The 72,089-nt window shown below is 38.0% G+C and overlaps 7 protein-coding genes and 1 pseudogene across 7 annotated transcripts; 5 read left to right on the plus strand and 3 right to left on the minus strand.

The window, feature by feature from the left end:
- The first annotated feature begins 3,168 nt into the window (after positions 1-3,168).
- On the plus strand, positions 3,169-4,122 carry LOC105081028 (olfactory receptor 9G4). The gene has a single exon (XM_010970149.2). The coding sequence runs from the start codon at positions 3,184-3,186 to the stop codon at positions 4,120-4,122; it is 939 nt and encodes a 312-aa protein (XP_010968451.1). The 5' UTR covers positions 3,169-3,183.
- A 1,766-nt stretch (positions 4,123-5,888) lies between these two features.
- LOC141578943 (olfactory receptor 9G19-like) lies at positions 5,889-6,817 on the minus strand (annotated as a pseudogene).
- Positions 6,818-16,983: 10,166 nt separating this feature from the next.
- Positions 16,984-17,901, minus strand: LOC141578944 (olfactory receptor 9G19-like). Its single transcript, XM_074373025.1, has one exon. The coding sequence runs from the start codon at positions 17,899-17,901 to the stop codon at positions 16,984-16,986; it is 918 nt and encodes a 305-aa protein (XP_074229126.1).
- A 15,769-nt stretch (positions 17,902-33,670) lies between these two features.
- Positions 33,671-34,603, plus strand: LOC141578945 (olfactory receptor 2B8-like). Its single transcript, XM_074373026.1, has one exon. The coding sequence runs from the start codon at positions 33,671-33,673 to the stop codon at positions 34,601-34,603; it is 933 nt and encodes a 310-aa protein (XP_074229127.1).
- Positions 34,604-42,024: 7,421 nt separating this feature from the next.
- Positions 42,025-43,030, minus strand: LOC105080991 (olfactory receptor 5AR1). The gene has a single exon (XM_010970114.3). It carries the CDS (start codon positions 43,028-43,030, stop codon positions 42,098-42,100), a length of 933 nt encoding a protein of 310 aa, XP_010968416.2. The 3' UTR covers positions 42,025-42,097.
- Positions 43,031-56,554: 13,524 nt separating this feature from the next.
- Positions 56,555-57,508, plus strand: LOC105080992 (olfactory receptor 5AP2). Its single transcript, XM_010970115.3, has one exon. It carries the CDS (start codon positions 56,555-56,557, stop codon positions 57,506-57,508), a length of 954 nt encoding a protein of 317 aa, XP_010968417.1.
- A 5,649-nt stretch (positions 57,509-63,157) lies between these two features.
- LOC105081030 (olfactory receptor 5AP2-like) lies at positions 63,158-64,096 on the plus strand. Its single transcript, XM_010970150.3, has one exon. It carries the CDS (start codon positions 63,158-63,160, stop codon positions 64,094-64,096), a length of 939 nt encoding a protein of 312 aa, XP_010968452.3.
- A 5,690-nt stretch (positions 64,097-69,786) lies between these two features.
- LOC105080993 (olfactory receptor 5M10) lies at positions 69,787-70,719 on the plus strand. Its single transcript, XM_010970116.1, has one exon. The coding sequence runs from the start codon at positions 69,787-69,789 to the stop codon at positions 70,717-70,719; it is 933 nt and encodes a 310-aa protein (XP_010968418.1).
- The last annotated feature ends 1,370 nt before the right edge of the window (positions 70,720-72,089 follow it).

Raw genomic sequence — 72,089 nt, forward strand, 5'->3', positions numbered from 1 at the left:
GGATAAGTTCCTGGTTTACATAATTCCTTGTAATTCAGTGAGTTTGAATACCTCTTTCCTACCTTTATCAGAAACTGGCCTCAACAGGTCATAGAGAATGAAGGATTTCGGAGAAGTTCTATATGTAAGAGGGAATTTTTCTTCTCTTTTATTTTTTTCTTAATTTAGCTATTTTTTTAATTTTAAAAAATTTAGTTGAAATGTAGTCAATTTACAATGTTGTGTCAATTTCTGATGTACAGCAAAATGTTTCAGTCATACATGTACATACATATATTCATTTTCATTATTTTTCATTATAAGTTACTATAAGATATTGAATGTAGTTCCCAGTGCTATACAGTATAAACTTGTTGTTTATTTTATATATAGTTGTTTTATATAGTAGTTAGTATCTACAAATCCCAAATTCCCAGTTTATCCCTCCCCACCCCCATAGTAACCATAAGTTTGTTTATTATGTCTGTGAGTCTGTTTCTGTTTTATAAATAAATTAATTTGTGTCTTTTTTTTTTTTTAAAGATTCCACATATGAGTGATATCATATGGTATTTTTCTTTCTCTTTCTGGCTTACTTCACTTAGAATGATGATCTCCAGATCCATCCATGTTGCTGCAAATGGCATTATTTCATTTTTTATGGCTGACTAGTATTCCATTATGTAAATATACCACAACTTCTTTATCCAGTCATCTGCTGATGGACACTTAGGCTGTTTCCATGTCTTGGCTATTGTGACTAGTGCTGCTATGAACTTTGGGGTGCATGTGTCTTATCAAATTAGAGTTCCCTCTGGATATACACACAGGAGTGGGATTGCTGGATCACATGGTAAATCTATTTCTAGTTTTTAAAGAAATCTCCATACTGTTTTCCATAATGGCTGCACCAAACTACATTCCCACCAATTTTCCTCTCTTTTAATCCATTCTCTGATCTGAGGTAAGAGTAAACCTTGAAAATGTTAATGAGCTTGTGTTCCTTTCTCATAATGGTGGTGACTACCGTTTGTGCTGGTTTAAAGGCCAAAATCCCTAATCTGGCTTCCAGTGAATTTTGTGAGCTGATAACTCTATGGCTTTATTCTGGTTCCTCTCTCTGTGCCATCTTTATTTAGCCCCTGTCAGCATCTTCAACTCTCCAGACTCTCTCATGTGAGGGACCTGATACATGCTTTTCCTTCTCATGGAAATGCTCTCCCTTCTCATTATCCCCAACAATGGGCTGTATTGCACTCATTTTTCAGATCAAATTTATACATCTTTTCTTCTGAGAAGACTTTAAGCTTAGATATATATGCACAAAAACCCAGAACATTAATTTTTTTCAGTTCTTTGTCTCTTTAAGTCAGTAGTCTACTACTAATACAGTAATAATTGGCTCTGTCCAGCTACTTTAGGTTCCCCCCCCCAAATTATATTGCATTAAAAATGAGCTTCATAAGTTCTAGATTTTTAAAAAATTCCTTAGACAAGTGATAACGTAGCAGAGATGGTTTATAGTAACCATTGAGGTGGTGTCCATGACCCACCATTTTATCTGCTACCAATATAATAACCAAAAATTCCTGCCAAGATAATTCTACTCAAGCTTGAGCATATTCAGAAGGAAGTTGTACAAATAAATAACAACATAGTACTATAACTGGGGAGCTCCCAGGGTGTGTGTGGGAACCAATCATGTGAGTGATATAGTTTGGTGGAAGTTCTAGTAGGTGAAAAAAAGTGGTGAGGAGGGCGTTTGTAAAGGTTTACATTAAAGCCATTTCTAGAACCTTGGATGTATGACTAGAGCATCTGTGCTTCATGCGTTCATGAGACAAGATCCATCAGATACTATAAAGAAACGGAATGGTCCTCTTTAACCACAGTGTCATCAATCAAGTCACATCCTCTCTGAACCTATTAGCTACATTTGAAAGGTTAGGATACCCAATCTTTGAAAGATATCTCACGAAGTAACAAGTGAAGACAATAGACCTTGAGGTAGGAAACTTGGATTTGCATTCTAGTTATAACATTGTTTCTAGCTTAGCTCAAAGAGAAGTGTTTTAATATTTAAATAAATCATAATCTTCTTAATTTTAGTTTGCCCTCACTGCATCTCTACCTGGGGGGAAGTAAGCTGGTCACTGGGGCATTAGCACTAATTCTATAGTGTTTGACATTAGATACCTTCTCTTAGCTTCTCTCTGAGAGCCCTGCAAGTTCAAGATATAAATTTTGAAGGATTCATGGTTTCTCAATTTATCTTTAACACCAAAAATTTGGTTCTTCCTAATATTCACCACCTACTATATCAAAAAATGCTTAAACCATATATAAAATATATATGTATACATATATAAATCTCATGTCAACTAGAGAAAATATGGAATAAAAACAGTTTAAAAAAAAAGCTATTTTCATAGGTGAAGAAATTCAGGTTGTCAGAGGATTATAGGATTGCCTTAATTGGGGAACAGGAGAAAAAATACATTTACAAATAAGAGAGGCAAGCGGCTTAACAGTTGAGAGCACATATTTTTGATAAAGAAAGTTCTGGGTCCAAATACCGGCTCTGCTGTTGACTAGTACTGGGAACTTGGAAATGTTTCTTAAATTACGTGAGGATTATAATAATACTTACCACATACGTTGTGGAAAGAATTAAGTGGTTAAGTATAGAACTGAGGATACTCTCTGAGCACAGTGAGTCATGTCTGTACTAGTCTGTTTGTATTAACGGTGGCAGGGGTGGAACAGTAAACTGGCATTTGTGAAGTACCAGCACGTGCCTGACATGTCAACACTCGCTGACACACACGGGACACTCACATGTTTGGGTGCTCACCGTGGGCCTGACGTTTGGCTGGATGCTTTCCTTTATGTCTCCTTAACTCCATCAGACAACCTGTCATAGCTCATCATTTTTCTCACCTGCTGGACGAAACTAAGGGACTTGTCCTGCATGAAACAATTAGTAAGAAACAATTAGTAAGTAAAAGCCCTAATTCCAAAATCAGATCCCAACTCCCATTCCGGTGGTCTTTCCAAGTCACAGACTGAATTTTTTTATCTTTTTATCTAGATAGGAAGGGGTTCATGAATTGTTGACTTGAGCCATATACCTTTATTTCTTTCAAAACAAAAATCACTAAATTTTTTTTTCATGACTGTTATCAGGCCTTCCCCTCTGTGGACATGGAAATAGGAAATCGCACCATCCTGACTGAGTTCATCTTACTGGGTCTCTCTTCAGACCCCCAGTGGCAGCTGATTCTATTTGGAATATTCCTGGTGCTCTACTTGATCACCTTGTCAGGGAACATGACCCTAGTTATCTTGATCTGTGTCAATTCCCGCCTGCACACACCTATGTATTTTTTCATCGGCAATCTGTCTTTTTTGGATTTCTGGTACACATCTGTGTATACTCCCAAAATCCTGGCCAATTGTGTCTCAGAAGATAAGCGCATTTCCCTGGCTGGGTGTGGAGCCCAGTTGTTCTTTTCCTGTGTTGTGGCTTACACTGAGTGCCATCTCCTAGCGGCCATGGCCTATGACCGCCACGCAGCCATCTGTAACCCGCTACTCTACTCAAGCACTATGTCCAGCTCTCTCTGTACCAGACTCGTTGCTGGCTCCTACACAGGAGGCTTCTTGAATGCCATCGCCCATGCCGCCAACACCTTTCGCCTGAGTTTCTGTGGCAAAAATATCATCGACCACTTCTTCTGTGATGCACCGCCATTGGTGAAAATGTCCTGTACAGATACCCAGGTCTATGAAAAGGTCCTCCTGGGAGTGGTGGGCTTCACTGTCCTCTCCAACATTCTTGCCATCCTGATTTCCTATTTCAACATCCTCCTGGCTATTCTGAGGATCCGCACGGCCTCAGGAAGGCGCAAAGCCTTCTCCACCTGTGCGTCACACCTCATCTCGGTCATGCTCTTCTATGGATCCTTGCTCTTCATGTATTCAAGGCCAAGTTCCACCTACTCCCTGGGGAAGGACAAAGTGGCTGCCCTGTTCTACACTGTGGTCAACCCACTGCTCAACCCTCTCATCTATAGCCTGAGAAACAAAGATGTCAAGGAGGCCTTCTGGAAAGCAACACAGATCAGAAGTCGCCAGAGATGAAGGTTATCTTTTGGCAGCACGCTCTCATTGCACTTTCCATGTTACAAACATGTTTGTAAGTGTCACAACATTTCAAGTAAATGCAACAGGTTATACTTAAAAGATGAAACATTGATCAAACCATTTTTAATTATTTATTATTATTTTGTTGTGATTAAACTATTTTAAATCCATAATATCGAGCTGTTTGATGTTCTACAGTATTGTGTTTTGCTTCTTGGCAGTACTAGATTTTCATAAAAATTATCAGCTTGATTATCTGTGAGAGGTTTTAGAAAGAGAAAAAGAGGAATTGGTTGGGTTTTGTGCATATAGTTTGACTTTCAATCTTAGCAGACTTTGTTGTGTGGGGAAAAGATTGGAATGGCTAAATGTCAGGAAATTTTCAAGATTTTCTGCATATTTATTTTCAGCAAGGAATCCCTCTATATTCTTTCATAAAACTCTAACTGAGTATGTAGAAAATGCCTTTGTAAATTTGTATCTTCTGTATCAGTTTAACATTAGGCAAAAATATTTGAGTTGTTTAAATTGAAAACAAACAAACAATTAAACACCTTTCTAAATCTATGGAGGGACGTGTCTCTAGGATGGTGTATCACCCTGCAAGCAGGATTTGTCACAGAGAAGGGGTATGCCACATTCTTCCTCATTTCATACACCACGTGTTCTCCATGAAGGAAAGTAACATCAGGTGGAACTAACAGAAGCCAACCTACCAACCCACCCACCAACAAAACCCCCACTATATTCTAAACTCAGTGCTTTTTTGTCCTACCAGAAGATTAAATATATATGTATATTTAATATTATATCTATTTACTTATTTTTTATTTGCTTGTTTTTTGGGGTTATTTTTGTGTTTGTTGGGGGATGAGGAGAGGCAATTAGGTTTATTTATTTACTTATTATTTTAATGGAGGTACTGGGGCTTGAACCTAGGACCTTGTGCATGTTAACCATGTACTCACCACTCAGCTATATCCTACCACCTCCTACCAGAAGATTTTAAGTACAAAGAAACCTAAAGCTCCATATTCAGTATATGGCAAGTCTAGTTGGGATTTTTTCCCATACTTTTTATAACACTGCTAATTAGAGATTATTAGTTACACATGATGAATGACTAGCTGGTGCCTAAGAAGTCAAAACTTTGTTATTGAAATATTATAGTCATTGTTGTAATGATCACATACATAGAACTCATTTAAATTAAAAGTACAAAGCAAAAAATTGTGCCCACTCCACTCTTTGCACTAGCTCTGATGTTTCTGATCTTTCATTTGCATTCATTAAATAACACATCACTGCCGTCTCTGTTTTCAGCACAACATTATTAACATTCCTTTTTCTTCGACTTCCACAGAAGTTCTGTAAGTACTGGACAAGAAGGATTAGGGATGTATTCCTCAAATCTCCAGAATCAACTTAACTTTTTTTTCATATTCTCATAAATCCAATAAAGTAGAGAAAATAAATTGGATCCACTTAGAAAAAGAAAAGTAAAATTTAATTTTTTGGGATCCCAGATAGAATATATACACTTCTATTTTGCATTGAACCTAATACTACATTAAAAAAAAACTATATTAATATTAAAATGAATCAGTATATTATAGATTATAATTGTCACTAAAGCAAAAACTAATAAAAACAAAATCTTTTTCAAACAGGTGTTTTATTAATGCCTCTCCCCAGGCCTCTCCTGAAGCAGTCTATTTGCACTGAGCACTGGTTTGGGAAATATCCGTAGCTTAGACTTTGCATTATGTTACCCTGAAGAGTTTCTTCAGAGCTTATTTCACGTCTTTATTCCTCAGACTGTAGATCATGGGGTTCAGCGTGGGGAACAGCACAGTGTAAAATGTGGACACCAATTTGTCCCTCTCGAGGGAATAGCTGGAACTTGGGCGAGAGTAGATGTAGAGAATGGAGCCATAGTACAAGCCATAGTACAAGAGACCAGGTGGGAGGAGCAGGTGGAGAAGGCTTTGAGGCGGCCCTGGGTGGAGCGGATCCTCAGGATGGCAGCGATGATGAAGAGATAGGAGGCCAGGATGAGCACAGCGGGGGTGATGACGTTGGAGGCCAGGAGGAAGTACAGCACATCCTGGAAGGTCTCCTTCACATCACATGCTAACTTCACCAGGGGTGGGACATCACAGAAAAAGTCATCAATAACATTGTCACCACAAAAACTCAAAGTGAATGTGTTGCTGGTGAGTATTATTGCATTGACAAAACCTCCAGTGTAGGAGTAGACAAGCAAGCAGAGGCACCGTCTCCTTGACATGGCCTGAGCATAGAGCAGGGGGTTGGAGATGGCCACATAGCGGTCATAAGCCATGGCAGCCAACAGGTAACACTCACTGTATGCCAGCCCGGCAGAGAAGAAGAACTGAGCTGCACACCCTGCAAAGGAGATGCTCTTGTCTTCAGAGTTGCAGGTCATCAGGATCTTTGGAGTGTAGACAGAGGAATACCAGAAATCTAAAAAAGACAGATTCCCAATGAAAAAGTACATGGGTGTGTGCAGCCGTGAGTCATTACAGATCAACACCATGAGAGTGGTATTTCCTACCAGGGTCACAGAGTAGACAGCAAGGAACACCACAGAGAGGACCACCTGCATCACAGGGTTTGTTGTGAAGCCCACCAGGATGAACTCAGTGACCGTGTGATTGCTTCTCTCCATGGTTTAAAGAGACCTCACCTACAAATGAAAGAGTGAGATGTTTACCGCAACCAGTACCAAAGGAGGTCATTCTCTGTTACAAACCTGTGAGATATGGTCAAGGCCTTGGTTATTGGAGTAAGGAAGATCTGAGCAGGAATCTTGGCTGGGTTAGGCAAGTGATGGAAGCTTTCTGAGCCACAATTTATTTATGTTATTAAAATGCGTTTAGTAGTAGGAGGCCTTAAGGCTGTTTGGCCATTTATTCTTGTATTTAAAAACATTTCTTGAGCCCTTGGTGCTGTCTAGGCATTGGAATACAGAAGTGAGGTTGATAAGGTTGACCCTTACTGAGTCTTCATTTGGAAGGGAGAGATACATAATAAATAAACAAGAAAGTATAGAAATATTTTTAGTTAATGTTAGATGATATTAAGAAAGTAAAACTGGCTCATGAAGTGAAGAGGAACTGGGAGTGGAGCTAATTAAATTCAAATACTGAGGGAAAAATGTCTATTTCCCATTTCCAAGCTACAAATGAACAAGTAGTTCAAAGCCCATGAGATGTGGGAGAGGACCCGTGGTTTAGAAGGTGGTGACACATGAAGGGTGGTAGAATATGCCATCCCAATATGCCACTTTGGCATAAGAATTATTTTAAGCTAATGGCATTAAAAAAAATTAAACAGTAGATACCCAAGTACAGTGTGATCTCCCTTTTGCTTTCTGAAAATAAGAAATAAAACTTTTACGTGAGAGCTGCCCTCCTAATACCAGGAGAAGAGAAACATTCTCATTATCAAAGACAGGAAGCTGAGACCAAAAGAATTCTGCACAAAGAGTTTTTGTTAAAATAATTCTTTTTTTCTTTTTCATCCATGTTGTAGCATGTATCATTATTTAATTCTTTTTTATTGCCTAACAATATTCCTCTATGTAGATACACTATATTTTGTTTACCCATTCATCAATTGATAGGTATTTAATTTTTTCTACTTTCTGGCAATGATGAACAATGCTGCTATGAACGAATCTTGAGTAGACATCCAGGAGCAGAATTGCATAGTCACATGGTAAATCTGTATTTAACATTTTTAAGAACTGCCAGACTGTCTTTCACATTAGCTGTACCATTTTTCAATCCCACCAGCTTGGTGTGAGGGTTCTAATTTTTTCTTAATTTTCACCAAAACCAGTTGTCTGCCTTTATAATATTAGCAACGCAAGTGTGTCTGAAGTGTTAAAATACTGTGATTTTGATTTACATTTTCCTAATGACTAGTAATGTTGATCATTTTTTCATATGTTTATTGGCTATTTGTTTTTCTTCTTTGGAATAATATCTATTCAAATCTTTGACCCATTTTTAATTAGGTTTTTTGTCTTTTTATTGTTAAATTGTAAGAGTTCTTATATATTCTGGAGACAAGTCTCTTATCAGACATATGACTTGCAAATATTATCTCCCATTCTTTGGATTATCTTTTTATTTCTTGGTGATGTACTTTCATGAACAAAGGGTTTTAAATTTGATAAAGTCCAATCTATGTATTTTTTTCCTTGCTTGCTTTTGGTGTCTTATCTAAGAAATAATCTAGCCCAATAGCCTAAACCTGTGGTCACAAAGATTTGCTCTTTTTCTTCTGAGATTTTTATAGTTTTAGTTCTTAAATGTAGACCTATGATCCATTTTGAGTTATTTCCTGTATATGGTGTGAGGTTGGGAATCAACCTCATTATTCTGAGTGTAAATATCTAGTTGTTTCAACACCGTTTGTTGAAAAGACTATTCTTTCCCAACTGAATTGTCTTGGCACCCTTGTCAAAAATCAGTTGATTATTGTTTTGGTTTCTTGTTGTCCCTGTAACAAGTTACTTCATACTCAGTGGCTCAAAATAATACAAATATGTTACCTTATAGTTCTTTAGGATTAGAATTTGGACTCAACCTGGGTCCAACAGGGCTGATATCAAGATGTCAGCAGGGCTGTGTTCCTATCTGGAGACTCTCAGGGAGAACCCTTTCCTTGACTTTCAGCTTCTAGACACTGCCCACATTCCATGGATCGTGATCCCTCTCCTCCATCTTTAAAGTCAGCACCAGCATGTCTCTATGACCATTCTTTAACAGTCACATCTCCCTCTGACTCCTTCTGCCTCCTTTTCAACTTTTAAGGATCCTTGTGATTATGTTAGGTCCAGCCTATAGTCCAGTATAATCTATTTTAAAGTCACTTGATTAGCAACCTTATTTTCCACTTCCCTTGTAACCAAATATATTCACATGTTCCAGGGATTAGAATGTGAACATTTTGGAAGGCATTATCCTACCTACCAAAACCACAAATGTAGCAGTTTTTTGTTTTTTTGTTTTTCCTGGACTCTCCATTCTACTCCACTGATCTTTATGTCTGTCCTTATATCAATGCCTCTTACTGTAGCTTGTAGTAAGTTTTGAAATTGAGATGTGTGAACCCTTCAGCTTTGTCCTTCCTTTTAAAACAATTCTTACCTTCCTTTCGCCTACACATATATTCTTAGTTACTGTTTCACAATTGCTTCTCTTTGTTCAACTTGTAGAAATCATTTAGATTTTGCCACTTCTTTGGGTCTTTATTTCTTCATGAGGGCTTCCCTGTGATATAAAACTTATATTACATAAATTTGTATGCTTTTCTCTTGTCTTACGTCAGTCTAATTTTCAGGCCCAGACCCTAAAGTAAAAATTTGCCTCCTCTGCACAGTTTTCCTCCACAATCATAGAGGAAATTCTCTCCTCAGTTATTCTGCAGGAGCCTTTGACACATTTATCATAAATCCCAGAGAGAGAATCAAACTGAGCATTAGAGTGAACTGTCACAGTGGAGACCTGCAAATTAATCCATCTGGTTATGGCAAGTAAAAAGAAATAAGTTATTGTAGGTCTTTTGGAGTCCCAAAGCCCAGGATTTAGCACTGCTTTCCAGTTTTTATAACTAGCCATGTACAATTCTAAAAAAGACATATCCCAATTTGATACCATCTGTAGTGGTAGTTCTCAGTTCTATCACAGTCACAAATTTCCACTTTACAACAAGCATTTTTTAATGCTTCTTTTATAGTCCTAAAATGAAATTTATAGTTAATGTAACATTTTGGTTCTCTGAGACCCAAAATCCAATCTGGGGGTTGTTCTCCCACACATAAAACAAGCAATACTCTGGACACCAGCAAGGTGTCCAAGAATTCAACAGAATTTTAACATTATCTACCCTGAGATAGCATTGGATTTTACAGGAAAAGGCTCAGTCCCACAAGACTGCTCCTTCTCCCAACTTCAGATACCAGTTGCAAGCCCAGGTTGTTACCTGTACTTCTGAACAACTTGCTATAAATCAGAGGTTTCCAGGAGCCCCACCTTGGGTTTGATTAGTTCCCAGAGCAACTCACAGAACTCAGAGAAACATTTTATCTAGGAGTTATGTGAAGGAATAAAAAGACAGCTGGAGAATATCCCTGAGGGGTAAGATTACTTGCAATGATATTGTGCCCAGTTCACCTTTTCATGAGTCTACTGGGTCTCTGGGGTCATGCAGAGATATGAGCCCATCAGGAAATAAACTCCATGAGAGTAGAAATTTTTGTCTGTTTTGTTCATTGCTATACAACCAGTACCTAGAATTTTACCAGGCATATAGTAGACACACATACATATTTAATGAATGAATGGATGAATGAACAAATGAATGAATGAGTTGCAAGAGAAACAAGTCGATAGTATCAATTTTCTGGGTGGCTTCTAATGATGGCATTTTATCCTTCGACTATCAGCAGAATTGTTTGAGATCTCATATGTGTTTTCTGGCACGAGTAACCCTTGGCCAGTTGTATTGCCTGCAGAAAGGAATAGAAAGAAACAAACAAATCTGCCTACAAAATATCCTTACCAAATATTTGTTTGTCCAAATGGACCGAGTCTGTATTGTCAGCTAAAGAATGCCACCATCTGGCCCTACGAGGGTTGAGTCATTAGCCACTGAATTTTCCCATCCTTCAACACACCCTGAAAAGAGTTCAGGGTGAGGATGAAGAATGAGATACTGTGCTCTGGGAAAACTGGCAGGACAGGCCTTCAAATAGATATTTCTGGGAGAAAATTCTATGAATGCAATTTCTTGCATCTTCCCATAGGAAGAGGAGCACTAAGATCACTAAGATGTCTGTGTCTTCTGACCAGCAGCAACCTTCTACCAAGCCGTGTGCTCGATTGCACGACGCCTCTAAAACCACTTATGTGCTGACCTCCCCTCTTGTGTCTTCAGAGCAGCTCCTCTGAGGCATCTAAGAGGGCGTCCCTCGTGTCTCTCAGGCAATAGTCCTAAGTCCCCAAATAAAACTGAAACTCACGGCTCTCACATTGTGCTTTTTTATTTCAGTCGACAGTGTCAGAGAAGCTTTTCAGGTCAGCAACAGACTTTCTGTCACAGAATGCCACGGTGGATATAGGAAGCCTGCTTTAGAAATCAGAGCTGACTGTTTAAACCAGAGACAGCTTGGATACCATGAAAAAAAAAATGACTTTCAGGCAATTAACAAGGATTCCACTTCTCCACCCAGAGGCGACACTGCAAAGGCTCAAATTCTTTATATGTAAAGCAAGGATAACTTATCCCTCCTATGGTGTGTTGTTACTGAGATAACTCAAAGGAGGACTAACCACAGTGCCTGGCACATCATAGACACTCAGGTAACCAGTGGTTCTCAAATGTCATGCCCATAACATTCACCTGGCCCAGCCCAGAGCTCCTAATTCAGCAGGCTAGCGGTGGGGCCCAGGAACCAGCTTTCACTGAAGCAGCCCAACGGCTTGTCTGTGGATCAAGTCTGAGAGATGCTGAAATAAATATCATTTGTTTCCTTATTTTTCTTTATATCAGGAGTCCTGCCTCCATTATAATGTTGTGAAGACTCAAAGGGTTAACAAATACAAAGATGTGTTGCATGTTTACATTTTAAAAGAGAAGCTACAGACAGATCTACTTTGAATCCTAACACCAACGGAAGAAGATGGGGCACACATTTCCCTGGGCAGGGACTGACTTGAAGAACTGAGTTCTGTGTTTGTTAATCACAGTCAGAACACTGTGACAATCCAGCTGTGTTTGCTAACTAGCTGACAGGTTGTCCTTCCTAACTAAGGACATATTTTTGTGTTAAATTAAATAATGCACTTTTCTTTCAAAACTGTTAAAATATAACCTTTTATATTTAGAGAGAAGCTTCTCTTAGCTGGAATTCTTCTCAAAAATGCCATATGCCTTTGCGCTGTCTTAAAGAATATTAAACAAAAAAATTTGTACTTTTTTGGATGTCTTTTGCTCTTTAGAAAAATAATCTCTAGTAATCACTGCTGCTTCATTCTGTTACCTCAGTTGCCCGTGAGATATTAACACTGCTGTTTCTTTCGTAAGTGGTTCCTGATAGTAGCTTGCTTGTTTGTTTTTCTGGTGTATTTAGGTTATTATTATTTTTTTCTTTCATCCCTTGTCTTTTTCTGCAATATTAATGGATATTTTTGTCTCTAATAATGAAAAGTGCTACTTCTTCTTGTGAACTCTCAGAAGTTTCAGAAACTTCAGTAGGAAGATGGTGAAGATATTTCAAAAGAGGCCCCTTCATTAGCACATATTGTATCTTAGTATGTGAATGATCTTAAGACTGGTTGTGAGGAACAGGTAACATTTTCCGTCTAACTGTAGCATCTGAATTAGTCAACTTACCTAAAATTCTCAGCAACATCATCACCTCAACAGAGTTCAAATCTGCCTGTCCCAGAATCTTTTATGCCAGTTTCTGAATCCCCAGGGTTGTACTTCCTGCAGCCCCTTAGGAGTTCCTAGGCTTTGCTAATAACTAACAGAACAATTAAATAGCATTGCGTGTTGACAAATTGGGTATTATTCAATGATGGGGAATTTTTTTTTTGAGACTACAATTCCCTGGTGAAATGTAACGTCAAAATTTCCATTGTCATTCTCTCTAGTTATGTAGAAGGCAAAATAAACATGTGTGTACATGCTTGTGTATACTATACATTTATATCCAGATATTTGCATATTAAAGCATATACGCTCAGTAATGCTGATATCTTTATTATCTGCTGAATACCTTTTGTCCTTCCAAATCCATTCTCTACACTTTTAACCTGCTCTTTGCTTCAGGATGCTCAGCTGTCTTAACTGTATCAGTAGGTTCCTTTGTGCTCTGTCTGCTTAATGGGTTTAGCCAGTGGTTGTCACTGGCAGGGAAAGAAGTGAGGTCAGAGTGATTTTTCCCTGTCCTCTTTTTTTGCAAAGATACCACAGATGTCTGCATTCCTGGACCTAGACCGTACCTCCTGCCAAGTGACCCATTTCCAAGCTCTCTCTCCAGAGCGTATAACCTCACTCTGTTCTTACACCATCAAGAATAGAGAAGTAACACGCTCTGAAGTTATTAGTTCTAGGGGTAGTACACTATTTCTTGGGATACAAGTAGAAATTATACATATCTTGTGGTAAGTTGGCTTTTGCTGAAATTTAAATCTGGACTATCCAATGGAAGAAAAGAAACAGGCAGGCAGAAAGCTGTATTGCAATATTCAACTCCCAGAGACAAGAAGGGAGCAATTTCCCAATGTGCCACAAACCCTAGATCATAACCAAATATTTTGTTGTTCAGATATTTGTGGCAATGTCTCATGGATTAGGTGATTCTTATGGAATGAAGTAGGTAAGAAAACAACCAAGGTGATATTTTCCTTGTAAGGAAAAAACATCTGTCTTTACTTGGATAAAAACTACCTCAAGATGATCTAGTAGGGAAATGACACTCCTGGGTAATTCTCCAACGTGAGCTACTTTACAGCCACTGAAAACTTGGACCGATGGGGAAACATGGACCCTTTGAGGAAGAATCTTGAAACTTAGCCAATGTGTACACTGTACATCTTCTTCCAAGGCTTCTTATGAATGGCTAGCAACCATTTATGAGAGTAATCTTATATTGGGAAAAGGTAAATATCTAGATCTTCTGTGGGTTATTGGATACTGACTCTGAATTAACACTAATCTCCAGTGATGGAAAAACATCAGGGGTACACACTTGACAGTGGGTCTCGTAAAAATAATTTAAAGATAGTTTTGGCTTGCATGCATCTCTCATTGAGCCCAGTCAGAATAGATATGTAGATGATTATTTTTAAACCCAGACCCAGACATCGTATTGGGTATAGCTACATTCAATAAAACAAACCCCTCATTTTAGCTCCCTGTCCCTGACCCATGGAATGAGGCTTACTGTTGTTGGGAGTTCAGGTAGAAATTTCTGTAACTGCTTCCCCTACACCCCCTCAGCTAAGACAGTGTACAAAATGCAGTGTTGCGTCCCTGGGGGCAAGTGCTGAGATTAGTGCTTTCATCAAAACTTGAAGATGCCAGGTTGGGGATCTCAGTCCATCAAGTTGAACCCCTCTCTTTGTCTGAGGGGAAAGGACTGAGGGTCTTCAAAGGGGAGGTCATGAGTGAACCAGGGCAGAATGCTTCCCCAGAGAAACACCCTCAGGTGCTCTGACCGGTTGGAATCCAGGAAGTACCCTGGTCATGCTGGGCTCCTCCTGCATCGAACTGATAGGGACCACTCTGCTGGGCAGGGCGATTGATGCCAATCACCAGAGAAAAATTACTGGAGGCTGTAAAATGCGATCAAGAAGTATCATGGCTGGAACCCAGGGGATTTAGCAGTGTATTTCCTAGCATCCTCTTAGCCTTCTCTGTCAAAGGAAAGGTACCACAAACAAATAAAAACAAGATAATCAAAGACCCAGTTCTAACAGTAAGATAATTTGGACAACTTACCAGGTAACTTTCATTCAACTGAAGTGCTGAGAAAGTGTGAAGGGACCAGAGCCATGCAAGAAGGGAGGTAGAGAGAGAGGTTTGTTTTGTGATTATAACAATGGGAAGTTACAGTAAATTTCAGCTATATCGATCCTATTGCCCACCTCCTTTTTTTTTTTTTTTTTTTTTTTTTACCAGATACAACACTGAATGTGAATAAAAAACCCCATATAGTGTGATTTTGGGGATCCCAAAAGTCCTGCTCTCCAGAAATGTCCACTGTCCATCACATGCTGTGAAAGACCGTAAGTATCATTTTTTTAAAATAGCATGTGTAAATCCAAGGAAATTTTTGCGTGCAGAAGTACACTCACAAACATTTGTACTTACAAAAATTTGTATTAAAGCTCATATATCTAAAAGACACAGTTTAGAAACTACTTTCTTTTAAGACTTTAAACTTCATTTGTATTTTGAGTAATAAAATTCCCTTAGAAATACATGCTGTAATTTCAAATTAATGTTGAAGATTCTTCTGAATGCTTTACAACCATAAGCTGCAGACGGAACATTCCCAACAGTGAGTAAAAACACTGACTGCCAAATTTACACTTAAACATATTCTAAAACATTCTCTAAAATACTAATGCCATATATTTAATTAAAGTTTTATTACTGTTTTTTTAATGTCTTCCTAGGATCATCATTATCTGTATCTTACCATCTTACTGGAGTCTGGTAACGTTATTTAGACTTGGTTTTGGAGTTGAGATTACTTTTTCATACACAAAATATTATGGCTATACACTTAGGTCAGTGAAATTTACCGTATCTGGGTATATTGAAAATTATTTGGAGAATGGGACTTGTTCACTTCTGTTGAAAGGATTTAAGTAGGAGATCTTGACAAGCAGTTTGAGTATCTTTATTGTAGTTAAATATCAAGATTTACAATGCTAGGATGTTTCAAGAATAGGTTTATTACACCAGCGTAACTTTTTGTTACTGACATTTCCCCATAGAATGATACAGTTAGAATATATTTTATAGAAAATATTTTATTATTAATGGGTAATAGATATCTTTTAGAAAATGAGAGTCTGCATTGGCATAAATAGCTTTTGGTCTTAGAACGTTGTCTAAATCAAGCATCTTAGGGTCATACAGTTGGGCCTAGCTTCTGTTGGGTTACTTCGTGTTACAACAAGTAGTGATGATATATGCTGGATTTAAATTTCAGGTTAATATATATCCCTGCCTGTGCTGATTAGTCTTTCCTGCTCTGAGTGGAGTTGCTGCATTTTGGGGAACTACTTGCTGACATTTTACTTTCTTGCATTTTTTAAATTGCTTATACCTATAGAAATAAGGACGTATTCAGGATTATTGAAATTAATTACATTAACATTGTTTCAGTTTTAAAAATCAAAATTTTATGCATCTCATCATATTTCCTCACTTGCCTAATCACTCCCTTTATATATTGCCTATAAAATTTTTCTCTTTAGAATAATGTGCACCCATAGAGTTTTATTTCTCAAGTTGTTTCACCTCATTGTAGTTATTATTATTATTTATTAAAGTGATTGTGTTTTGATGCTCAAAAAGTCACAATTTGGAAGCAGAAGTCCATGGAAATTCACTACTATAAAATGCAAGAATAGCCCAGTGGGTTATACAATGATTCACAAAAATCATATCTATGGGAACTTGACTGAATTTTTTCCCTAATTGCATAACATGGGTAAGAGATGTAGATTGAAGAGGTCATGCTTGCTAAGTCTAGTTGTACTGATTATTTCATGGATGTCTCTGGATATTTGTCTTAATGATTTTGGGGGAAAAATATGTATAAAATGCTTAAGAAATTTGGTTATGGGTATGGAAACTGATGATTTCCACTACTTAATATTCATAGAAAAAAACTGAAAAATTAATTCAGCATTCTTTTTCTATTCCTAGGAAAAACTATCTAGATACTATTCTATGATTATCAGCCAGTCAAAAACCTTCATATGCTAAAGGAGTGTGCTGTTATCTCACTGTAATAAGATAGAAGGGAGGTTTTGGTTTCAAGTTCTTTGTGTCTAATCTAGAGTTACATGAAATTTAATGAAAATCCTTCTATTATTATATTTAAATTTTATCCTCCAAATTGCCTTAATTTCCTCATTTGGGTGTCTTGAATGGCCAGGTATCAAGAGTGCAAATTCTTTAACAGTCACTGTGAGAATTCTTGATCATGATGGAACATCATGGCTGCACTTCTTGAAATATAATTACCTGATGAAAAATTGTCTTTGCATCTCATTAAAAGGAGTGAATCTTCATTTATTTGAAGAGTTTACTCAGAGCCTCCTTCACATCCTTATTCCTCAGGCTATAGATCATGGGATTCAACATGGGAAACACCACAGTGTAAAACGTAGAAACTATTTTGTCCCTGTCCAAAGAATAGCTCGATCGTGGACGAGCATAGATGTAGAGAATGGAGCCATAGTACAAGGTGACAGAGATCAGGTGGGAGAAGCAGGTGGAGAAGGCTTTGAAGCGACCCTGGGTGGAGCGGATCTTCAAGATGGTGGCGATGATGAAGAGGTAGGAAGCCAGTATGAGCACAGAGGGTGTGATGACATTGGAGGTCAGGAGGAAGTACATCAGAGCCTGGTAGCCATCCTTCCTGCCACAAGCCAGCTTCACCAGGGGAAGCAGATCACAAAAAAAGTCATCAATAGTGTTGTCATTACAGAAGTTCATGGTAAAAGTTTTTTTGGTAATGATGGAAGAGTTAATAAAGCCACCGAGGTATGAGGCTGCTACCAAAAATGCACATAGCTTAATGGGCATGGCCTGAGAGTAAAGCAGTGGCTTTGAGATGGCCACATAGCGGTCATAAGCCATGGCAGCCAACAGGTAACATTCACTGTACCCGAGCCCAGCAGAGAAGAAGAACTGAGCTACACAGCCAGCAAAGGAGATGCTCTTATCCTCAGAGATGCAGATCATTAGGATCTTTGGGATGTAGACAGATGGATACCAGAAATCCAAAAAAGACAGATTCCAAATGAAAAAATACATGGGTGTGTGCAGCCGGGAGTCATTAAAGATCAACACTATGAGGGTGGTATTTCCTAACACAGTCATAGAATAGACACCAAAGAACATGACAAAGAGGACCACCTGCATCACAGGGTCTGCTGTGAAGCCCAGCAGGATGAACTCAGTCACTGTGTGATTGCTCTTGTCCATGGTTATTGGAATCTTACCTAAGAAGAGAAAAAAATGAGAATTCAGTTTTAATCACTGGCCTGAATACATAGAAAATATGTGAAATAATCTATGATCCAACAATGTAAGTTTTCATTTTAGAAAGTATTTTCATTTTGTAATAAACCACTTAGACTTTACAATTATATATATTATCAAATGATAAATTTGGGTACATTAGTCTTTTCAATAGTTTATTTGAGCAAACACTATTTGAATCACACAGCTATCAAATGAATTATGAGTACCCCAAGGAGGAAAGCTAGGAGAGATATTTTTATAGAAAAAGGCACAGATCAAAGCAAGACAATCATTTGATTGGCAATAGATTAAGCAGTTGACAAATCTGGGAAAATCTACCTGGCTGTTTGTGATTGGTGCTTCTTAAGTTTCATTTTCTGGGATTCAAGGGCATTAACTCTGGCTTAACATTTTATTTTGCTTACAATAGTTATCAGGGTATAAATAAGAGCCACCGCAGTCTAATGGCTCACTTGTTTAATGACTTTAGAAATGCAGTTCCAAAAGTCTGAAGTTGGGTACTGTCCCCCCCTCCACCTTAGGAATGATTGTTCAAATAAAGGATGTACTTATAATTTCTGTTTTCTTGTAGTTTAGCCTTCTTCATCATGCCAGTCTGCTTTACTGCTAAATGTGTGATTTCTTAGCTTAAAGTGTTACTTGTTTGTAACTGGAACTCTGAACATCACTTATTTTTAATATATTTTGTGAAGAATCAAGCATTTTTCTTTTAGCACTTCCATATATTGTGACACCCTGAATCCCTATAAATTCTTATCATAATAATACTTATAGGGATAAGAATATACTCAGATTATAAGAATAAAAAGTGAATATATACAATTTTGGGGAGGAAATGTATGCAGGAAAATAATATAGAAAGATGGGATTATAAAAGGCAAAGGATTAACTATTTTTTCCTTATTCTATCAATAAAAATATAATTGGCAATAGTCTAAATAGCCAATTTTATTTTATTTTATTAAAAAAATTTATTGAAGCAGTCAGTTACAATGTGTCAATTTCTGGTGTACAGCATAATGTCCCAGTCATGCATATACATATGTATATTCATTTTCATATTTTTCATTAAAAGTTATTATAAGATATTGAATATAGTTCCCTGTGCTATACAGAATAAACTTTTTTAAAATCTATTTTTATTTGCATGTAGTCAGTTTTAGATGTAAGCAATTCATATACAGTACGTAAGCAGTATAGGAGAATAAACTTACAAGTTATATAGAACTTTTAATGCACTATAATGTTTTTATCAAGAATTTTTATCTTAATAACAATTAGGCAAAAAATTACATATCTTAGAATACGACCACAAGACTTGGCATTCCATCCAATGACAGAAATGTGCTCACTTTCTTCAGGATTCCCTGCACGTAGACTCCAGCTGTGCTCTTGAACTGGATAGACAGGAATATATCTAGTGTCTGTGCATCCATGCACTGAAGGAACAGTTCCAGTCACACTAACTTCCCACCAACTAAAGTTGCTTTATAGCTAAATAAACAAAAGTTTCAGTGAATATGACAGTTATGTGTATGCTCGCCATCTTGGAACTTATAAAAACACTGTTTGTCCAAGGTTTTATTAGTGTTAATAAAACCTATTTCTGAGTAAAATGTAGGACACTATCTGACTGTCCCTCTGAGGCTTTTGCTACCATTTCTCTTCTAAAGGTCCCTGTGTTGGTTCAAACCCACACACAGCTAAATTCAGTGATGGTGCTTTGCTTCTCATCTGACTTGATCTACCAGTAGTTTTTGACAGACTTTATCCATTCTTCCTGCTAGAAACACTCTTTTCACTTGGTTTCCAGGTCATCAGACTTGCCTGGGTTTTCTTCTACTTCTAAAACTTCTTGTTTTCCAGTAGCTTTAGAATTATGGCCTCTAGGTTTGAATTTTGGAATGCCCCAGAATCAACCCTTGAATCTCTCCTCTTTTCCATCCACAGTCACTCTGGTGGACCATCTAGTCTAATGAATTTAAGTGCTGTTCATATGTGAGCCCCCCCATTGTGTGTGTATGTCTCTCTCTCTCTGTTTCCTCCTGACCATGCCTCTTCTCTAAACTCCAGATTCACAGATCCAAATTCCTGCTTAACATCTCTTACACGATGTCCACTGGGAAGGTCAGGAAAAAATGAGTTTCCAATAGTCCATCCGAGGCTGCTTTGCTCTCAGACTTCTCCACTGTAGTAAATGGCATCGTGTCAGTTTAAGGATAATCATTGGATATTTTTTACTCTTGTTTGTCTTTTGCTCTGTAGCTGACTAATCAGTGACTTCTTGATTCTACCTTCAAAATATACCCAGAATCTGACCCACTTTCCCACCTCCGGTGGTTCAGCCCTGCACTGAACCACTGCTATCTCACATCTGCATCACTGCAGAGCTTCCTGATGGTCTCCCTGTTTCCTCCCCACTTCTGTCCTTACCCTGCTGAGTCTCTCAGCCAGAGTGATCCTGTGAGAACACCAGTTAGATCACATCACTGTTCTTCTTCAAACACTCCAATGACTTCACAGTTTATTCAGAGTAAAAGTCCAAATCCTTACAGAGACGTACAAGCTTCTTAGCTTTCTGCTCCCGGCCCCTCCTGTTCTCTCCTTCATGGTTCACTCCGCTCCAGCCTAGTAGCAATGCTGCCCTCTTTTCAACTCCTAGAATAAACTGGTTTCACTCAGAGCCCTTGACAGTTACTCTTCCCTGTGGATAGAATGCCCTTCCTCGGGTATATTTATAGAGAATCCTCTCCCTTTTCTCAGGGGTCAGTTGCCACTCACATTACCCCTTTCCAGGTGTTCCCTGATCACCTTGGTGCAGTCCACTTCCCTGACATTCTTATACCCCTTTCTACTTTACTACTCTCCCTAGTGCTGCTCACTCTCTAGTATTACATATTGCTCATTATTCAACGTATTCTCCTTCCCCTCCAATAGAATATCATCTTTCCCACCTACTTTTGATGCAAAATGTATATCAGTTCAACATTTATCTCATTTAAATTTGTATGTTTACTATGACGTTTTGTGGGCTGTTTATTCTAAGTTGGGTACTGTCAATACAAACTGAGAAGTTTGGCGACGGAGCAAAGTCTTTAAAAACACGGATCCAGGAGAACTAAAAGGGGTTTCCTGTGAGAAAAAGTTGAAAACTCTTGTACTGAACCTTAAACTTAATATCTTCTGTTTCTATTTGTTTTATGATTCTCATAATTGTGCTAGAATTTATCACACATTAAAATAATATCTGAGCATTTTGAATACTTTACTCTGAGTCAAGTACTGTGCTTAATGTTTCATAGGCATTATTTTATTTATTTCCTATTATTTTAATTTAAGAATTAACAGAAACAATTTTACAGAAGACCAAACTGAGATTTCATAAGTAGTTAGTAATTACACAATTAGTAAGTGGTGTTGTCTTACTCCAGAGACCTGGTAAGTCACCTCACTTAATATCTGATATTAGATTAACAGTTGTTTGTGGGCTTCATGGGTCCTTCTCTTTTTGGTTTCAACACCCTAACTCAAAACCAGTAGGATAATTCTGAGAGACTCATGCTGTCACAGGTAAGTACCTCACACATGTAGCATCAGATAAATACTTACTCATGGCTTCCAAATGGTCTTCCGTCAGAGTCCTGTGTCTCTTCCGTTTACAGCCAATTCTGTTTATAAGTACAGAAACATTCTGTTCACCTTTCCCAGGACCGGGACACTTACTGGCAATTGTCATAGTCACAGCCAACAAAGGATGACACCATGGGTCCAGATGACTTATCTTTATTCAAGTTCCCCAGTGTATTTGATCCTTAAGCACCTCAGGGGTTCATAGCTTTGAAAGTCTCTGAAAGGCAATTAACTAAAAAGTGTGTTAAACTCAGTGCCAAAGAAGAGAATTATTTAAAAAATTAATGACACTAATTACTATATTTTAGAAATTATTTTTTATAAAATATCTTCCTGAAGTCTTTATTTAATTGGCAAACACCTATGGAGTATGAATTGCCGTTTCTACTTCAGACAGGGAAATAGATCATGTCAGTTAATTAACTTGCCCGGCGAAGTGCAGTCAGGATTTGAACCCAAGGCGATCTGATTAGAAAATTCATAGTCTTACCCTTAGACCAATTGTGCTTCAAAGACTTAATACTTGAGTCTCTATTCAGCTAACATAATAGTGCTTCAAAAGTGAACTGCACTTATCCTGAGTGTTTATAAACATAGGTTTTGCACCAAACATATTTGGCCTCACTTTTCATCAACTCATTACCCAACTTTTAAGTGACAAGAAACCTGTCATATTGGCTAATGTCCTTAAAAGCAACTTGTCAAGTTTCTCCATTATTTATCTTAGTAATATTTATTGAGTACTCAGTATGCATCAGACACCACACTGAATGCTTTAAAGTCATTGCATTTTAACTTTCACAGTAATCTTGTGAAATAAATATGATTATTATCCCCATTTTAGAGGTGGGCTATATGAGGCACAGAAATGATTCTATGTGCATTGTTCAAAGTCACAAAATGTAAGACTTGTACAAGGAAGATTAAAGCTGTTTCTCTCTGTGCTAATCAATTGTCCACAAATCTCCCTAATTATCCAGCATTTACTGTGTTCCAGTACTCTGCCAGGCACTGTGGAAGGTGATAGAACCTGAAGCATGGGGCGTGGCCTCAAGAAGGTGCACTTTACTGGGAGGCACCAAATCTTTGCAAACAGACAAATACAACAAGTTATGATGGAATTACCTGTTGTACCTGATAGTGAGAGGCAGGCCAGAATGGAGAGCTTGCCAGGAAGCAAAGAAGGAAGCACTGTGTGTGTGATCAGAGGTTTTTCACAGGAGGGAGAAACATGCTTGTGAGTTTGAAGATGTGTGGACAGTTACCATGCCTGAGGAAGACATTTCTGGCAAAAGGCACAGCCACCAAGGCACTGAAACTGGAAATGGAATGGATGGTGGAGGAACTGTCAAAGTCCGTCAGATCCATCGGGAGCACACAGTGTATTTGTTGGCATGACGTTAGATGAGAGTTCAGAGGTATTTTCATGCCACATTCACAAAATTCTCAAAGACAATGCCTTCACTTGGACCAACATTAAGATGCTTGAAGTGTCAGGGGCTGTGGCTAAAGGCTTGGTGGTGTTAGGGAGGCAGCTACCACTGCCGGAATCAGTATGTGCAGAGCCAGGCTGATTAATGAATGCTAAACACTCTACTCCATTCCTACCAATCTCAGGATTAGGGGGATGAGGAGACACCCTCCAAGAGACTCCAAGTGACCACCAGTGATTATAAACCAAATCAGTGGCATGGCTGAGTCTGAGACTTGGTGCCTCTGACTCCACATTCTATGCTTTTTCTCCCACAGCAAATTCCTCCAAAGCCTTCTCCTGCTGTGACATAAATCCTCCTTCTCTTTAGGTATTTTTGCTGTTAGTCACCTCTTGAAGAGAAAGGGGCAAATAACCTTTGATTTCTTAAGCATCAGGCCCTAAGCCTGAATTCTGTGGACCTTCTCAGCTGAAAATGCTCAACTGAGTCCACAACACAAACACACACAAACGAAACAGTGCACACATTTTCACCGTGTTTCCCTTTAGGCTTAAACATGGATGCTAAGTCACAGGTTAAAAGTTTTACCTTAAGAAAGGAGTTCTCTCCCAGTTGGTCTCAACCGGAAGGCTATGACCACTTGGCAGTAATGCTAAGCTGCTGTCCAACATTCATTTTAAATGCATCTTTTGTCTTCCTATCCCCGGGATAAATTTTTTTTTTAATTGGACTTTTCATTATTTTGAGCCTGAGTATAGATGGCCCTTTTTAGTTTGCTGTCCCCTAGGGCTCATGCCACAAAGCTTATTCCTGTGGTAAATAGTTCTCAATGGCAATTTTGTTTTTGCATGTTTGTGTCAATTATAGTTTTATTTTTTCATTCCTCCCCTTAACGTAAATTGTCATTTCTCACCACAAATAGTTGGGAAAGCCCAGTCTCCTTTTTTACTCAGTTTCAGAAACTGCCATAGATGATAGTGAGGTATAAAAACGAAGCTTTGAGGCTCCTGTCATAACAGAATGGAAATGACTGTTGAGTTGTTATGGGAATAAAACAAGATTTCTGTGCCAACAGTAAGTCTGAATCACACAACTTACCGACCTCTGTAGCAAGACCTCATCCCGACATTCTAATATTCAAATCAGCAAGTTCCAGAATCTTTGATAACAGTCGATCCCAAGGGTTTTACATCTATGGCATTCCTCATGGTTTTGTAGCTTGAGGGAATGGCAAACAAGGCAATTAAAGCAAAACTATGCATTGACAAAGTCAGGTCAATTTTACTTAATAAGACTTAGACAGGTTTTGTTTGGAGACTGAGATTTCCCCAGTGATAGATATATTCAGCCATAATTTTCCTTCACGTTCTGTATTGAGTTTTGCCGAATCCAAATATGCGTATAGAAGGCATGTATTCACTATGTACAACTGAATATTAGTAAACACATAGGTATCGATATATCTGTGAGGTGCTTAGATATCGTCCATCTGTCCTTCTAGATAAACTGCCATCCTTCGCCATCCTGTTCCCTGGTCTCCAGGAAACCAACCTGAATGAACTGTATTACTTAAGATGGCCAATGGAGGGAGGAACTAAAATGAGAGAAAACGCTGGGTTCGGAACACTTATTTCCAGACTCTGTCCCCGCACAGGTGGTGACGGCCTCATTAATCCCTAGACCGACGTCCCGGCTTTTATCTGGTTTCTCTCACTGCAGACTCTCCTTCTCTCTCTGGGCTCTGGTAACTGCTCTTTCCCCTTCTCCCTTCAGGCCTAGATGTAGTACGATGATGTGTCAAAGGACTAGTCTATCCTTTGTCATTTTCTCATGTTCTGTTCACATATTTATAGATATTCCCTTTATTAAATTCCCAAGTTGCCCAATCTGAGTGGGCCATTTGGTCTCTGACTGGTGACATAATTAACCTTAGCTGTAGCCCTGGAATCAAACCTTTAAGCTGGGTCTCTGGGATTAGTTTGCTCACGTATTTAAAGAATGAGCAAATATATCACCTGCCAGAGAAATGGGACACTGGTGAGCGCTGGCATGTGGTGGCATCGTGATAATTTAAATGATCATTAGTAACGTCATAGCATGTCTGCTATTGGAGAGCAAAGCACTGAAAGATGAGTTAGTTGTAGCACTGATGGTGCCCATGATGTTGGCTGTAGAAATCATGGGGTCTTCTAAACTGAAAACTGCGACTATCCTTCCGTGAACATGCAAGGGCACTTGGAGAGCCTCAGCAGTAGGTTTGAAGGAGCTTCTCATCTCCTTTAGTCCCTTAGGAAAGATATGGTTGAGGTCCAAGCCACGGCTTGATTATAAGGACTGCAGACAAGCAATACCAATTAAATTCCAAACATCACCAGATGTTTTATGGTAAGGGAAAGGACCTGATGGAGGGGGGAATTGAGATCATAAAATGATGGTGATACGGACATGGGGCAGACAAGAATGGAGCTAAAAACAAAAATCTTTGCCTGAAGAGGCAGTTCCTAACTTCCCCCACCTCAGAGAGTCAGCTTTTCCCTGTACAAAACTCTTCTAATGACTGTACTCAGGGAGTTGCCTTATGAACTCATGTGATTCTCCTCAACAGCCACCCTCACCCCTCCACATTGCCTCTGTAGTGAATATTGCTTAGCCCAGATGATGAAATCAAATACTTGCTCTTAGAGCAAATATACACTAAAAAAGGTTATGAGACTTCACTGATCTCCATTAGTAAGAATCTAGAAAGCATGCGATTGGCTTCTAAAAGTGGTAAACCAAGGAGAATGAAATAAAGGGATTATTCAAACCAAAGTTATCAACATAGGTGCACCCATATGAGATTCAGGAATTCACAGTGTGTCCTCAAGAACACAGGAATTTATACTATAATTAAGCATTCAGTCTGACTGATTCTTTTGAACTGTTTAATACTTACTGAAGAGAAAAATATCCCCGATGCAATGACGTCAAAGCATGTGGATAACATCAGTACCATAGGCTTAATTAATTTCTTCATTATGTCTCTATTTAGTGTTGTAGCTTACTAAGTTTATTTATATGCTTATTTGTAATCTTTTTGTGTTTTAGTAATATTATTTGGACCTTCCCTGTAGTTGAGGTAAACTTACAAGATAAAAATGAGTAAAAATTTTCACAGGCTAGCAGTGATTTCTTATTTGGAAAATCAAACAGTTTTCCTAAAGTAAATAAAGCAGGAGCAATGTATCAAATGGTTAATTTTTTTAAATAAAATTTTAAAGTCAATCTGACTTTTATATCCACCATTTTAAACAAAATTTTGCTTTTTTTTTTTGTAAAATGATTTCTCCCATTAAAATTATTTTTTAATTCTCAGCCAACATTAAAAAACCTGTTTTATGTTACTATTTTGTGTTAATTTAATACATGAGAATTACTCATGAATAATTTAATCTTGTAATAACTTTATTCTAATTGTAGAACTTTATTCTAATAATTTATTAATTATTCTAATTAATAAATGTACTCAATATTCATCTATTATATCAGAAATTGAGTCCGCATAATTAGCTTTCATTTAGGAACTGTTATCTAATAACTTTGTCTCAACTTGGCTCTTCTGTGTGACAGCTGTCACTGATTATTATTAGTAGTAGCATTCATCAATGCTGACTATTCTTGGTTTTTGTAGAGCTTCCAATTTTACTGGAACTTCTTGGAAAATGGGTCTTTAAATGTATGATTTGCTGCTTATACCAATAAAAATGAACATATCTATATTTATCTGAATTTCTGTTTCTATGCACTATATATTTAGTCAAATCACACTTTTAAAATTCAATCAAAATGGAATAATCTATTATATTTATTCTTCTTATATTCTCTATGTACATTTTTCATCTTTTGAGAATCCTAGACATCCTTGGCTTTTTTTGGGTCAATATATTACAACTAAAAATATTATTTTAGTTATTATCATGATTTAAAAAATATGTATATATCCAGGGCGTCACAACGTCATCAGCACCGGACTCTTGAAGTTAGTTTCTTTTGTTCCTGACTCTTATCATTTATAGAAGCATCCACGTTTCCTAAACACAACAGAATATTTAGGCACATACGATTTATTCTCTCACTCTAAAACACAGACTGAGCTGTCCTCCAAGAATGTTTTATGCTTGTAGGTGGGGAGTGTTAGGGATACAGATTAAGGACCCAAGTCTGCACTCGCAGCACGTCATGGAGTGCAATGGGTCGTCTCCGTTTGGCACAGAAGAAGGGTAGTCTGAGACATGCAGACGTTTTCTTAGTTTAAGGCAATCTCACCAGTGTTTATGTGCTTTTCAGATCTCTTATGAACGACACAGAACAGGCCAAGTGATCTGACCCTTTCAGATCTCATCCTAGCAGAGCCCTCTCTGTTTCCCAGAGTCGTGAGACTCACACGAGGAAGCATCTGCTAAAGGACACCACGTCTGCCGTGTGCTGTTTCTCCTTTGCCCGCTGAGCAGCTTCTACCACAGTGAAATCTCAGGGGGATGACACCCAGTGGGGATCCAGTCTTGGAGTCCCCAGCTTCATGAAGAAGGCAAAGTGGAATTGGACGTTCCAAAAAGGCTTAGGCAGATGTTGTACATTTTAGATTGTTTTCACGCAACAGTTCTTAAAAGTTGGAATACAGTAGGGAAAAAAGTGGAAGTAACATGGAACTCCTTAAGAGAATGCATATTGGGGGCTTAGGTTTGTCTAAATCCACAAATCCACAATTGTATCCTTTTCCAGTAGAAATATTGGGAAAATAAGTTTTCAAGGGCTCCTCTGGGGAGCTTTGGAAAAATACCCATATCTGAGTCCGACCAGCAGAGATTCTTAAGGCCTGGGCTTGGTATTAAAACCAAACAAATAAACAAATGACAGCAGCCAACTCTACTGCATCCAGTACTTGAAAATAATTGAGATTAATTTATATTGTTATTTGGAGACATTATTTGACTCAGCTGCCTCTTTGTACATGGAAAAGACTTAATTAATATTAACCATTTGCTTTTTACTCCCTTCCTTTCTTCCTCCTTTTCTTCCCTTGAGCTCCACGGCAGGGGAGCAATGCAGTGGTCTAGATATTTTAACACCCATTTGAAAAATGAATAAACCAAGGCTTATGAAAGTGAAATGATATGTTTGAGCTCACCAAATCAGTAAATGCCCCTTCTGGCCTTCCTGCTTCCTTATAAAAAGTTTGCATTTGCTAGCTATGCCGTTGAAGATGGTTCCAGAGTTTGCTATGATTAGGGAGAAGAGACCTTAGGGTTCAAATTTGCTATGTGGACAATTGACAGTATACAAGGATCATAACCATCTCTAAATTCCAGTTGATTTCAGGAAATGGCTCTGTATATGGTCTGTGAAGCCTGCATTTTAGGTTTTGCTGTTTTTGTGATGAACGCATCCATTTTCATGATTGTCAGTATTAGGCAATATGGAAGGATGAGAACACTGAGGACACTTGGAAGGCATGGTTTAATCATGGTGAAGGTCCACACTCAGGGGAGGGAGAAGAGAGGGAGCAAGTAACAACCACATCAGCCAGGAATCCCTCAGAACAAATGATTACATTTTAATTACTGGTCTGGGACATTGTCCCTCAAGAATCTAAAATTCAGCCTAACATCCTAAAATGAGAAAACTCAGGTGACTTAGGGATTTTACTGTGTATTCATTCATTAACTCTCTTTTTAATCTATAAAAGGGCTGAGTTGTATTATAGCAGTATCTCATTTGTGGTTATAGGAGAAGATTTATTTTATCTCTGTGAAATTATATTTTTTTGCATGTGGATATCATGTCTATTTTGTCTTTTATGGGCTTTTTTTTGCATGACTATGTGGTAAAGACAGGTATGAAACAGATTATTTCTACACATCAATGATGTTAGGGTATTTTTTATCTCTTGTGCCTATGATTACGATTGCTTATTGAGATATTAAAAAACAACAGTAATAGTAAAATAAAACTATCAGTTATTTAACTAAAGGACGTTTTGGAAATGGGTCAACTCAAGTGCGAAGTATGGCTTTGTTATATATCCTTACAGTGAGACAGGTATATAATCTCTAGAATCTTCAATTTTCTCATATTTGAAATGGATGTAAATATATTGGAGTTGTTGTAAAGATGTAATTTACTACCAGCAAAGTATTTACATATCTTTGTCATGTAGTAGAGAATTATAATACGTAGCATTTAGTTTCTTCTGGTGATTTTTTTTTTCTTTCCACAGAGAAAGATTTTTTCTCAGGGCAAGAGGGTGGAAAAGTGATTTTATTGTCTCTACTAACCATCAGAATTGATTAACTTTTATTACGTTTTGCAACATGACATTCTTGCTGATGTTAGGAGTTGGCCTCTCTTAGAGCATGGCCTTCCAGGAGCCCCTGCTATCATATCTTCCTCTTTCTTTCCATGTGCTATTAAAACCAGATCCCAATCTTTTGCTCAAGAAAATTTGTGAAACTAATTCACAGTAAGTGGTACATTATCATCTACGGTGCAATTTAAAAAAATTTTTTATTTAAGTATAGTCAGTTTATAATATTGTGTCAATTTCTGTTGTAGAGCACAATGCTTCAGTCATACATGAATGTACATATATTCATTTTCATATTCTTTTTCACCATAAGTTATTACAAGATATTGACTATAGTTCCCTGTGTTATAAAGTATAAAATTGTTGTTTATCTTTTATATATATATTAGTTAGCATCTGCAAATCTAGAACTCCTAATTTATCCTTTCCCACCCTCTTCCCATCTGGTAAATGTAAGTTTGTTTTCTATGTCTGTGAGTCTGTTTCTGTTTTGTAAATAAGTTTGTTTTTTTTTTTTCCAGATTCCACCTATAAGTGATATTATATGATATTTTTTCTTTCTCTTTCTGGCTTACTTCACTTAGAATGACAATTTCCAGATCCGTCCATGTTGCTGCAAATGACATTATTTTATTTTTTATGGCTGAGTAGTATTCCATTATATAACTATACTACAGCTTCTTTATCCAGTCATCTGTCGATGGACATTCAGGTTGTTTCCATGTCTTGGCTATTATAAACAGTGCTTCTGTGAACACTGGCAATTTATAAACACTGTAAGTGGTATTTTTATTCAAATGATCATCCCTTTTCTAGCATATTTTCATAACTCAGAGGTGGATTCATCAGAAAAATATTTAGGGTCTTCCTAGTAGTCCTTCCAAATATTCTTCCTTAATAAGGGAGGGAGCAGAATCATCCCTGTGCTGTCTTTACTCTTACTCCTTAAACTTCTTAGTCCTTATGTTGATTTTTTTAACAATAAGTTTCATTGATTGATGAGCTGATAACCAATGAAATCACAAACTTTGGCAATACTAAACACACGTAGGGATTGTATGCATTTGTGAAGGCTCTGAACACCTCTACAGTGATACATCAAGTACTTCTGATGTGGTTGTGTCTAATATTCCTCTACTCTTAGAGCACAAGTATGTTTCTAGCAAACTGAGTGATGTGGCGTTTATGTAATATTGTTTGCTATACTATTTTCACTATGTGTCAGATTCTATGTCAAATTACTAGATGTACTTTCTAGTGTAACCCTCAAGGTAATTCTGTGGATTAAGTATTAGTATAGCTCCCATTTCACATGGGAGAAAATGAGGCTTAGGGAAGTTTGGAAACCTACATAACTGACCCAGCAGAGAAATGGTGGAGTCAGAATCATATTCTGATTGTCCTCGTCCACAGTGCTTACTATGTACTAAGGAATGGAAAAAACATAAATGAGTTACAGGATCCCTAGAAACCCAAAGTCAATTGGCAAGATCGACTAATACATTTTTATTCACATACACACCCCCCAACACGTACAACAATGGAGTATGTTCAAATGATGGAAGTGGTTCAGCGGAGGGGACTCTGATTAACTCTGGGTGAGTTAAATGAGGGAGAGTTTCAAAGAGGATGCCATGCATGCCTAGTATTTAAAATATTAAATAGGAGTTTTCCAGACAGACAAGAAGGCATTTGACAATAGTGGCTTTCATCTTGTGAAGTGAAATGGAGGGTGTACAGTTTACTCAGTGATTCCTGTTTGATTGAGATGATTATATAGAATCTACTGGTAATTATAAAACATCCAGGGCTTCTGCAAACCCATATTTAATTTGGTGGGTTTGCTTTGTACCATGGGCATTATATTTATTTACAAAGTGTCTTTATTCCTCTTGTCTTTATGAGGGAAATGCGGTTCTGTGTGTTCTTACAGAAACAAAAACAGATTTATATCCTGAAAAACTGACAATTGAATAGAGTCAAGGTGGCTTTGAGGAGTTTCAGCTGTAAAGTGACTAAAAATGCTCTTTGAGGAAACTGTGCATTTAGAGGAACTATGAGACTATATTTTTGATTAAGTCGTCAAACTACAGAGTGTTTAAATGTTGAACTAATATATTTATGTTCCTTCATGGGAACAAATTCTACATAAGCATGCATGCCTCTGGAACCAAGACTTTTTATTTTTGTCCTGGTTTTTACTACTATAGATATAAATATAGATATATTATATACACGTTTATTGTGGGTGCTTGTATATATATTCAGAAATTTTTCAAGTGATTTTGGACAAGTTGTTTACTGTCTTAAAGACTTAGTCTCTCCATCACTCGCCTGGGGTGGGGATGAGGAGTGTCAATAATTCCCGTTCTGCACATGAAACAAAGATCCCCTAATGAAGGAGATCTTTATTTTTAGGTTATTGGGCTTCACATGTATTACCTCATTTACCTCGTCCATCAGCTCTGTGTATGAGGATGTCACTCTTGCCCCCTTCCTGCAGATAAAGAAAGTTAAGCACAGACTGGCCATGTGACTTGTGCAAGGAGAGCCTCCCGGCTGGCTCATGGTGGAACCAAGTATGTGATTTCGGCTCTCCAGTGGCAGAGTCTGCGTGCTTCCCTGCTAATCCCGCGATCTGGTTGTGTGCCGCCTTGTTGTCAACTGAGAAGCTCACTGTGGATGTCCTTTGCTGTCATCATAACCACCCCTAAACATTAACAAAGCAGTTTTTATTTTCAGCAGGACTTCCTAACCATTGTTTGGAGGGCCTGGAAGGGAGTTCTGTAACCACCCTTCCTTCCTACTCTTGGTGTAAACAGGACTGTGACTTAACTCCTCTCTCCTCTCTCCACGCCCATCCCTCCTTTACTCCTGGGCTTCATATTTTAGATCACTTAGTTTACCAGTTCATGCTTTATTTGATTTGAAAATCCCTGTTTAAGTCAAAAGACAAGGAAGCTCTCTAAAATATATTATCTGCAAATTAATAATATTTGAAAAATGATGCTTTGCATGAAATAGTCTTTTTCATGACCTGCAACTACTTGGTTCTTCAAATGTCTTCTTCATAAGATTCCCTGCTCCTTCAGGAATCAGAATGCTTCCTTCATCTCAGCTTCCCACTGGACTGTGAGGGTTATGAGAGCATCAGAATGTCTGTTGTGTTTAACAGAACAGGCTCAGCATATGGTACATACTAGATTACCAAAAATATAGTTTATAAAAGGAAGAAAGAAAGAAAAAGAGTGGACAAATGAATGGATGAATGATTGGCAGCTTCTTTTTGCCCTTACAGCTCTGCCTGCCTCCAGGACTCTTCCTCACCCCATGTCCTAACTTCCTGCTTTCATCTGCTGAAAGCCAGTTAACCAAACACATTAACTCTGCCCCTAAACTAAATAAGTTGGCACAGGGTGGGGGCTAAGACGTGCTCAGTGACTAGACCTAGTAACTTTAACTTTTCTGGATCTTTTTTAATAATCTTTTTTTTTCTGAAATGGTTTTTATCAGAGAAGTGAATTTTGGCTGCTAAGGGTAGCAATACTGTGTGTTACTAGGGCTATTAATAATAGTTGTTATTTGTGGGTTGTTTCCTATGTGTAAGCATTGTCTTAAATTCTTTATACACACTATTCAATTTAATCCTCAAAAAATTGGTTCTGTCATCATCCTTATTGTAAATACAATAAACCCATCAAAGACCCCCGTTGCATGGAAGTGGTGAAGCTGGGAGAGCCGGCAGTTAGTGTGAGCCGTCACGGGTTTTGCTGTTGGTGTGCACAGTCTTTGTTCTTAGGGTTTCAGGATGTCTAAACACTAGAAAGTAGAAAGTTGCATCCGGGTGATACAGGAGCGCAAGCCGCTGTTCTGGCCTTTATTTTTAGGTTTGTGGTCAGCACATCAAACAGTGTCTTTTTTTGACTTTTACTTGAGTTATTCTGTGTTGAGTGTAGAACAAAGACATAATCAGATCTTTTTGAAGAGGTGAGCGTGAGCAAGGCTTTGAAGAAGGTGTATGATTTGGAAAGATTATGAGCAGCCAAGAGGGCCTCCCCTCAGAGTAAAGGCAAGAATATCTGTTTAACTTAATCAGTATTTGAGTTTGAACATTCTTTTGGAATATCCTCTTCAACAGCAGAGGGAAAGCTTTCTGCTTATAGTACAACTCAGATATTCAAGATATAATCTCCTTGCTGTCTTATTTTTATCTTGAATTTTCAACATTGTGACGTATAGGGCATTTGATTTTTTTTTTTCTTTAGGTGAGTGAATGCTTCTATGAGAGGGAGGTGACCAAGAAATGAATATGATAAAAACAAACTTCACTGTGACTGAATTTGTGTTCCTGGGGCTCTCATCTCAGCCAACAATAAGGCTCATTCTTTTTATTATGTTCTTGTTCTTCTATTTGTTAACGGTGGTGGGGAATGTTATTATTATCATTATTATCCAGATAGAACCACGTCTCCAAACCCCCATGTACTTCTTCCTCACTAATTTATCCTTTCTGGATATCTGCTATACATCCACCAATGTCCCACAAATGCTGTCCAACATGGAGGGGACAAAGACCATCCCTTTCTCCAACTGTGCTACTCAGATGTTCTTCTCCCTCTCCTTAGGGATGACTGAGTGCGTTCTCCTTGGTGTCATGGCTTATGACAGGTATGTAGCTATTTGTCATCCCCTTCATTATACTCTCATTATGGACCAAGGCACCTGCGTCCAGTTGGCAGCCATTTCTTGGTCCAGTAGTTTCCTGAGTTCCATGGTCATCAACATCCTCACCTTGAGTTTGCCCTACTGTGGGCCCAATGTCCTGAATCACTTTTTTTGTGAAGTCCCTTCCATCCTGAGGTTGGCTTGCACTGACACCTCACTTACTGAGATGGTTGTCTTTATCTTCAGTGTCATCATTGTCTTCATTCCTTTTCTCCTCATTGTTGTTTCCTACGCCCGAATCCTTCTATCAGTCCTCAGGATGCGATCAGCCTCCGGGAGGCACAAGGCACTGTCCACCTGTGCTTCTCATCTGACAGTGGTGGCCTTATTCTATGGAACTGGCATCTTCATGTACATGAGACCCCAGTCAAAGTCCTCCAGGGCTGGGGGCAAGATCATTGCGGTGTTCTATACTGTGGTCACACCCATGCTCAACCCCTTGATCTACAGTCTAAGGAACCAAGATGTAAAAGGAGTTTTAAGGAGAGCTGTTGTGAAACAGAGGACATGAGAGCTCTTCGTGCGACACTGAGGTTAACTGTTAACCTAAGATAATGGACTTTCCAATATGAAATGATAGAATAAAGCATGCCTGGGACAGTCAGCGTCTGCCCTATAACTCATAAAAGACACTTGGTTCCAGCTGCAGACTCAACAAGAAACATGTCTCCCCCAGGGGCAAACCATAACTTTCAGAACAACATCCTTTATTGAGTGACTACTAATTTCTCACTCCTTGAGAAATCTTGGTTCTCTAAAATCATAAACTCTCTGAAATTAATTGCTTCAAATTATATCAGTACGAAGAAACATCTTACTCCTGCCTGAAGGATGTAAAACACCTTGATGGGGAGAAGCATTCTCAATTTTCAACTCAGGTGCAGAACTTCAGATAAGGGTCTTTGGTTGCAACATGCTGCATCGATCTTAATTTTGTAGTTTCCAAGGAAAGAAGACCCTGCATCTACTTTGTGGTCTAAACCTAATTTTGACCCCTTTATACATAGCCCTGCTTTGCAACAAATCTCTCAAAATGTTGCTTCATTTAAATTTTATCTTAACCCTACCCTTCCCCTCAAATCCTAGTGTGTGGTGTTTTTCTTTGCAATGGATCGATAAATCTGATTTTATGTGACTGTAGGCTTATTCCCAGTGCTCTTAGGCTGATTGTGTGGACAGAGAGATAGCAATGATGAGAAGTGGAAGATTTGGTCAAGTATTAATAGATTAACTAATTCATTCACTACACATTGTTGAATGACCTTAGAATATAATTGTAAATAAAATAGAAATAATTCCTTTCTTTACATATAGATAAGTATTTGTAATACACATATAATATACACACTTACAATGACAAATTGTGATGAATGGAATAAGGGGCATGATTATCAAGGGGTGGTGACAGTCAATCATAGGAAGGATGACCTTCTCTGAGGAGGCTGCACACAAAGGAAGGAGAGGTAGCAGTCAGATCGAGAAGAGCTTCTGTTTGGAGCATGGTTGTGGACAAAGACTGGAAATGTGAGATGGTTTGTTCATTTGAGGGGATAAAGGAAACTACTGAGAAACAGGAGGTGTGGCTGGGGAGGCAGACAGGAGACGGACCACGCAGGGCAAAGCTGCTTATGGTCAGGAGCAGGGATGTATTCTCAGCAAAGTGTAAGTGTTATAAAGAAGGGTGGTATGACACCACTTATGTTTTTGAGAGGTTTTTCTGGATGCTGTGTGGGAGAAAAATGTACATATATGTGTCACAAATGGGTGGAAACAAATATTTCCTCTGTTTTGAAGCTTTTCAACCAGTGGCATCTTTAGTGAAGAATTATTCTTCAAATTAAGAGAATAGCAAAATATTACTTCGTATTAGTGTACTTAATAAACTTAAATATGGCCTTTGACTAAATTGTTAAATGAGACATAAGCAATTCCTAAAATTTTCTCACTTGTTTATTTCATGATTTAGATAAAATAAAAAGAATATAATTTCCCTTTTGCAGATATCCAACAATTAAATGCCACCATTTCTTCTAACTACATACAAAGGTTGTATACAATTAGCAAATACATAAATGAAGTCTCCTTCATGAGATAAGTAATGTAGACATCACTGGTTTAAAATTGACTTCAAATGTAAAAAGCAAGCAAGCAATCATCTGTCTTTATCTAGATATCTCTATCCTCTCTAGAATAGATTTATTATGAATTGATGATAAAGTTTATATATTATAAACCTGTCAGAATTTCTTCAGAAGTGGCTTTCACTTTTTGGATGTGGCTGATTAATTTTAAGGATAATAATGCAATATTGAAATGTTTTAATGTCATCATTGTAGGTATAGAGGATATAAAAAACACTCCAACCATACATTATGTTACCAGCTTTCCTAATGGGTGTCTTTCCCTTTAAAGTGAAAAACACTAATTCAGCATTCCAGTTAGTAAGTATGAGGATTGTAAAGCATTGAAAAGGAAGGAAGTCTCCGTGAAGCTAATTATTTCTCATTAGTACCATTCTTCCAGCATAATCTGAAAGCTGAACTGCTTCTCTGATATCATCTGTTTTACCTCTTGCCTTCATTTATTCCTATAGTGGTGCCTTTTTAGGCTATTTGAACTTACCATGATTTAGCTCGCCACAGTCACAGGCAATGTGAATCTTCCATCAAGTGCGTCACAACACAACACCGTCTAAGTCCTGACTAATCAAAACATCAGGCTGAACACATCCATGGACCAGACACTTACAGAGCTTCCCCAGTTCTAGCTGTGCCTGCCACCTTCTACCATGTTGCACATTTCCCTGTTTTACAGAACACTGGACTAGGACTTAGCAGAAGTGAGTTCTCATACTCATAAGGGGTATATGTTTTAATGTTATAGCGGATTTATGTGTCAATCTAGCCCAAAGGACAGCTGCCATTATTTAAGCCCCAAAGTGCTTAAATACACTACTTAGGATTTCCTTATATTTTAATATTTGGATTAGAGCACTTTTGAGAGTGAAATGTAGCATTGTAGATACTTATCCCAGGACAATGGGCAAAAAATAAAACTCCTGAGCAAGAGAGGTCATTGGCCACGGTAACACTCTCTTGCTTAGTTCTCACAGAAACCCCATGTTGTAGGCATTACTGGTACCATTCTACAGATGGGAAAAACCCAGAAAGTGAGTTCAGGAATGATTTCTAGAAGAAGTGATGGTTGATTTGTGACATAAAGCAGAAGCACGTGTTTTCTAGGTGGGTTAGTGGTATTTGAAGCATAGACTCTTATAAGCAAAAGTATGCAAAGGGAGGAAGTTTAAGGTGTACTTGAGTTCAGTGTAACTTGAACTTCTGGGAGGTGGGATGTGGAAGGAAATGACTAAGATGAAGCTGAAAATGTAGAATTTCAGGTGTCACCTATGGATGGCATTCATGCTGTTGATTTCATCATGGGCTCCCATTCCAGTCTCCAGGACCAGGCTCATTATTCTCACTAACTTTGCCCTAACACAGCTAAACACACAGATACCAACACACCTGCTTCCAGAACCCATCACATGGCTGCACATTTTTGGTGTCTGGTTGTTTGAAGCAATCTAGACACCAAACATTTCATCTCACTCCTTTCTTTTCACAAACATTCTTTAAGTGTTCATTATGAGTTTGCTATGATGAGGAGGACACTCAGGTACATCTCACACAGTGTCTGCATTTTAAGGCATTTACACATGTATGTGCATAACTATAACATCCACACACAATCACAAGAAAGTTATAAATGAAATGATTTTGCTGTTCAGAAGAGTAAGTGTTTTTTTTACCAGCCTGGTAGGTCAAAGAAAGAGGGCTCCTGGAGGATTAGTATTTTGCTGGTCCTTGAAGGAAGAGCCAAATTTGGACATTCTGAGACATGGAGTTGGGATATTCAGGGAAGCAGGGAGTAGAAAGAGGAGAGAACTGGTAAAAATACAGAGGTGGAAAAATGTCAGGGCCATTCAAGAATTAGTTTTACAGGAGAATTTGTTGCACAAAGAGATCAGGGAGAAATAATACCACGGAGGGTTTAAGGAGGAGGGCTTGGAATGCCAAGCAAAGGACTTTGGCAATTTCATAGCTTCTGTGTTAGGGAATGGGGTAACTATGGGATAGGACAAGGACTCTTAGACCCTAATTATTCCAGGTAGCCTCTCTATGGCAGAGATTGAAGGGAGAGACTTCAGCTTACATTCCTCCCCTGGGAGAAGACCACACATAATTATGGCTAAAGGTAAGAGTTTTATTCAAGTTTTATGAAGAAAATCATACCATCTTATGCCACTAAACCTATCTGAAGTAGCCAATGTCTACTTGGATTTACCCACCTAAAGGCTGTGTTGCTACGCTGGTTTCCCCAAAGGTCGTTCTGTGGATGGATATGAGACAGGACTTCAGGGAGCAAAGAGGAATCTTCTCCAGAATTCATGAGTGATAAACTCCCTACTCCCCAAGTTATAAATTCCCATGTCCTAAAATTGGTGCCAGATCTTGAGCTACATTCCAACTTCACCATCAAACCTTCCCACTGGACAGCTGGCCAAAATGGCCCATGGAAAAGTCCCATGGTTTCCAGCCTCTTTACCTCTCTTCACTATGTTTCTTCCTTCTGGCATTCCCTTTCTGTTTGCTTTCCTGTTTAATTTCTGGATCATTCTTCAAGAACAGCTCACATGCCCCCTCCTCCATAAAATTCCCTGATCTCCCAAGAGGAGGTGCTGTCTTTCAAGTGTGACTTCCCACAGCACTTTGTCTGCAGAGCTCTTCTGGTATTTATTATTTTGTTTTCCTGTAATACAGGATATTTGCATTTAATTTATCTCCCTATGAATGTCAACTCAGTAAAGTCAGAACATCTTTATCTATATCTATATCTATGTATCTAGCCACCAAGTCTTAAGTCTTAAACACAGATTGTTTAAAAAAATCTCACCTGAGATTTTTCTTGAGCGTGGAAGAAGCAGAATTTAATTTCAGCTTTTTTCATTCTGATGCCTTCCATCTTAACCACATCTGCACTGATTTTTGCCTTTTATAACTCCTAGTGCAGTAATTACCAGCTCGTTTCTGATTAGAGAAAACAGCAATTCATAGGATTTTTGCAGTCTATTATAGAGAGTATGATTGAAATGTCTACTTTTGCTATGTTTTTAGTACTGGCTAAAATTTTTAATGTATAAAGGAGAATTCAGGCCTTTTCAAACATCAGACATTTATTTACCACTGATTTGAGCAAACCAAAAGAATAGATGATGTATAAATAATAGCCCTCATTTCACTGATGAATAGATTAAAGTACAGAGACATTATGGGATTTATCCGACGTGATTACTGGCAGGACTGGGACAAAGACTAACGTGATCCAACTTCCATCCATTTTTCTCTTGTCATTATAAGTTGATATTTGTGCTTCTAACACCAACTATGCAGGAAAAAATAGCTTCCTTATTTTATTGCAACACATTGACCCAAGATGACAGATTGTTAAGATGTAAATGAAGGAAAAATAGAAGGAGCGAATGTTTATTAAATATCTCTTATGTGACAGATTCTTTACAGGGATTACAGCATTTCTTTTGAAAAATGTTAAAAAAGTAAGTTATTCCCATTTGTAAGATGAAATTTAGGCTTATAGAGATTAAGTAACTGGCCCAAGGTCCTACAGAAAAAAAGAGCAGAATCTGAGTGAGGGCTTCTCCAAATAGTCCAAAGCCTGAATTTTGTCAAAAGTCAGAGTGGAAAGTGCAGCCTTTTGATCAGTTTTTGATTTTACTGCTTAACTTTGACAAGTTTGTTGTTGACTTTTCTATATGTCGGTTTTATCATCTTTAAAATGAGAATAATACATATATCTAATGATTGTAAGAACGTAAACAGATTTAAGGTGCTTTGTTTATCGACTGGATACAGCAATAAATTAAGAAAAAAAAAGTTAGTCCTCTAGCAACGAGGTCAGTGAGTAGAGATCCAGAAATGGAATTCAAAGATCTTCCTGATTCTGAGGCAACTGCCCTTTCAATTAGGACATAGACTACTTGGTTTGTAGTTAATGAAAAAGGAAAGCTCTAATTTCTTATTTTTCACACTGCATATAGATTTACACATTGGATTGTATTTTTAAAAACCTGAAGGCCAAATCTCTGGACTGTTTCAGGACTGCCCACTCCACACCTGTCTGTTAACCCCTTTACTTTCTCCATCATGTGACATCAGGGATGTTTTTAGGAATTCATATTGTGACTGAGTGATTTTGAACCAGGTCAGTTTCAACTCACACATAATGACACCCATTAGAAAGTGTGGTGAATCCCGAGTCTTTCATCACTAAAACTCTTAAGTACCTTTCATGATGAATGAAGTTGCTCTTATACTTCAGGGCAACCACTGTGTTTCCCTGACCTTTGACTATACTGCACGAGAGGAAAGGCTGAGATAAAAACATTATTAATTGCCAGTATTTGAAAGAGATGGTGTGATGGAATTTCAGCACATCTGAGAAAACCTTAGCTCTCCTCAGATCTCAGTCTGCTGCCTTTACCTGCTGCTGATACCTGGCAGTCCTGTTTCTTAATTCAAAAATTATAGCCTCGAGAACAGGCAAAGAGGAGTTATGTCCTCCTCTATTGTCAGTCATTGATACATCAGGGTTGATGAAATTATTCTTTGCGAAGGTGGAAAGCATGAAGACTCTTGGCCGCCATGGAAAAGGCTACTGTTTAATTGAGATTAGAAGAGGGGGAGAGAAAGGCATAGGGGAGATCAGGGACTGATCAGGACAATCAGTCCTGTAGACATTACAGTCTTGCTAAAATTAGCCTTAGAGATTGATCTAAATTGTATCTTTCTTATAGAAAGGTCCAGAGTCCTAGAATCCGAGGCCTGGGAGGAGGTCAACATACAAGGTGGACAAAAATGAGATACCCACCTCTTTTGAATAGACCAAAAGGTCCAGTGACTATTAGGTGAAACCAACCACCTGACATAAGGGAAAACTGAGGACAGAAAAAAAAAAAAGGGTGCTGTCAATACTCACACACCTAGTTAGCAGAGCCTAATCTCAGCTCTTATTCTTGGGCTTTGCGTGGCTTCTGATTGTATTGGTGGCAGCAGCTTCTGAGAGATAACAGAGTAACTGGAAGCACATCGAATTCCTGTTGTTGCCACACGTGTGTCTTATGTTTGTGTCCTCTGGAGGCACATATCTAGCATTTGTAAGTTTTTGCTGAACACACGCGTGATTGGATTCTGGGATACATTAAGTCACCGCTCACACCAGCCCCATTCCCATGTGTTTAACTAAATTTTCTCTGACTCCCTTTCATAGTAGATACCTTTTCAACATTTGATCTATCGTTCCCCGCGACCCTGAAAACAAGTACGCTTTAGAGTGATTAGCTATTTATTGCCCTTCTCAAGTCCTATCTCCATTTCTTATGGACACGTGAGTCAATTTTAAATTAAAAAAAAAAAAAAACTAATGCATCTCGCTCAGCATGACTTTCAAAAATACTAATTTATATTTGCTTCATACCATAGAGTTAAAGATTCCTGAAAACCCTCCAGAATTTAAGATTGACTTGCAGGGCATTATGCTCAGTGAAATAAGTCAGACAGAGAAAGGCAAAGACTGTATGATATCACTTATATGTGGAACCTAAAAATACAGCTAATGAGTGTAACAAAGCAGAGTAAGTAAGCTATAAGGACATACTGCACAGCACAAGGAATATAGCCAATATTTTATAATAACTATAAATGAACTATAACCTTTAAAATTTTTGAATCACTATGCTGTATCCTTAAAAATTATGTAATATGATACATCAACTCTACCTCAGTTAAAAAAACTTAAGATTGACGCAGCAGGTGGCTGGTAACTTGTGTAGTGTTTATTGGAAAGTTATTTGCATTTTCCACCTTCTGACACCATCTTTCTGCCACTATTATTTACATGTGGTAATAACAGATTTTCCCTTTTTTTGTTTTTATTGAGGTTTTTTTCCAATTAGTTTTTTGAGAGCAGCTTTCACATCCTTGTTTCGTAAACTGTAGATCAAAGGATTCAACATGGGGATGATAACAGTGTAGAACACAGAGGCCCATTTGTCTTGATCCAGGGAGTAGCTGGATGTTGGCCTCAGGTACATGAACATGACTGTGCCATAAAAAAGTGTGACGCCAGTGAGATGAGACCCACAGGTGGAGAAAGCCTTAAGGCGGCCTTCAGCAGAGCGCATTCTGATGATGGCGATGAGGATGAAGGTGTAGGAGATGAAGATGATGAGGACGGTGCTGAATTCAATGAAGCCACACAAACTAAACAGCAAGATCTCGCTGATGTAGGTGTCTGAGCAAGAGAGGGCTAGGAGCGGTGGGATTTCGCAGAAGAAGTGGTTGATGATATTGGAACCACAGTAACTCAAACTGAAGGTGAGGGAAGTGTGTGCGACTAAACTCACCAGACCAGCCAGGTAAGAACCCAGCACAAGAGCCAAGCAGACTCGCTTGGACATGAGAGTGCTGTAGTGGAGGGGTCGACAGATGGCCACGAAACGGTCGTAGGCCATGGTAGCCAGGACATAGCACTCGGCATCCACAAAACCTACAAAGAAAGCAAACTGTGTGGCACAGCTGGAGAAGGAGATGATTTTGTGCTTTGCTAGGAAGTCAGCCAGCATCCTGGGGGCAATGGCTGAGGAGTAGCCCAGGTCGACAAAGGAGAGGTTGCAGAGGAAGAAGTACATGGGTGTGTGAAGCTGAGTGTCTGTTATGATCAGGATAATCATACCAACATTCCCCACCACGTTGACCAGGTAGACCAAGAGGAAGACCACAAAGAAGATGATCTGCAGCTGAGGGTCTTGAGTGATGCCCGTAAAGATAAACTCAGTCACCACTGAGTGGTTTTCTTTATCCATCTTTCCCATTTTATGTGTGCCTGGGTTCGCTTTATCATTTGCGGTGATTCTTAAAAAGTTTCCCAGTAATTAGATTCTATGACCCATAGGGTAACTCAAATGACTTTGGTAAGGGCAATGGTCTTTTGTCTTCTCCAGAAATCCAGTCAAATAAGCGAAGATGTTAGTGTCTTAGGGATGGCAAATTCTGCTTCTCTGAAGAAATTGGTGCCCTGATGTCATTTATCACATGGTACCAAATGTTTGACCTGATCTGTGCAAGTATCTCCCTAATTAATTAGTAAAAAATAACAGTTTTGGGTGTCTCTTTCTTCTTTCTAAAACAAAGCAGATAATGGATTAACATTAACTCTCACTGCAGATAGGCACACACAATAAAAAGGAAAGACACAGGAATCTTAACATATAACATATCACTCACACACACACACATGCACACACACACACAGAAAGAGAAATACTTGGAGCAGAGGGTGAGAAATATTAGAAAAAGTAGTGAATAATAATTTTTAAAAAGCCAGGAGTTAACTGAATGTCAGCTATATGCCAGAATTTTTAGTGCTTTCACACATTATATAATTTCATCCTCACTATCAATCTATTAAGTAAATGCCAGCATTATCTCCATCTTGTATCTGAAATGAACAAGGCTAGATACTAAGTAACTTTAGCACAGTCAACAGCCAATAAACAGCAGAGCTGGGTCTGTCTGAGTGTGGAGTCTACTCTACTTCATTGTCTTCTGTGAATGTGTGATTTGATGGAGTTGATGTATCTTTATTTTTGTGTCTGTCCTCCTTTCTTCTGCCTCGCCTATTATGCATGGACACAGAATTAGTCTCTGGTTTCCCTGATCTTTAAAAACACCGAGAAGTTTGGCCTGAAGCATAATCAGTGTGAAGACTCAGCTGTGTCTTTGGACAATCTTACTGCCTAGCCAACAGATCGGTGCACAGCTCAGTCTGGGGTTAAGACTCAAGGGTCCTTCTCTCAGGGGAAATAGAGAAAGTGTTATCCAAGTCTGTGGACAAAAGAAGCATGGATTTGGTAAACTTTTTCCTCTTTGATTGGAAGGATATCTTGTCCATTGAAGAATTCTAAGAAGGAAGTGGGCAAAACCAAACCAAACCCAATCAAACCAAACCCAAACATGGAGTAAGTTAGAAATAAGTAGCATCCTCTACCTAAACCTGAAAGGAGAAGTCATGCTGTGTCTTCTCTAATTGGTTTACTGCTTAAGAAAGAGAAGAAAGCAGAGCAGTATAACGCATGCTTTCATGGGGGCGTGGCTATCTTAAATCCTGGGATGATTGATAGTGGTGCCCCCATCCTTAAGTTTCTGCACAGAACACGAGCACCTGCAACAGAGAAGCTGCTCTGAAAATGAGTAATCAGTACCATACATTTGTCTGAAAGTTTATAATTTGCAAAGTACTTATATTTATCCCTATTCAATTCTTTTTTACTATGTTGTGAATGTGTGCATCATTTCATCATACCTTAGGTCAATTAGGAAACAGAGAATGAAAAAACAAACCTTGGAAAAATTATTTGAAAAAGTACAATTCTCATAAAGAACTTGTACCCACAATATAGAAAAAGTTTAAAATTTAATAATAAGAAAATAACCCCCAAAGAATGGGCCAAATGTTTGAACAGACACGTCAGCAAAGAAGATATGTGAATGACTAATAAATGTATGAAAATGCTCTAATCATTTGTATTAGGAGCACACAAATTAAATTTATTGCTGCACTTTTATCAGAATGGTTATTGCTAACTGAGATATTCCTACATGTTTAGTAGAATGGTTAAAATTAAAAACATGTGGGTCATACTGATCGTTGACAAGGAAATGGAAGGACTGAAAATTTCATCCTTGTTGGTGGGAATGTAAAATAGTGCAAACACTTTGGAAACCTCTTGACAGTTGATACTTGCAACACAAGGGATGAAACTCAAAACAGGAGTATCTTACATGATTTCATTTATAAAAATCTAGAAACTACATGCTAGTCAATAGTGACAAATAGTAGATCAATGATTGCCTGGGTACAGGTGTGTGGGAAGAGGAGAAGGAGGGAGGGATTACCAAGGGGCATAAGGAAACTTTGAAGGATGTTGGATTTGTTTACTATGTTGATTATGATGATGGTTTCATGGACATATATACGTATTAAAATATATTAAATTTTATACTTTAAATATAAACAATGCATTGTACATCAGGTATACCTCAACAAAGCTGTTAGAGAAGAACAAACTACCTTTCCCAACTTCATTTCAGCTCATTCTCACCACATGTGACTGCATACATTATTTCATAGGTTGTATTAATGAGGAAACAAAAACTTGGGCTGAGATAACTCGCAAAGTCACACAGTGAGTTAGTTGCAGAACCAGCCATGGAATCAGAACCTGCCAAATTCATCTATAGCACTGTGTTCGTCCCCACCATCCAAGTGCTTCACATAAGAATATAAAAATAACTCACCATGAAAAAATGTAAAAAGGATCTACCATAGTCCTTCCCCTCTCAACTTGTACTTCCACTTTAGCAAGAAGGAAAATAATCCTGTTGTTGACACTGGAAGTACTCCTTTAGTCCAGATTCATAATTTTATAAATGAGGAAATACACCTAGACATCAAGATTCAAAATGCAAGGGTGATCCCCAGCTGTAGCAGTTAGATGAGGGTGAGATGCCTGGTAAGAACACAGCCCGGGGAGTTGGGACTGATCCAGGGCTGAGCATGTGCCGACCTATTCATTTCACTCAATTGGAAAATGTGATTAGAAAACCATTCTTTCCTCCCTTGTAGATTCAACATTCCAGTTAAATGAGGAAGGATGTGAGAAGGTGCTTCATCAGTCATAAAGCACCCGGCTTGTTTTCTCTCACAGTGAACAGACAAGTCCAGGTTTTACTACTTTCTGCTATTAATTTCTAGCGCACTACTTATCTTCTTGGAGTCTTGGTTTTTTCATTTGTTAAATAAGATTAATAACTTTATGCAAAATGGTTAGATTATACATACATATTTAGTCTCTCTCTCTCTCTTTCTCTCTCTCTACACACACACACACACACACACACACATATATACATATGGTGTGAATTTAGTGACTTTTGTTAAGTGCTAATGCATCTAATGCATTTGGCAGTTGTGTGTAAGTGAAGGTGTTTTAATTCAGTAGATGAGTGTGTACTCATGACTCCCTGAAATAAAAAGATTCAATGCTTATTTCATAAAGGTGATGTATCACGGACTGCCTTAACCTTTAGGAAAGGTATGATCTTAATTCTATAGCATTTCCATTGAATAATAAAAACAAGTAGAGATGAGGCTATGAAATTCAAAATCAAAGCTGGTTAAGACAAAAGAAGAGAAAAGAAAACTTCTATATTTTTCTTTTTAGTCTCATATAACTAAAATTCAACTGATCTGACTCTTGAGGAAATGGTCGAACAGTGAGTAAATAAGCATATTTCATGGTTAACAATAAATTCTAATATTTAAAAAAGACCAGCAAAAGCATTGTCTTACAGAAGCAAATATAGGCAAATGTATTTTAGATTTCTATGTATTACTGCTTTTGCGTGTTTAAGTGAAAAGAATACTGGGGCTATAAGAGTGTGGAATCCTGATTAGAGTACCGGTTTTTTCTACAAATTAATTGTTTCAACTTGATGAACTGCTATGTGAGATGCAACTTCCTTGTCTGTGAAAGGAATGGGCCAATGAACGTTCTATAGAAATTTCCAATTCTAGCATTTATTTTGAATTCTGACTTATAATGAGACACCCAAAAGCCAAACCCATGGTCAACGACTCTTTTTGAAATTTTAAGATGGTATGAAACTGGTGCCAAGGAAATCCATGCCCCAAGGAGCACTGGGTAGTATAATGCCCCACTGGCAGTAGGTCATGCGTCTCTCTTTCTGGCCCAGATACTGACCTGTTTTTCACCTTTGGGGAAAGGTCGAATGTCTCCTCTTCTCTTAATGTGCTGTGCTGAGCAGAATCCAAAGACAGGCAATCACTCTAGCAGTTGTCTCTGAGCCACTTGCCCATTCCACCTTTGCTCCTGTTGGCGGGAGGCGTTTAAGCGTCAGAGTCACGAATCTTCCCCAGAGAAAATGTGATGAAATGACTTCTGCACTCACAGGAGGCTCAAGGACTCGATGAGCTGTCATCCCCTAAGGAATTTCACTCTCTCTTTCTCCAATTTTAATGATAAAAGAAGGAAACACGAGGGAATTCTTTTCTCCCTCTCTAGAGGTGATGGTGGAGTCAGTAATGAGTATCGCATGCATGGTTTTCACAAGCCCAAAGCTGCCTTCGTGGTGTAACTTTGACGGCAATTTAGAAAGGTCTGGTTGGTGTACAGTACAATGTCCCAGTCATGCACATACATACGTATATTCGTTTTCATATTTTTTCATTTAAGTTTATTACAAGATATAGAACATAGTTCCCTGTGTTATACAGAAGAAACTTTTTAAAAATCTATTTTTATATATAGTGGCTAATATATGTAAATCTCAAACTCCCAAATTTATCCCTTCCCACCCCCTTTCCCCAGTAAACATAAGACTGTTTACTATGTCTGCAAGTCTGTTTCTGTTTTGTAGATGAGTTCTTAGCATCTTTTTTTTTTTTTAAGATTCCACATATGAGTGATATCATGTTGTATTTTTCTTTCTCTTTCTGGCTGACTGGACTTAGAATGACAATCTCCAGGTCCATCCATGTTGCTGCAAATGGCATTATTTTATCTTTTTTTTTTTTTATGGCTGAGCAGTATTCCATTGTATAAATATACCACAACTTCTTCATCCAGTCATCTGTTGATGGATTTAAGTTAAATTCTATTTTAACCTGAGAGAATCTAGCATAAGGAACTGAAACTTAACATAACAAAAAACTAGTGAGACTGATCTTTTCTGAGAGTCTAATTCAGTGGGCAGGAATAGGAACGAGTGGGGCTTCATGAAATGAGTTTATTATTTTTTTTAAAGGACATTTATTCACCAGAGACTTTGTGGGGTACTTTCCACATGTGATCAACTGAGTCTTCTGATGATAACACTATTGCCTCTGGTTTCAGATGAAGTGAATGACTCATTGATTTATAGGTTAAGTGACTGAGTGAGAATTGCTTAACTTTTCCAGGACACACAACTTAGCATTAATAGTTTCAGAATGAAAACACTCATCTGTCTGAGTACGGTGCTCATGCTGCGTCTTCTTTGATAAGAAGGGCGAGAAGACTGCCACTCATTAGGCAAAGATTCCTACCCTAGGAAGAGATCTAGGGCAGCTTTCTAGACACTTTTGCTTTTTCACCCCTGGTATATATTTACAGTGAAAACAGGATGAAAGAAAGATAAGATTCAAATGTCAAAAACATGATTACATGCTTTAATTCTTTTTTAATTTCAAGAGATGGCATATAAATTTGTTTCAGCTCTGCATTGTATAAAGAAAATGGGAAATGAGTGGTTTTAAGAGTCTCCCTGCCAACACAATTTTTTTAAAAGCCACTTAATTTGGAAATTCAATTTGACCTGAGATAAATTTTTAACCAAGAAGAAAACATTAAAAAATAAAGTCAAAGAAGCTAATAGAAAATCTTTGTAATACTTTTCCATTTCTTCACATTTAGCCTATGTGTGTCCTTGAGGAACTCTTGTAGGCAGTATATAGTTAAATCTTGTTTTCTAATCTAACTTCTTTAATTTTATTCTCAAATCTCATTTTATGATGAAAAGTTAATTTCTAACAACATTTACATATTTTCTTACTAAAAAAATTTGTTTTCAAGTTGAACTTTGATTTAAAATAAATGTTATTCACTCATGTCTCCAGCTGCATAGTAATCCATTGTGTGGCCGTAGCATTGTCTATTTATCAAGCATTCTGTTGAGAGACATTTGAATTGGTTCTGATCTTTTGCTATTGGAAGAAAATAATGCAACAATAAATAACCTAGTGCATATGATTTTTCCTACTCTTACCAGCACATTTCCTGAGTGAGTTCCTAGAAGTGGAATTGTTAGGTCAAAGGGAAATTTAATGTGCAATTTTGCTAATACTTTAGTTTTCCCCTGGCAATGTATGAGAGTGCCTGTTTCCCCACAATCTTCCATAAAGTTTGTTGCCAAATGTTTGTATTTATTTCTCATCTAAATTTATCTATCTATTCCCTCTCTAGTTCACTGTCTATATTTGCCAATCTAAGAATTGGCAAAAAAAAAAAAAAAAAAAAACCCACAAAATGGCTTAAAGACTTCAACATAAGACAAGACACCATAAACCTCCCAGAAGAGAATATAGGCAAAACATTCTCTGATGTAAATCATAGCAGTATTCTCCTGGTCAGCCTACCAAGGCAATAGAGATAAAAGCAAAAATAAACAAATGGTACCTAATTAACCTTATAAACTTTTGCACAACAAAGAAGACTATAAACAAAAGAAAAAGATAGCTTATGGAATGAGAGAAAATATTTGCAAATGATGCAACTGACAAGGGCTTAATTTCCAGAATATACAAACAGCTCACACAACTTAATAACAACAACAACAAGAAAAAAAAAAAACCAACAAATAACTCATTCCAAAAATGGGCAGAAGACCTAAAAAACATTTCTCCAGTTAAGACATACAAATGGCCAATAGGCACATGGAAAAATGCTCCATATTGCTAATTATTATAGAAATGCAAATCAAAACTACAATGAAGTATCACCTCACATCAGTCAGAATGGCCATCATTAAAAAGTCCACAAATGATGAATGCTGGAGAGGGTGTGGGAAAAAGGGAACCCTCCTACATTGTTGGTGGGAATGTCATTTGGTGTAGCCATTATGGAAAATAGTACGGAGATTCCTTAAAAACTAAAAAATAGACTTACCATATGATCTAGCAATTCTGGGCATATATCTGGAGAAAACTTAAATTTTTATAATGGTACATGCACCCTAATTTTCATAGCAACACTATTTACAACAGCCAAGTCATGGAAGCAATCTAAATGTCCATTGGCAGATGACTGGATAAAGAAGATGTGAAATATTGGAATATTACTCAGCCATAAAATGGAATATTTTTCCACAGTGGAAAATTATTCAGCCATAAAAATGAAATAAGGCCATTTTGCAACAACATGGATACGCCTAGAGATTATCATACTAAGTGAAGTAAGTCAGATGAGAGAAAGACAAATACCATATGATATCATATATGTGGAATTTAAAAAATGAGACAAATGAACTTATTTACCAAACAGAAACAGGCTCACAGACGTAGAAAACAAACTTATGGTTATGGGGTGGAAGTAGGTGGGGAAGAATAAATTGAGAGTTTGGGATTTGCAGATACTAACTGCTATATATAAAACAGAAAAACAACAAGATCTTACTGTATAGTATGGGAAACTGTATTCAATACCTTGTAATAACCTGTAATGAAAAATAATATGAAAAGGAATATATAGTGTAACTGAATCACTATGCTGTACACCAGAAATTAACACAACAGTGTAAATCAACTATACTTCAATTTAAAAAAAATTGGCAAGTATTCTCTGAGGGTAGTCATATTTATATTTTTTTCTTATTAGGAATAATATCATGCCAGCATAAATTTTTTGTCTCTCAGCTCCAAAACCATCCATCTCTGCTTTGCTTTGTTGATACTGGTCCTCATACTATGAACATTTCCCCTTCTCCAGCTGTCCAGTACTATGCTAATCAGTAGAGAATGCTGGAGGAACTCTGCTGGAGGAAAAGGCTCTCTTTTTCATACTGATATGTTCCTTCCTGTGGCTGGATGCTGTGTGGTAACCAGCGGCATATGGGATGCTCAGTGGTGCGCACCATTCATCAAGGTTGACCAGCACTCCCGCAAGTAGTTTCCCGTCAAGTTTTGTTCCTGCCAGAGAGGTGGCTTTCCATCAAGTCTTGCTCGTACCTCAGGGTACGGCTGATCAGTGAGTTTCGGTGAAAGCCTACTGAGAGGTTTCTTGATTAGTGGACCCAGCCAGAGAGTGTCCTGGCCACATAGTGGGCCATAGGCATACCCAGCACAACTATGTCCAAAGGAGCCTTGGAAATGGGGGGCCTCTTCCAAGTTTGTTCCTGTCTTCATGTGCTGCCGCAGCCCCAGAGGTAGTGGCTGCCCTTTGTATCTATTCTTCCTGTATACTTTGGACTTTTCTTGACCACTCAGTATTAGTTAATTCCCTGTTACCAGGTAATAAATGTTTAAATTAAATTTTACCTGATATAATTACTGTGTAGTTTTTCTGTTTCCTGATTGGATCCTGGCTGATAGAAAGGTTGAACATATTTTCATATATTTAAGAGCCATTTGCATTTCTACTTTTGTGAAATGTTTATTCATGTCTTGTAATCATTTTTTTCCCAGGGCATATCTCTTCTGTATTTTGATTTATTCACAGATTCTTTTATTTATTAGTTTTTAGGTATTGGAGACATCATCTGTTTGTCTAGTATATAAGGTGTGAGATTTCCCCAGTTTATCATTTGTCTTTTGATTTTGCTAAGAAATTCCTTACCATGAAATAATTTTCTTCTTTTCCTTTCTTCCTTCCTCCCTCCCTTTCTCGTTCTTTGTCTCCTTTCCTCCTTCCTTCCCCCTCCCCTCCCTCCTTCCATACCACCTTTCTTTACCTTCCTTTCCTTTATTTCATCAAATTTATCAATTTTCAATTTTACTATTTCCAGATTTTGAGTCCTATTTATACTCTATTCAGATGCAATTAAATTTAAAACTTGGTGTATTTGACAAGATAAAATGAAAAATAACTTGTGTATTTTTAAATTATGCTTCCATTTACAAAGGACTGCACCATGTTTTCTCCTAGTGCTCGTGCTTTTTAATGTTTTTAAATTTTTATAACTCATTGAAATTTTACAGGGTTTATTTAGTAAGTGGAAAATATCAAATTTTGTCTTTTTCTACAAGGCTATCAACAATAGTTGTTTAATAAAAGTTTCCTTTCCCCACAGTTTTGAGACACTATTATCATATACCGGATTTTCATTTCATTTTATTGGGTCTGTATCTGTATTTTTCTATTCTGTTCCCTTGTTCTTTCACCAGTTCTGTAAAATTGATTTATCAGTAATAACACTGTTTTAATTATAAGCATCCTTACATATTTTACACCAGTAAATCAGGGCCCACCCGATTTGTTCCCTTCTTTTCAGGGATCTCATGTCTGTAACAAGAATAATATCACAGTTTGTTCCCATATAAGAACTAATTCACTCTTAATTGAGGAAAGTATTTATTTACTTATTAAATAAAATTCACTATTTGTCGATCATGTTTCAGACTCTGTGTTGAGAAGAGCCTACTGTATTTTCCCTCCAAAATACCAAAAAAAAAAAAAAAAAAAGCAAGCGGTTAAGCATTAAAATAATGCGAATATTGTCTGAATTGCTAGAGACAAAGCAACCCATCCTTTAAGCTTTTGTGTCCCCCAGCATTTAGTGCAAATTGATTACATTGTACTGAGAGACAAATTAGAGTGTCTTCTCAAAGTGGCATAGATAATGTAAATGCTCATCAGATGTTGATCAGTTTGTCTCAGACTCTGTACCTCTTATATGGAAGATATATTTTAGGCAATAGTAAAGCTTGTAAGTCTCCATCTAGACTTCACAGGCTCATGACTCTTTCTTACTCTGGACAGTAAGGAGGAGAGTCAGGATGGAGGGAAGTCTTATTTGTTAACCATCTGTCTATATTCATTTGATGCAACAATGCATGTTGTTTGATTTACCTACGGCATCACCCTGTGAAGCAGGTTATCAGTATTCTCACACAGAAACGAAGGACCTAAGGCACAAAGCGATTTAGTGCTCTATCTAAAGTCACACAATCAGAGAGGCATGGAGCCAGGACTGAAGACCAAGTCCATCCTCGTCCTTGCTATGTCCCTGCATCCCCTCCAGTTTGCCCCTCACCGTGATTCAGGCAGCATAACTTCTCATCTGTACTCGAAGTCTTTAGAGAAGGCAAGACCAAAGGCTGAGCGAACCTGCTCTGCTTTGGATTCTTCCAATGCGTCTAAGGGGACCAGGCCGCCAACTATCAGAAGAGACAGAAAAAACAGTGTTTAACAATGGTTCGGAATACGGGACTGAAAATTCATTTTTCCACTGGGCCCTGGTGTCCTGAGGGTAAAGGAGAGAAATATGGAAGGGACATGTGCTTTCCTTTGGTTTCAGAGGGAAACAAAAACAAGTAGATTAAAATGAGGTGACATGAGGGATGAAGTCCCCAGAGACCAAAGAACAAGAAGTGACTCCTACTTAAAATAAGCCAGGATGCCCGCTCCAGACTGCGGTCCAGAGCCCCTGCAACCGGAAATAACCGCACACAATATCACAGCTGCACCGCAACAATGTATTCTGTATTTTGAATTGTATTTTTACCGTGACGTAACAGATTGGGATACTGTAAGGAAAAGTGAAGGAGAAAAGACTCAATCTCTGCTGAATGCAGGCGTGACCCTCTTATGACAGGGAAGATGTAAAGCATTTCAGTTCTCTTATCTCTGTAACAAGTGACGTCTAATGTCCATTCCAACTCTGCCTGCTGCTTAACCTGGGAGAATTAGAGTGACTGCCTCCTCTAAGAAGAATATTTGTTTTTCTTTTTTCTGCTTTTTTTTTTTTTTTTTGATGAATTTAGTCCTCAGACAGGAACAAGCAAAAGGATCAAAGGTAAGAAGAAGATATAAAAAGTTCTGTCCATGTAATTTACTGACCTGAGGAAAAATTTAATATCCTGTTAATTTCTCCAATCTATCCAAGACCCAAAGTTCCAAGAGCACTGAATGTTAAATAAATACTCTGTCCATTTTTATTAATAAAATTTTATTAGTCGTTAGGAAGATTATAAGGAGCAATAAAGACTATGATTTCAAGACCTTTTTAAACACCAGCAATTCTCAGGAAATCTCACTATGATTTTCACAAACTCCTAGAAATTGAAAACCCAGATGAAGGATCTCTGGACTAGAGGGTTGACTGCAGACTGTCAGCCAGGGGAAGGGGAATGTTTCAGAGAAAACAGGAAATGCATTTGCTAGCATAGAGGAAAGGTGGAAGCATGTGATCCACAGTGTTAGATGTGAAACAAGTGGTATTTTGCTAAAAATACTATCTAATGAATGTGAGTTCTGAGAAAGACAATTTTCACCCACTGTAACTGTATTTTCTCTTCAGGAGGTGTACGGATTTCTCCCAATGTAACTGTGTCCTAGTGCATCAATAAAGTTCTGAGAATTACAGTATCCATTGCTCTGTGTGTTAGTGCTCACATCCATCATTGATGGGGTCCTTATAAATCACCTCAAATGTTGCATTGGCTGGCTATAAATCTGTAGGTGATCTCTGGCACTTTGGGCAAAGGTCACCAATCTTTTGTGCCTCCCATCTCCCATGTGCGTAAAGAGGACTACAACACTGCTTATCTCATGGGATTTAAATAAAACAGTGCAGGAAGAATACTTAACACAGTGCTTACAGAACATGGGAAATGCTCAGCACAGTTCAGTACTTGTTACTGTTACCCATCATTGCCTTACTTTGTGCGTCTAGCACACGCACACAGTCTGGGGCATTTTATTCTTTTCACTATTTCTGAGAGAAAGGTACTCTCAGGGAAGTTTTCTGGTTGAAGATGAGAGGAAAAGATCTATTCCTTCTTTCTAATTCCTTCTGCTCTTCTTTGAAATTCAAACAGCAAGATTATCCCAAGGAAGAGGACTAGGCTGTACCTCTGTCCAGTGAAATCTGAAGGGAGGCAAGGTAGTGCTGGGGAACAAACAATGTGGCATCCAGATACCCAGGGTTCACTGCTGATTCGCTCCTCTACTTCACTGACCTCCCTTAACAGAAGGTCGTCTTATTAATACTCCTGGACTCATGTGTATCTCCCTCACTGGTCTGTGGTGAGGCTTAGATTAGATACTGAGTGCAATGACACTTTGAAAAGTACTGTAATACTGTACAAACATGCCAAGTTCTATTGCTGGTGAGGGTACTGAGCCCCTGACCCAGGGGGAAGCAGGTGGAGCAGGGCACAGATAGGCACTTCTGTGTGTGGCAGTGTCTGTGAGCTTTCTCCCCAGCTGTGCTCAGTAGATCCTTTAGCTCCAATATTAGCGCACGTATTGGGTTACTTTGATCCCACATTTAAATTCGAGACAATATCAAATAACTTGCTGTTGCAAATGATAAAGGATTTAACACTTTGATCTATAATTTGACAGCTAGATTAGCACCAATCTATCTACTGTTTAATAATAATCTGAGGTCATCGAGGTAGGGAGTTAAAGTGGAAATGGAGAAGAATTCCCCTGGAGCTGTTGCCTAAACTTTTACTTGAGAGATCTAGGCTGGACATGTATATTGATTTTTCCTCCTTCCTTCCTTCCTTCCTTCCTTCTTTCCTTCCTTCCTTCCTTCCTCCCTCCCTTCCTTTTTTCCCTCCTCCCCTCCTTTCCTCCCTCCATCCTTTCTTTCTTTCATTCTTTCATCTTTTACCTTGTATCTTTTTTTTCTTTTGTCCGGGATTTCACTTCATTACACACTGCAAGAGTGAATTTTAGTTCCACTTAGATGACCTAGTGTAGAATTATTCCCCAGATTGAATACAGTGGCTGGAATATTCCACATGCTGGTGGTGATGTGTTCTGGTTCTGTGGTGTTAGGTAGGAGTTTTCTTTGTTGCGTCTGATCTATTACTTTCATCTGGGACGTCTACTCATTCTTACAACTTGATTCTCTAAATTTTGAAGACAATTATCCAAAATGCTCAATATTTAATTGACTTTTTTATGTAAATGCTGATACTGGGAAATTAGGATAGGGTTGGAACCATGCTAGCTGTATGGGAACACCCTGTCTCATGGCTTGGCCTTCAGTTTTTAAAATTTCTCCCAGCCCCAGGAAATTCAAACTTCTTTTTTATTATTATTATTTAGTTTAGTGACTTATTATTGTTTAGTGATGTTTATTAATTTTACTGACTTTCAATATTTTGTATACATTCCATTAGCACTGTGGAGGAATAGTCAGTGGCCTGAATTCATTTTGACCTTTTTTCTCTAGAAGTTGTGTCTAAATGGTATATTAATAAACCACTTAATTTATTTATCACAAATAATGATGCATCTTAAGCATAAGTTCCTGGAATTACCCAATAAATAGTTAATGCCAGAAGTAATCTTAGTTAATGGGTATTAAGTCACTCGTGTCAAGGTCATTTCTTAGTGTGCAACACACCTAGAACTCAACTGTCTTTTCATGTCTTTTGACTTGGCGTCAAGTCCAACACACTTCTTAGTAAGTTTTTCACTTTGCTCTCTTCTGTTAGAATTTGCATGTGTACACACCAGCAAAATGATGTTTATAGCTCTGTCGTGTATCCATCTGACCAAATGCCATGTTCCGTCTTCTCTCCTACTGCAGCTCAGATGACCAGATATATGAAAGAGGTCCAAGGCGAGAATCAAACAGAAGTGACAGAATTTATCCTCTTAGGACTCTCAGACAATCCAGATCTACAAGTTGTCCTCTTTGGATTGTTTCTGTTCATCTATATGGTAACCATGGTGGGTAATTTGGGGATGATCGTGCTAATTAAGATTGCTCCCTGTCTCCACACCCCCATGTATTCCTTTCTCAGCAGCCTCTCCTTTGTTGATGCCTCTTCCTCTTCTTCTGTCACCCCTAAGATGCTGGTAAACCTCGTGGCTGAAAATAAGGCCATTTCTTTTAATGGATGTGCTGCCCAGTTCTACTTCTTTGGCTCCTTCCTGGGGACTGAATGCTTCCTGTTAGCCATGATGGCGTATGATCGCTATGCAGCCATTTGGAACCCTCTGCTGTATCCAGTTCTCATGTCTGGGAGAATTTGCTCCTTGCTAGTGGCTACCTCATTCCTAGCAGGCTTTGGGAATGCAGCCATACACACAGGAATAAATTTTAGATTGTCTTTTTGTGGCTCTAATAAGATCAACCATTTCTACTGTGACACTCCACCCCTGCTCAAACTCTCTTGCTCTGACACCTATATCAATGGCATCGTGACCATGGCTTTCTCCAGTTTTATTGTCATCAGCTGTGTTACGATTGTCCTTGTTTCCTACCTGTGTATCCTCATTGCCATCTTGAGGATGCCCTCATTAGAGGGGAGGCACAAAGCCTTCTCCACCTGCGCCTCTCACCTCATGGCTGTCACCATATTCTTCGGGACAATTCTCTTCATGTACTTGCGCCCTACTTCTAGCTACTCAATGGAGCAGGACAAGATTGTCTCTGTCTTTTATACAGTAGTGATCCCTATGCTAAATCCTCTAATCTACAGTTTAAAAAATAAGGATGTGAAAGGGGCCCTACAGAAGATCTTACAGAAACAGATACTGTAAAGCCATATTACACATCACCCTGTTACAGAGAAGAAAATACGTTTTCATATTAATTGTATTGTCAGGTTGCTTAAGCTGTTTTCCTGTGTTAAGGCAGATTGTTTAAAGTGAGGTATACTTCTTAATCTCTTAGTGTCTTAAATGTGTATTCATGGGCTTATAGGATGAATCAACATACTGGGGGAAGGCGGTGTCTGGTGAAGTATCAGTACTTGGAATTGGCTGACCTGGGTCTCAGTCTCAATGTCAATATTTAGCTTTTTCACTCAGTTTTTTTATTTACAAATATTGGTGTCTTTGATTGGCACCTGGGCAAACAGACTGGGAGACAGATACTTGCATGCAGGAAGTTGATTGGAGAGCGTTCCCAGGAACAGTATGTGTAAGGGAGTAGGAGAACCAGGGTTGGGTAGAAGTTGAATTGTGATGAAGTCACAACAGAGGACCTAGCCAGTTCCACATAGAACCCTGGGGTTGAGGTGATCCTCTAGATATATTCCAAATTGTGAAAAAAGGCCAGGTATTTGTAATGCCACAATGACAGGTTTTGGATATGGGTCCCCCACTGGAAGGGGGTATAGTCTTGGGCATGACAATTCCGTGCAGCAAAGATTATTCTAAGAGTGGAACTCAGCTGTGAGATATCAGTTGCCAATACACTTGAGAAGCTGGGGAAATAAATAATTCAACCCTGAAAGGCAAATCTGGATGATATATCACAGCATCTGTTATAAATAGTGACAGTATTCCCCTCACATGGATGTCAGGAGTACCAAATAATACACAGTCTTATCGGGTGTTATAGTAACATGAATACCACACCAATAGCAGGGGAATATTTTACTGACTTTGCAAATTGGAATATTTTGAGGGTAGTAATCTCAGAGTTAAAGTACTTTAAAATTTTATCTTTAGCCTTGTCAAAGTTTATATAGTTTTCAATAAACATTTATCAAATTAAGTTATCTATCTATAGCTTATTATAGTAGGGCTGGGAACCATCAATCTTAGAGCAATGGGGAAAAAAAAGACTTCTTTGATAGTATGGCATGTTGAAGAAGGACTAAATAATGATTTAGAATCAGGTAAATGTCTATTTCCTATTTCTGTCCACCCCACTGTCTACTGAAGACAAGAACAGAGAACACTAGTGCGCCACATGCCCCAGGTGAGACCACCTCATCCCTGAAAAGCTTGTGAGAGACCACGAGGGAAGAGACAACTCATCCTGTCCACCCAGAGCAGTTCTACGGTCGCCCTACAACCTCCTCTGTCAACTACTAACCATGGTTTCTCTCAAAGACATTCAAAGCTATCATGGCTGGCACCTTCCTTCCTGCTCCCTTTTATTCTAACTCGTCCAGTATAATATCTATCCTTTAACTGCTTCTTATCCACCAATCTAAAAAAAAAAAGATATTTTATCATTATTCATCAGTATTCTTATATCCACATCTCACTGATTGCCCAACTGAGATTCCATGGTCCATTATATAATGACTCATTCTCAATCACTTTCCATTCCATGGTTCTACATTTTCTTCATGTATGCATCTGATTGAATCCCAACCAGTTAAACTTAATTGTTAACTTCACTGTGTCCTCTACTTAAGCTACTTAGTGCAGTTAGAAAAAACCCTCAGTATTCCACTGTCTATTGCTTATCTTTGGGTGGGAGCCAGTGCTGGCTGGGGTTAACTGTGGGTGAGACAGGGTGGGAGCCAAGAAGGGTGCTAGTACTGGATGGGGCTGCCTGCCAGCTGGGGTGGAACAGAAGCTGCTTTGGAGGATCTGTCCATGGTAGGAGGCTTCCTCAGGAGGAAGGATGTATGATGTTGGTTAGGTTGATGGAGAGTGACAGAAACAGTCCTGCCAGCTCTGGGCCAGTGAGGTGGAGGGAGAGAATAAAACAGGTGCCCACCAGCACTTCCATTACTAGGGAGAGTTTCACCAGATCCCTGCCCCTCGGGCACATATTGTAAAATTAATCAATGGATCTTCTCATATGGCACAGGCACTTTTCAAGCTGCTGCCTCTGTACTGGGACTCAGAGTAGTGAGTTTGTTGCAAGCCCTTCAAGACTGAAGTTTCAGTTTCCCACAGCCCTCTGGCTCCCCAGACCTAAGTCCTGCTGGTTTGCAAAGCTAGATGTTATGGGGGCTCACCTAGTGCAGATCCCCCAGGCTGGGGAGCAGGATAGGTCCCAGACCCCTCAACCCTCAGACTGGACCTTTGAGGTTGTGATATCCCCCCTGCTCTGGGTCTCCACACCAGGAGTGTGGGTTCTGACCAGACCATGTCTCTGTCACTCCCACCCATCTCCATGTGGCCTTTTCTCTATATCCTTAGTTGTAGACAATCTGCTCTGTTGGTCTTCAGGTCATTCTCAGAAATAGGTGTTTTGCTGTGGTTGTAGTTTTGGTGTGTCTGTGGAAGGGCGTGAGCTCCGCATCTTCCTAGTCTGCCACCTTAATCCAGACTCCTCCCCACTCCCCCTCAACAACAACAACAACAAAAAACTATTAGTGGAAAAACCAGCATGTAATACAAACTGAAGATACACAGGTGAGAAAACAAAGTTCCTGATTTCATGAAACTTGTATTCAAACGAGGAAGGCATCGTTGTCTGTGCTTAATTTGTGTGCATGTGTGCATAGGCATTTGTGTGTGTGTGTGTGTGTGTGTGTGTGTGACATAGATATGAGTGGTGCTTTAAAGAAGTTAAAGCAGGCAAGAGAATAGGACTGGTGTCAGAGATGAGCTCACTGTGGAAATAACACTTGAGCAAGGCCTGAGTAGGGTGAGTATCACATGAATGTCTGTGGAAGAGCATTACACGTACAATTACAGTGAATACAAAGGACCTGAGGCAAGACCCTCTTTGGTTTACAAAAGGAATAATAAAGAAACAAGTATATGCGGACCAGAGTGAGCAAATGAAAGGAAGGAGAGAACTGCAAACAGGAAGGTGTTTGGGGGGGGGGGATGGCAGATCAAATAAGCCTTGTACTGATAAATAGGCTTTGGACTTTATTTTTTTCATATCACCTTGTAATAGCTGTTTTCCCCCCACCCCAGACTGACAACTGCATGAAGAAATAAACAAGATTGGCTTTGTTGGCTACTATATCAGTACCAAGGTTGCTTCTGCTATATAAAACAAATTCACTGAATATTTGTTGAATGAATTAATGAGTGTGGTGTGAATTATATTCCAGTAGAAAGGAGTAGGCATTTTATTTTAAGTGCAATTCTGAAATTTAGAGGCAGGATCTAATCAGTCCTGTACCATTTAATTCAATGTTGTGCACAATGGAGGCTCAAGACTGTAAAAGAGATTTTGTATTTCTCTCAAAGAGTAAGTTACTCCCCAGGGTATAAATGGTTCATTGGGGAGAATATAGTTCAATTATGTCAGTGAAAAATAAATGAATGTTTTAATTTTGGATTAGCACATTTCAAGCTTCAGACTTTCTAGTGTTTTGTAGAGATGATTAAATCTCAAGAGCATTGTCACAAACTTAATAGGCTGACCCTCTGCCTCAGATTCAGAAGCAGCGTTGTTTCTACTCTTTCTGCTCATAGTTAATTAATTAACTATGCCCTAATTCTATCACAGCTGAATTTGTGATGCCACTTCCATTTTCGTCAAAGCTGTGAATTTCACATTGTAAGGAAGAAAACGTATATTCCTCCAAAACCCCCAAAATAAAACTAAACTAAACTAATAGACACTGCTACTTTCAGAGAATACTTTTTAAGGACAAAAGGTAAGATGATTTAATTTATTTCAAAGTGTTGATATATAGAAAGTTTCCAAGAGGACTCAAAAAATTTAAGATTAAATACCTTAATTGCAATATGTCTGAAACACTGAATTTAATGGTACCAACTAAATTACTGTGGATTTTTTTAGAAGAGAGAAATTTAGGATGACTAATAACAGATGCTAATTTTTTTCAAATATTGAACATGTGTATACATATACATATGTAAGTGTATGTATACATGCCTATGTGTGTGAATATATGTATATGTGGTGTGTGTTTGTGTGTGTGTATAAAGCAGGAAAATTTAATTAATTTTGTGCAGAAGGAGTGCCAAAATACCTGGCATGTGTGCATGTAAGAGCAAATTATTTTATGCTTTTTCATGCACCCACTGAGAAAATGACTGCAATTTTCAGCCTTTATCTACATATACACATCATACACATATGTGTACACATACATACATGTATAGGATCATATATATCATCTAGGCTATAATTCCATTTATGTCAGTTTATATGTTTGTTACATATAAAACTTGTATTTGTATATGTATGCATAAAGTAGAGCTTTATAAAACGGCTGTAAATTTTTAAAAGTGATATTTTGCAGGATAACATTTTAGCCAAGTTTAGGGATAGAAAGATCAGTCAAAAGACTATTGCAGTTATGTAGGTGGAAGATGATGTTGGCTTGAGCCTTCATGATAGGAATGAAGGTGTTAGGAGGTAGCTGGATTCTCGATACAGATATTTTGAAGATATTTTGACAATAAAATTATCTTAGAGACTGGTTATGGAGTATGTGAGAAAGAAAAATTATGATTTCTATAGTATTTATTTATTTGTATTCAATTTTATCTGAACAAATATGAGTAGAGAGCTGTCACTGACTTGAGACAGGCAATGCTATATTTGGCATACATTAAAGGAGGTCATGAGCAAATCAGATTTGGGTCATGTTGAGCTACTATTCAATATTAATGTGGAGATACAAGTCAGTAACTGAATTGTAAGTTGAGTTTGGAAAAGAGGTCAGGGTTGAATATGTACATTCAGGAGTTGTAAGTTTGTAGACAGAATTTAAAGTCATGAGACTGAGTAAGATCACCAAGGTAGAGTGTAAGCAGGAAAGAGAAGAGGATCAAGATGTGAGTTCTGAGCAACTCCAACCTTAAGAGTCAGAGAGAAGAAGAGGAATAAATGAAGACTGAGAAGGATCAACCATATGGCAAGAGGAACACTCAGAGTCTGGTGTCCTGGAAGATAAGAGAAGAAACTTTTTCAAGGTGTAGTTAGCCATCAGCTCTGCCCAATGTTATGGATAGATCAAAACGATGACTGAGAATTGACCACTGGATTTGGTGGTGGCAACATAAAGACTGCAGATGACTTTGAAAAGATCAGTTTCTGTGGAGTGATGGGATGAAAGCCTGATTAGCGTGGGTTTAGGAGAAAACAGGAAAAACAGAACTGGATACAGCAAGTCTATTCAACTGTATCATACATTTAATCGCCAAGGGGAATGCAGAGGAATTGGACGACAGGTAGTGAAGGTAGTATGATCAAGGGAGGAGGAGATAAAATTTGAGAGGTAGGTTAGGATATAGAAAAATTGGGGTTAATTATCACACAAATACACAAGCATAAATATTCACTTTTAAATAAGTTACTTTAGAGTTTAGTTACCTTGTTTTTTGTTGTTGTTTGTCAGTAAAAAAAAAAAAAAAAGAGGTTTAATACACATGTTCTTAGGATATCTTAGAAGCAATCTGACCTACAGCAGAGAACAAACTGTTTGATTTCCCTGATATTTTTGTGTAATTCATTTCCTTGGTTTCTTATCTCAGCAAATGAATCATCCATTCAGAGACAAAGGTATGAGCAACCATTCAACAGTGACTGAATTTATTCTCTGGGGATTCAGTAATCATCCAGACCTACAGTGTCTTCTTTTTATGGTATTTCTAGTCATCTATATGATCACTGTGCTTGGAAATCTCGGCATGATCCTGTTAATCAAGATTGACTCCCATCTCCACACTCCCATGTACTTTTTCCTCAGCAATTTGTCCCTTGTTGATTTCTGTTATTCTTCTGTCATTGCCCCTAATATGCTAGTAAATTTCTGGGTGGACAACCCAGTCATTTCATTCAATGAATGTGCCACTCAGTTCTTCTTTTTTGGTTCTTTTGCTGGCATTGAGGGCTTCCTGTTGACCGTGATGGCCTATGACCGTTATGTGGCCATCTGCAAGCCTCTTCTTTACACAGTCACTATGTCCCCCCATCTTAACATCATGCTGGTGTTGGCCACATATCTTTCAGGCTTTATAAATGCCGCCATTCACACTGGCCTTACCTTCCAACTGTCTTTCTGCCACTCGAATGTCATCAACCACTTTTTCTGTGACACTCCACCCCTCCTGAAACTCTCTTGTTCTGACACACGTGTCAATGAAGTTCTCATTTTTGCTTTTGCCAGTTTTAATGAACTGAGCTGCCTCCTGACTATTCTCATTTCTTATCTCTACATCCTCATGGCCATCTTGAGGATCCATTCAGCGAGTGGGAGGTACAAAGCCTTCTCCACCTGTGCTTCCCATTTGATGGTGGTCACCATCTTTTTTGGCACAATCCTGTTCATGTATCTGCGCCCCAGCTCCAGCTATGCGATGGACCAAGACAAAGTGGTGTCTGTGTTTTATACGGTGGTCATCCCCATGTTAAACCCTCTCATCTATAGTCTGAGAAACAAGGAAGTCAAAATATCCTTAGGTAAAATTTTTAAAACAACCTTATTTTGCTTCTGTATTTAGAATCATCAAAGCATGGGATTTTAGGACTCAGAGGTCACTTAGAAATGACCAGTCCACTTCCATTCACCCTGGGTCCATTTCATTCTGTAGTGAGGCTTTTTTAAATTTTTTTTTTAATTTTTTATTTTTGGGGGGCAGTAATTAGGTTTATTTATTATTTTTTTAATCTCCGGAGGTACTGGGGATTGAACCCAAAACCTCATGCATGCTGGGCAGGCGCTCTATCCCTGAGCTGTAACATCCCCCAGTGAGGCTTTTTTCTGATAGCAGAGTTGGACAAAATGTCCCAGGCATCCTGGGGAATATGGTCACTCTGTATAAATCCCACTTATTCCACAGAGCCTATATTCTTGAAAATAACCAAATATCCCATTTCAACTCCCTGTTCAGAGGTATAAAACCCAGTACTGGCATACCTCAGAGATATTGTGGGTTTGGTTCAAGACTACTGCAATAAAGAGAATATCACAATAAAACAAATCACATTTTTTTTTGTGGTTTCCCAATGCATATAAGAGTTACATTTATACTATAGTGCATTAGGTGTGCAACAGCATTATGTCTTTAAAAAACAATGTACATACCTTAGTTAAAAATACTTTATTTGTAAAAAATGCGAACCATCATCTGAGCCTTCAGTGAGTCATAATATTTATTGCTGGAGGAAAATATTGCCTCCATGTTGATGACTGCTGACTGATAAGGATGGCAGTTGCTGAATATTAGGTGGCAATTTCTCAAAACGAGACAACAGTGGAGTTTGCCACATCATTTGATCCTTCCTTACACAAACAATTTCTCTGTAGCATGCAATCCTGTTGCATAGCATTTTATCCACAGTAGAGCTTCCTTCAAAATTGTAGTCAGTCCTCAGAAACTCTGCCACTGCTCTATCAACCAAGTTCATGTAATATTCTAAATTCTTTGCTCTCATTTCAACAGTCTTCACAGCATCTTTGCCAAGAGTAGATTTTATCTCAAGAAACCACTTGCTTTGCTCATCCATGAGAAGCGGCTCCTCATCCGTTAAAGTCTGATCATGAAGTTGTAACAACTCAGTCCCATCTTCAGGCTCTACTTCTAATTCCAGTTCTCTTGCTGTTTCCACCGCATCTGCAGTTACTCCCCCACTGCAATCTTGAATCCCTCAGAGCTGTGGATCCCTTGAAGGTTGGGATCCACGTTTTCCAAATTCCTGCTAATGTTGATATTTTGACATCTTCCCAAGAATCACAGATATTCTTAATGGCCTCCAGAATGGAGAATCCTTTCTAGAAGATTTTCAATTTCCTTTGCCCAGGTCCATCAGAGGAATCACTATCGATGGCAGCTATGACCTTACAAAATGTATTTCTTAAATAATAAGACATGAAAGTCAAAATAACTCCTTGATCGTTGGACTGCAGAATGGATGTTGTGTTAGCAGGCATTAAAACAAATTAATCTTGTTGTACATCTCCATCAGAGTTCTTCAGTGACCAGGTGCAACATCGCAGAGTAATCATATTTTGAAAAAAAATTAATTTTTTTCCTTAACAGTAGATCTCAACAATGGTCCTAAAATATTCAGGAAACCACACTGTAAACAGATGTACTGTCCTCCAGGCTTTATTGTTTCATTTATAGAGCACAGGAAGAGTAGATTTAGTATACTTCTTAAGGGCCCTACGATTTTTGGAATGGTAAGTGAGCATTGGCTTCAATTTTAAGTCACGAGCTATATTAATCTCTAACAAGTCAGCCTATCATTTGACACTTTTAAGCCATAGAGAGTGTCTCTCTAGCCATGAAAGTTCTAGCTGACATCTTCTAATATAAGGATGTTTCATCTACTTTGAAAATCTGTTGTTTAGTGTAGTCATCTTCATTAATTATTTCAGCTAGATCTTCTGGATCTGGTGTTATTGTAGGGTTATTAACTAACTTAATTCCAGTATTGTTGTTTCTCAAGGAATGGGAAGCCCTAGTAGAGGGTAAGAGATGGGGAATACTGGTTAGTGGAGAAGTCAGGGTGCACACAATATTGATTAATTTTGCTATCTTGTATGGGAACAGTTTGTGGTGCCCTGAAGCAATTATAGTAGTAATTTTTTGTGTCACAATATTTTTTTGTTTCACAATTAATGCTTTTTCTGTCCTTCCTAAGAAATTTTTGATTACCTCATGATTATAAAGACTTTCTTCTATTTTTCCTTTCCCAAGAGAACTTGTAGACTTAGTATTTACATTTAGTCTTATGATTCATATCAAATTTTTGATTTGGTGTGATATAAGGATTGAAGTTAACTTTTTCTATATAGATATCAATTATTCCAATAACATTCCCCAATGAAATACATTTGTACTTTTGTTCTAAAATCCATTTGCTGTATATGAGTGGACATTTTTCTGGATTTTCTATTCTGTATCATTAATCTGTTTGTTATCTTTGGATCTGCACATTGTTTTGAGTACTGTAGTTTCTTATTAACTCTTAAAATTTCTTGAAGAAACATGATGTTGTTTCTTCCTTTCCAATCAGTATAACTTTATTATATAGATTAGAACTTCCAGTACAAGGTTTAATCTGCTATAACTTAAAAAATATAGCCAATTACATAATCACAAAAACACAAGTAACAAACTTACAGTGGCGGTGGGATGTTTCTAACTATATGACTGTTGTGACATTTGTGTAGCTAAAGTCATCAGGCGTTCTTTTAGCAGACACACATCAATTGGTCATTGCAATTGGAGCAGAGTGATATTAAGGAAGGAATTAATGTCTTCAAGTATAATTTAAACACAATTGTCTGAAGGCTTTCTAGAAAATAAAATGAGAATGCATAAAACTCTTTTTTTGAGTTAGCATCATATATTTAGGTAAAGCCTGTGCCCTCTAATCTTATTCATTGCTATGTATATAAAAAAGGAAGCATCAACTTCTTATTGTGGATTTCTGATCAAGGGATCTCATACTGAAAAATATTGATACTTTGCCCTTCCAGATCTGAAAAAGCAAATACACTACCTTTAGGCTACCCATTCAGTTACTGTCGAGCAGTCCTATCTCTTGTTGGAAAAAGCTTTTGTAAATCTCATGATTATTATAATGCTATTATATTTTAAAGTATATCAGAAAACACATACATAAGTACTTTAGGAAAAACTTTCCTTCAAACTAAAAGCTGACATTCTGCTTAAAGACAGACCAAATCTTCAACTTTTTTTTGTAACACAAGGAATCTCCACATTAAGGGATCAGGAAACGTGAGCTTTATAATTCTATAATGAGTTCTAAAATCAAAAAAAAAAATTATTATTTCATGGGAATCCTTAAGCAATAGATTTTATTCTTTAAATTGTATTATTTTGTTTGTGCAAAGAATCAGGATAAAGCACATCAAAGTTGAGATACAGAAATCTTTCCGCCTCAATTTGAAAAATATACGGTACTGCTCAAATCTTCTCTAATGTGATACGTTGGTAACAATCTACATTTTTATATTGCTGTGCAGCTTTATCTCACTGGCTGCTTTCTCACAGTGTAACCCATCATTTGGAGATCTAACACAATTAAAGACGCCTCTCTTGTCTTGGTGAGAGTACACTTTTAATTCGTGTGACTGTGTTGACTGGAATTAGCAGTGCCCTGGAAGATACAGACTAGCAAGGTCATCTCTCGATTCCTTATTCTCTAACAAACACGGTGCCAAGGAATTGATACTGTTCAAATATTCTTCATTCCACTTTGAAACCTCCTCCTAAATCACCAGCTTTATGAATCATCAATTTTATGAATGATCTTGATGCTCGGACCCATCTTTGATTCCTAGAATACTGATGAAATTAAGTCATTAGGGTAGATTGGTTCCAGGATAAGCCCACGATGCCCACGCTCCAAAGGACACTTGCCCCAACTTCCTTCCTCCCGTGGCTTATGTCACTTTTCTGTTCTTCACCCTCTGCTCCTCAAATCTTGCATCTCTTTTATGTTCTTACTTTTCACTCTTATTAGATGACTTTACCTCAGTGTTTATGGAGAAACACTGAAGCTTTCGGATGAGAATACTCTCATGTTTATATACTAAAAGTATAAAACTTATCTTTTCACATTCTTCTCCTTCCATATTCCATAAAAGTGATGGCTGATTTCTCTATCTGTGTTAACGATCTCAGGCACTAAGTACCGAACAGAATACACAGATGTTAGGTAGAGATTTTGGCTTCAAAGAAGAATCTGAGGCCTCAAAGCATCAAATTAAGGTTATACCCTTGAGAAATAAAAACTACTTTAATTGGCTTTTTAAATTTATTTAAAAAATACTCTAGGGAATGTTCCTAAGAAATATATTATAAATCTTCCCACCTTGTTTTGAGAAAATATGGTAAGTCAGCTTTGACAGGTAGGCCATTTTTCTACATTTGTTCACTAAAAATAAGTTTGTTCTTTTGTGCAGAGGTTAATATCCCACCAATGGAGAAAAAAAATCTTTTCTTTCATTGTACTTTATTTTTCTATTCATATGTTAATATTTAATGGCTTCTCTAAAAATTAATTACTATATGCAGGCTCTTCTGATGTATATGTGAAAACTAAATAAAATAGCCTTACGGTGCAATTATTAATGCACATTTTTCCCAGTGATATCTTATTGTCAAAAAAAACCAACAAACCGAGACAGTGGATCCAGCTGGAAACTAAGTCCATGTTTAAACATTATCCTAATGTGCGTCCCTAAACAAATTTCTTTTATATGTTAGTTGCAAAAAAAAAAATGGGGACAAAGAAAACTTCCACACTTTCTCCAGATACTTGAATTCTTTATTTACTGTTCCATTTCTGCCTTCTCAGAGAGACCTTTGCTGAATGGCCATCTGAAAGCACCCCACCTTTATTTTTCTTCATAATGTTTTCTTCGAACTGAAATTCTGTTGTGAATCCTTGGCTATGCGTTTAGTATCTATCCCTTCCCCTACAATATATGCTTATGAGGTTGGGGAATTTCTTCACTGCTGTAACCTCTGAACTTAGAACAGAAAAAAAAAAATCAATATTTGCAGTGTACATAAATAATGAGTGGGTGGATTTACCAAGCAGAGAGAACAATTCTTCATTCTGTACCTTCTTAGCCATATAGCAAAAGATAAATTTACTAATTCAACATCTTCTGAATGCAATTAAGCCAGACAAATATGAGTTGCAAGTGAAAATGCTGTCCTGAATGTGTCTTCTGTTTCGTATCTGAAACAATAGTCTATCAAAGCTGGAGGGAACCTAGAAATTCAGCTCCCTTCATTTGTCCACTTGAATAATACAAATGATCTGCTGCTTTTCATACCTCATTTTTATTCCTTTGGCTTTCTTTTTCACAAAATTTGAAAAAAAATACCAAGTATGAAGCTCTCCAAGAAGACAGGTATAAATTGTACACACACACACACACACATACATACACACACACACACACAAGTAGGACAGAGAGTTTGGAAGTGTGTGTTTGAGATATATACAGAAAGAGTTAACACAGAGATGTAAAGTGAAAGTAATTATGGAAACATTCTGATGCATTTGTTGAGAAGAGTAATTTCCCCAGAGATAAATAGTTCAAAAGTAAATGAAACAAGAATGGAATAAATGCAGAGTCTGGGCTAGACAGAATTCTTCATCTTTTTCTGTCAATTTCAGTTTTTTTTCAAGGGACAAGAAAATGTCTTCCCCAAACCACACTCTGGTGACAGAATTCATTCTCCTGGGACTCACAGACAACCCAGTGTCAGAGAAGACCCTGTTTGGGGTGTTTCTGGTGATCTACCTAATCACGCTGACAGGGAACCTGGGCATGATCGTGCTGATCAGGACAAACGCCCACCTCCAAACCCCCATGTACTTCTTCCTCAGCCACCTGTCCTTTGTAGACATTTGCTATTCCTCCAACATCACTCCAAATATGCTGTACAATTTCCTCTCAGACCAGAAGACCATCTCCTATGCTGGATGCTTCACACAGTGTCTGCTCTTCATTGCCCTGGTGATCACTGAGTTTTATATCCTTGCTTCAATGGCGTTGGATCGCTATGTGGCCATTTGCAGCCCTTTACATTACAGCTCCAGGATGTCCAAGAGCATCTGCCTCTCTCTAGTCACAGTCCCTTACTCTTGTGGCTTCCTTAATGGGCTCTCTCAGGCACTGCTGACTTTCCACTTGTCCTTCTGTGGCTCCCGTGAAATCAATCATTTCTACTGTGCTGACCCTCCTCTCATGATGCTGGCCTGCTCTGACACCCGAGTCAAGAAGATGGCGATGTTTGCAGTTGCTGGTTTTACCCTCTCCAGCTCTCTCCTCATCATTCTCCTGTCCTACCTTTTCATCATTGCCAGCATCTTGAGGATCCGCTCTGCAGAAGGCAGGCACAAAGCCTTTTCTACTTGTGGTTCCCACCTGACAACAGTCACTATATTTTATGGAACCCTCTTTTGCATGTACTTGAGGTCCCCATCTGAGAAGTCTGTAGAGCAGTCCAAAATAATTGCAGTCTTCTATAGTTTTTTGAGCCCAATACTGAACCCGTTGGTCTACAGTATGAGGAACAAGGATGTGATCCAAGCCTTGCAGCAGATGATTAAGAGAAATCTTTCATAAAATTGCAGTTTAAGGATATGCTCATTTGTAATGACTAAGTGTCTGTGACAACCTACTGTTTAGAACCTAGAAATGAGAAACATTGGACTCTGCCTGTGATAGAGTTCCCAGTTTCCATTTTTGAGGATCAACATCATTTAGTCTGTGGGACATTCCTTTAACTCATAACAAACTTCCTTTTGGCTAGGCAAAGAGTTATGTCTCATTCTTAGCAACCAGAATGTTCTCATATCAAGATTTATAATCCTCTTTCAAAATGTGGTTTAAAATCACTGCAAAGTACTTACATTTTGCATAAATAATTGTATGCTTTCTTTTATTTTATAGTTCTGAGAACCACTGTGACTTTCAGGACCCAGATTTAAACTCAATTTTGGTCACTGTCTTAATCAAAATGGTTGATGTATTTGTGGTCTCTCCTTTTTATATATATATATTTTTTTGCATTTTTTTTTATTGAAGTATAGTCAGTTTACAATGTTGTGTCAGTTTCTGGTGTACAGCATAATGTTTTAGTCACACAAGAACATGTATATTCATTTCCATATTCTTTTTCACCATAAGTTACTACAAGATGTTGAATAGAGTTCCCTGTGCTATACAGTATGGACTTGTTGTTTATCAGATTTTGTGCGAATCCTCCTGTATTTTAAAGTGAGAGACACTCTGCCAGAGTTCAGCAGGTGTTCTGTGAGATTCAGTGGGTTTGTGGATGTAATTATTGGTGTATTTGTGGGACAGGCTGAGCTGTGAGTCTCTCTACTCTGCCATCTTGACACCTCCCCTCCTTCTTTTTTTAAATATTCTATTTATTTGTATCTATTTGTGATTTAAATTTTTTTATTTTTAAGTCTTTGGGTGAAACCAGCCTCATAAATTCTTTACAGATAGGATAGACCATAAATCAACAGGTTTAAAAATAATCATAAGTAACACTCAATTATAGTTCAGTGCTCACTTTTACATCACTGCATGTTTAATCCTCACAAAGAAATTAGTGAGAAGATTATTTTTTTAACATTTTTTATTGATTTATAATCATTTTACAATGTTGTGTCAAATTCCAGTGTTCAGCACAATTTTTCAGTTATTCATGGACATATACACACTCATTGTCACATTTTTTTCTCTGTGAGTTATCATAACATTTTGTGTATATTTCCCTGTGCTATACAGTGTAGTCTATTCTACAATTTTGAAATCCCAGTCTATCCCTTCCCACCCTCCACCCCCTGGTAACCACAAGTCTGTTTTCTCTGTCTGTGAGTCTATTTCTGTCCTTTATTTATGCTTCGTTTTTGTTTGTTTGTTTTTGTTTTTGTTTTTGTTTTTTAGATTCCACATATGAGCGATCTCATAACAGAAGGTAT

This window comes from Camelus bactrianus, chromosome 10 (assembly GCF_048773025.1).
Source record: "Camelus bactrianus isolate YW-2024 breed Bactrian camel chromosome 10, ASM4877302v1, whole genome shotgun sequence".
Lineage (NCBI taxonomy): Eukaryota > Metazoa > Chordata > Mammalia > Artiodactyla > Camelidae > Camelus > Camelus bactrianus.

What these genes read in the sequence shown, in the direction of transcription:
- LOC105080991 (XM_010970114.3), bottom strand. Translation starts at nt 43,030, where the DNA reads ATGGATAAAGAAAACCACTCAGTGGTGACTGAGTTTATCTTTACGGGC.
- LOC105081030 (XM_010970150.3), top strand. Translation starts at nt 63,158, where the DNA reads ATGAGCAACCATTCAACAGTGACTGAATTTATTCTCTGGGGATTCAGT.
- LOC141578945 (XM_074373026.1), top strand. Translation starts at nt 33,671, where the DNA reads ATGAATATGATAAAAACAAACTTCACTGTGACTGAATTTGTGTTCCTG.
- LOC105081028 (XM_010970149.2), top strand. Translation starts at nt 3,184, where the DNA reads ATGGAAATAGGAAATCGCACCATCCTGACTGAGTTCATCTTACTGGGT.
- LOC105080993 (XM_010970116.1), top strand. Translation starts at nt 69,787, where the DNA reads ATGTCTTCCCCAAACCACACTCTGGTGACAGAATTCATTCTCCTGGGA.
- LOC105080992 (XM_010970115.3), top strand. Translation starts at nt 56,555, where the DNA reads ATGACCAGATATATGAAAGAGGTCCAAGGCGAGAATCAAACAGAAGTG.
- LOC141578944 (XM_074373025.1), bottom strand. Translation starts at nt 17,901, where the DNA reads ATGGACAAGAGCAATCACACAGTGACTGAGTTCATCCTGCTGGGCTTC.